At 37.4% G+C, this 72,089-nt stretch overlaps 2 protein-coding genes across 3 annotated transcripts; one reads left to right on the top strand and one right to left on the bottom strand.

The window, feature by feature from the left end:
* Window positions 1-5,172: 5,172 nt before the first annotated feature.
* LOC110900304 (ethylene receptor 2) lies at window positions 5,173-10,103 on the bottom strand. 2 transcript variants are annotated; one of them, XM_022147203.2, is made up of 4 exons: window positions 9,913-10,103; window positions 9,716-9,789; window positions 7,411-9,225; window positions 5,173-5,954 (listed from the first exon to the last, which is right to left on the bottom strand). In XM_022147203.2, the coding sequence occupies exons 3-4, from the start codon at window positions 9,142-9,144 to the stop codon at window positions 5,412-5,414; spliced, it is 2,277 nt and encodes a 758-aa protein (XP_022002895.1). In that variant the 5' UTR covers window positions 9,145-9,225; window positions 9,716-9,789; window positions 9,913-10,103; the 3' UTR covers window positions 5,173-5,411. The 2 variants fall into 2 exon arrangements, with proteins under 2 accessions (XP_022002895.1, XP_022002894.1); XM_022147202.2 differs by having other exon boundaries at window positions 9,716-10,103.
* Window positions 10,104-46,967: 36,864 nt separating this feature from the next.
* Window positions 46,968-61,741, top strand: LOC110902326. The gene is made up of 3 exons (XM_022149015.2): window positions 46,968-47,055; window positions 59,886-59,942; window positions 61,305-61,741. Exons 1-3 carry the CDS (start codon window positions 46,968-46,970, stop codon window positions 61,739-61,741), a joined length of 582 nt encoding a protein of 193 aa, XP_022004707.2.
* The last annotated feature ends 10,348 nt before the right edge of the window (window positions 61,742-72,089 follow it).

Here is a 72,089-nt window from a genome sequence, read left to right as displayed (position 1 = left end):
ATGGGGAGCTACCCCATATGTAAGCGACTAAACTGTTTTTCCAATACCGAATACTAATTAACCCCACGTTTCCGCAGTGCCCCGTTTGTCAATGTTCTATCATCATTGACGGTTGTCAGAGTCTATTAGTTCACGCCCGTTACCAGTAACAAGGGTCGGTGTGAGGCTGGTTAGACCTAAATAGCGCTATCAACTAATAACCCGTTCGCCAGACCCCGGCGACTAATCGGTATAATGTAGTAGGGACTTAAGTGATAGAGTTTCGTTTAGTGTTGCTTGTTGCATTCCGTATAAACCGTAATTAACCAAATGTTCCCAGTAACAAGGGAAGAAAAGTAAGTTTGTTCCCAGTAACAAGGGAATAGTGTTGTTTTCAGTTCCGTTTCCCAATCCACCGGGAATGCATGCTTTAAGTTGTGAACTCACCTTGGATTGCTCGGCAGATTAGCTTACTTGGTCAAGCTTGCTGGTCACCACGTCCTAACATGGTTACCAGTATAGGTCAGGTTTGGGGTACAAGTAATCACGTATATCCTACATGCATCTAACACATAGAATGCACACAGTTATCATTTAAGTTATTGGGCCTGCTCTAATAATTACATGGTTTAAACAGTAACAGTTAACACATAGCCCAGTAAAACACATAGTCCAAACATAACACATTGTGGCCCAACAACCAAGGTAGGCAGCCCAGTCGAGACAAGGTGGTCTCGACTCGAGAACACGCGGTCTCGAGTCGCAACCAGGAGATCTCGAGTTATCACATTCTGGTCTCGAGTGATGCTGGCAAGAGTCGCAACCTCAGGGGTCTCAAGTCCCGTCTCGAGTCGAGATCATGAAGTCTCGAGTCGAGATCATGAAGTCTCAAGTCGAGATCTTGCCGGTCTCGAGTCCTTGAAGCCTGTCTCGAGTTGTCACGTTTTGGTCTCGAGTCGCAACCGAAGGTCTCGACTCGCAACCACGGATACGTGCACATGAAGTTCTTCTAGAACCTGTCCAAATTGTACTATCCAATAGAATTGCAATTTCATGTAATTGTGTACTACCCAATCAAATATCACAAACATGTTTTCTTGTCTAATATCCAAATCAAACGGATCAAACAAACAACTTTTCAAATATTCATAACAATATTCGAATAGTTCATCATATGATCATATCATATTCAACACATATTCAACATATGTTCTTGATATCAAGTCAATCTTGCAACATATCAACAAACACAACATTTGTTCTAAAATGTCTAACATGAACCGGATTTCCCCAAAATCATCCTAAGTTGTTAATCCTTTATTATTCAAAACAATCTTAACAAGACATTCCACACACATATCATTCATCATCATTTTAATCATCCAAGGCAAACATTCTATTCAACAACTCATTCATTTAATCAAGGTAGTATCATCAAGTATTCTAAGATCACCTTAAAGACCAAATGAGCCACGAAATACTAACCGGCTAGATATCAAGGTATAGAGGATTGATGAGCTAGCTTCCGAATGATGATAATGAGCTGATTCCGAGAGCCCTATTGCTTCCGGTTGGATCCGAGAGGAGTGGAGAGGGGTTAGTGAGGTTTAGGGTTTTTAGTAAGAGAAAGTGGATGAGGTGAGAGTGAGCTGAGAGGGATGAGGGGAATGTTTCTAGGGATTTGATGCACAAATGATTGTTGCCAAGAATGGCATTGTTGGCTAGGTCCAAGGGTTTTATACCCGCCTCAAATGGGTACACCCTAACGGGTTTCCGAGTGGGTTTTAAGGGTGCATGGCCCAACCGGCCCAACTGTTTACTGTTTACTCGAGAGCGGTTGGTCTCGAGTCGGGTTCGTTGGTCTCGGTTCACTACTATAATCGTATATATATATATATATATATATATATATATATATATATATATATATATATATATATATATATATATGTGTGTGTGTGTGTGTGTGTGTGTGTGTGTGTGTATTACGTACACATAGCTTAACACAAGGATCACATAGCACACCAACAAAATTCACAAATTTCCATTTAATAAAATATACACATAATGCCGATACAAGATAGTTGCTCGGGAAAACCCAGAGTGTCACACTTGTCATTCCCAAATTATTTCTCACACTTCTCACAAAAGTCCCACTTTTTACAGGATCCTCTACCTAAGAAAACATATGAACAAGCTAATTTAATGTTTTTTATGTACATAACATACATATATATATATATATATATCTCTATACTATATAATAAAAGAAACCATTTTGAAGACACTTGTCATCATATTAGGCCATGTCTTATGGATAATTATTATTTTAATTTAATTTCTTCTAATTAAATATAGACAACCCTCATAGTAAATATTATGTAGTTTAATTATTACTTTTATATTTATCTATTTACTTCAAATTCAAACTTAGTTATCTAATTTGATATTAGAGTAAATTATGATTTTGGCCCCTATGTTATATCACGTTTACCCTTTTAGAAGAATGTTTTAACATCTGAGCCCTCAACATCTTTTTTTCTAACCCTTTTGGACCCCAACATTTTTTTTTCTAACCATTTTGGCCCCTAAAAGTAAATAGATGGAGTTAGTATTAGGGGCCAAAATGGTTAGAAAAAAAGACGTTGGGGGCTCAGATGTTAAAAGATTCATTTTTAGGCTAAAAGGGTAAAAGTAATACAACCACAGGGGTCAAAATCGTAATTTAGTCTTGATATTAACTATATATTTGAACGTTTTGTTTAGTTTGGTATCAAATAGATTTTACGAAAGTTAAAATAAAATTAACTAATATTATTTATCATTTCTACATTTACAAGTTTTAAATAAAGGGTTAAATTTATTGAGACTTCGTTACATTGACAAGTTTTAAATAAAGGGTTAAACTTATTGAGACTTCGTTAACAAATTTTACTACAATAGAATAATCTATTTATATCAATCTAAAACTATGCTATATAATAAAAGAAATCAACAGGAGGACAAATGTCATTCATTGAAGCCATCTTTTTTTATAGATAATTAATATCAATTAAAAGATAATTTTAAAATTAAATTTAATATAAATTTAAACAATTTGTGTAGGAGATAATCTAATATTTTAAAATAGTTATCAGATTTCAAATTATTTATCCTGAAATTAACAAAAGATGTACACTAAATATAAATATAAATTAATATAATGTAAATGATTTATTTATTTATTAAACTAAAGTAGTTAAGGGTAGAATCTATTATTTTTATATTATTTATATTAATAATATAAATTAATATTTTTATATTATTTGGTATACAAAATTACATTTATTCAATCTGTGTAATACACGGAGTTCTAACCTAGTATATATATATATATATGTAAGAAATAGAATTAAGAAAAATATGAACTATAATATATATTTTGATATATATTATAGGTAAACCTTAACTCATGAAATGGACCAATGAGGCATTTGGGTCCCAGTTGGCCTTCAAAACTGAAACACATAGAAGTTGTCTAACTTGAATAAATTCATGCATGCTTCTCTCCTCTTTCCTTTCATCAATATTATTATTGTCAAACAAGACATGTTATCTCCCATTGATACTGGGCTCTTTTAGTACAAACACTACATGACACCATGTGCGTGTCACGTGTCATTTTCTAAGATTAATAAAGAAATTTGTTTTTTCATGGATCCCATCATTTCTAAAACATTGTTATCTATAGAGTTAAGTGATTTTATTAGTTTAGTCTAAAGGTTTCATTTTTTAATCTGTAAGTCTAAAAAGGTTTTATCGTTGCCATTTTAGTCAACTGGGTTAACTTCATTCATTTTTTCTGTTAACGAGAAGGGCAATTCGGTCATTTTATATGGCCAAATTGCCATTCTAGTTAACAGAATTACATATAAAATGACCAAATTGCCCTTCTCGTTGATAGAAAAATAGATGAAGTTAACCAAGTGGATTAAAATGGTAACGGTGAAACCTTTTTGGACCTACAGGCGAAAAATAAAATATTTGGACTAAACTGACAAAATAGCCCAAACCACAGGGACTAAAATGACATTTAACTGTAAGATTTATGAAGAAGTTTTTTTTCATGGCATGCCATCATTTCTTAAGCATTTAATGTTAACTTAGAGCATTTCAATCATGTTTGTTAAGTTGTTAAGTCCACCGGTCGAGTTTCGTCAAGTAGGGTTAATTACTCCTTTCCCCGATCGATGGCCAGGTCGTCCTCTAATCCATCTCCTGCACAATGAAAACACACCGTGACTCATAACAAGGAGAATGGAGTGGGGGTTGCTCCTTGTTACCACCCTCAGGCGTGAGAATAAGTATTTGCTTGGGAGCAAGATAAGTATTTAAGTAGTAATTGTGAGAGAGCAGATTAGTGTTACCTCAAATCTGGTTCGAGATGAGTATTTATAGCCGAAGAGTGAAGGAGAAGGGCCAAAGGGCCGCTTGATGGGCCTAGGGCCCAACTGACAATCTTGCAGCCTTTTGTAGATGTGACAGCTGCGGGGGTCACGAGAGTCTTGGGCGCACGCGGAGGTGTTGCCGTGTGTCCTGCTGCATCGGTTGTATCAAGGAACACCCGTCACATGGCCTGTTGGGGTTGTCAGTCTGTTCACCAGCTTTATGCATGTGGGCTGGGCAGCCACGCATTGGGTGGTTAGCTGACCGCTGCTGTCAGTGCCCGGGCATACCACTTGCTGGTTTGGTCACGCAAGTCAAAGTGACAGTTCCACTTGTATAACAATAGGATGTGGTTTTGCACCGCATTGTTGTGCGCGGTAATCTGAGCACAAACCAAACATTTCTATTGCCGCTCTGCGCGCGCCCATGCAGGACCGCAACCTGGAAATGTATTTGACAGAAAGTGAATGTTGTGAGCTACTATCATTGTTGGTAGTAATTACCGCATCCCTTGTATGTTGACGAAAACAGTCATTTTCATATACAAGGTGAGTCGTCTCATCTCTCCCCAAGAGGGAAAGCAAACCGGGTTCATGCGTGCCCGCACGAACGAAGGTGAATCCTCTCAGTAGGGGCAATGAGCCGGATGATGGTCACTCGCGCCCAAGCCTGGTGCAAGAATTGAGACCATACCCCTTCATAGCTTTTGGTTTTTCATATTATCAAAGTGTTTGAAGAATGGTTTTTTTGTGTTATTAAAGAGTTCAAGAATGAAAAAGTAACATTCCTTTAACAAAGACAAATCTTGCATACTTAAATCTATTAAAGATTTCCTCAAAGAGAGCTTCATATAGGAGATCAAATCCTTCTTTTACTCCATCTTTACACTATACATCTTAATATATTGTCTACCAATACCCAAAATATCCTCTATCTCAGTTAGATATGTTAGTTTATTAATCAACCACCTTCTTCAATCACTGACTTTGACCTTGACTTTGACTTCATTAGACCTTATTGGCTTGGATTAACACTCTCCTTAACTCATTAGCAATACCCTTCAAAAGAACCGGTTTTTGGATAAGCCCATTGATCCCAATTTGCATGCATCGTTCCCAAAGATCTTCATCGGCACTAGCCGTTGAAGCAATAATCAACGGCCAGTTTTGGCTTCTAAACTTTCTTAACCTCGACGCAACTTCAAACCCGTCTAGATCGGGCATGTGTAGATCCAATATCAAGATTTGGTAAGCGGATACAGGTGGATTGAGAGCCGTGAGACAGTCGTAACCCGAGGTTACGGTCGTAACCACACAGCCTAATTTCTCGAGCAGCTTACGGGTTACCGCACGATTTGTATCGTCTTCGTCGGCTAGAAGAACTTGAAGGCCTCTAAACATTGAGTTTGATTGCGGGTTGTGATCGGATGATTCGCTGGTTTCGGATAATCCGATCATGATTGATGGCCGAAGCTGAAACGCGAGAACGAGGGACATGCTTTGATCGAATTCTACGGGATTCGGGACTACCCATATGTTCCCTTGCATCATCTGCCCAAAAACCAACATTTATTTCAAATCAAATTAGCCAAAAACATTAACAATAAAACAGATTATTAGTAATAGTATCAAATACAATGGTTGACCCGAAACATTTCTTGACCAAAAGTTCTATTGTTCTTTATAAATGATTAAAAAAATATAAAGACTAAAATGCCATTTTCGTCTATGAGGTTTGGCCAGTTTGCGACTTCCGTCCAAAGGTTTGTTTTTCCGCATCTGAATCCAAAAGGTTTGAAATCTTGCTACTTTCATCCGGCTTTTTAACTCCATCCATTTTTTTCCGTTAAGTCAGGGGTAATTTCCGTATTTTTTGTTAACTTAAAGAGCAATTCGGTCTTTTTCACTTTATGTACAAGCATTTAACATAATGTATATAAAGTGAAAAGACCAAATTGCCCTTTAAGTTAACAAAAAAGACGAAAATACCCCTGACTTAACAGAGAAAAATGGATAAAGTAAACGTGTCGGATGAAAATGGCAAGATTTCAAACCTTTCGGATCCAGAGTTCCAGACGTGGAAAACAAACATTTGGACGAAAGTCGCAAAACTGGCCAAACCTCAGGGACGAAAATGACGAAAATGGCATTTTACTCAAAATATCATTTCGAAAAAATAACCTAACCATATAAAAGAAAAGATTTACAAGGGTTTATGCATTATGAGTGAACTTTGGGTGACTTTCGACCCATTTCCTTTTTAGCCATCTTTTTAAACCCGTTTGACCCACCATAAGTAAACGAATCGAAATTGGCACAACATAAAACTACAAATATCATGCAACAAATCTTTCTATACTAATAAACGAAAATCTTTTTTTGGACACGTGTCACTCCCTGGTGCTTTCTCACCTTATTTTTCTATTTATCCCTTATATTAAATAATAATAATAATTTTAAACAAATATATTAGATAAGAATAAATAGTTAGATAAGAATAAATATTTAGATAATGATAAACATTTGATTTTTGTCATGATCATATTAAATAATAATAATAATAATAATAATAATAATAATAATAATATAATAATAATAATAATAATAATAATAATAATAATAATAATAATAATAATAATAATAATAATAATAATAATAATGATTTTAAACCAAAAAATTAGATAAGAATATAAACGTTTATTTTTATTATGATCATATTAAAAAATAATAATTTTAAACAAAAGTTTAGTTAAGAATACATATTTAACAAAGTAAAATGTTATAATAAGTAGATAGTACATTAAAATTCATTTTTAAAAGATAAATCTTGATGACTGTTTGTATTAACATATGACATTATATTTTATTCAACACGTGCAATATACGAGTTTTTTAAAAATATATCTTTTTATTATATTATATAAAATTATATTTATGCAACCAGTGTAATACAATGGATTTAATCTAGTTTCTTAATAAAGATTCAAACACCAGTTCAAAAACTAACCTGAACCAACTTTTTGCACATACTAAAGCTCAAACTTTCCTCAGCCACCAATCGACGGTTTCTCCGATCAATTGAAGACGGTTTCCAAACCGAAAATGCATCACTTAACCCGATTTCAAACTTAACAACAACCGAACAATCATTCGAATTTGATCTCCAAGAACGCCATTGCTGATCGTTTCTACCAACGCTTCCACTCTCTCGATAAATCCTTAACGTTAAACATCCACCTCCGTTACCCCAACTCAAAAGATTACCGATCATATGCAAGATCACCTGTAACACCCGTCTTTCATCTCCCATTACGTAATTCGGTAAAAATTTATCAACGTTTATGTCAAAGTCGTAACCTTTATAAACACACAAACACTTTGCAAGACACGCAGCTTCTTTGATCATACCATGAAGCTGAAACGACCGCGTTTCCAATAGAAACTTGCCGTTATCTTTGGAATAATCGTCCACTACGTCGTTAATCAGCATCGAAAGAACACTGCTTGTCTTGACCATTGTGTCGACAAGTATACGTTGTTGACTGTTTGGTTTCTCGTCTTGTAGAATCGAAAGCAAACCCATGATTGAATGCATCGGTTTTCGTAACCCCTTACTCATAACCGTTTGAAACGAGCTTCTCGCTTGACTCGCCCTCATCGCATCCTGTTTCGCTTGTTGTAACGCTTGGTTTTGCGCCACTAGTTTATCTCTCATGAGCCGAGATTCTTCCAAAACCGCAGCGTGCGAGAGCGCAACGGCTACTTGATCCGCAACGACTTTGAGTATTTCGAGCTCCGAATTCGTCCACGATCGGAAATTTCCACCGGGTAGAACCAAAACTAATATTGCGTAACACGCTTGAATCATCTCGGGGGTCCCACCTTTAAAGTCGGCAACTCGAAGCATCGGCATACGGATTGCAGCAACGGCTCCCGGTTGACTCGACCCTCCACTGCTTAACTCGGCTAATCTCGATTTGGGTTCCAATAACTTTACGACTTCGCTTTGTTTGATTTCTTGAACATCGGAATCGTCAATCGGGATGCAAAACCGATCACCGGTTGTCGAATTGCCGCCTCTTAGCTGATGAGTGAGATTCATCACCGTTTTAGCTTCATCCGGCATCCAAATTGCGCAGTTTTGCAAATCTAAAGTCTCGGATAGCTTATCGAGAGTCGTGTAAAGAATCGTGTGGCGATCGAGAGACTTTCGTATTTCTTGTGTGAGCATACGAACGTGCCACCCGGCTTCTTTTTGTCTCTTGATCATTCCCATTTCTCTACCGAGATCCCAAAACTTCTTTTTAAGCATAAATTCTCTAACTTTAACTTTCAAAAGCAACGGAATGAGAGTGAATAACGTAATGGCGGTTGCGAATGAGACTAACGCAGTTAGGAACTTGAACACGGTGAGTGCGAGCATTAGTTGAAACGGGTGGGCATCGTATGTCCAACCGTTGAGTAAATGTGTCATTCCGCATAGTACGATAAAGAGAATGAATTGAACAAGTACCCATTTGAAAGGGACGTTTGAACAACTAACGAAGTACAGAAGCTCGATTGGAATCGAAAAGTAAGCGACTGCTATTAAGAAATCGCTCACTCGTTGTGTTTCCATTATGTTTCGGTACCCAAAGAAGCCTTCGGCCTCACAGTTACACCCTGAGAACCCGTTCTCAGATGCTGAAACACAGATCAACAACAAGGAAACCGCTGCGAAAATTGATAAGGTTTTCGACATCTGGTTCGTCAAACCGATCCTCCGATTTGAGTAATTTGATCAGATTATACAAAACCCTTAATTCCTCTTGAAGTTGACATCCTGTTCATCCAATAAATCAATTATAAAACAGAGAAAAAATGTTATAAAAAGGTTAATTAACCAGAAATGAAATTGACAAAACCCTTTGAGACATTTAATCAAACAGTTGGTGTGCTAAATTTCATCTCAGCCATTTCTGAATCACAACACTGCTTAAATTGAACCCAAATTTGTACACAAAAACAGAGAAAAAAAATGTTAAAAAAAAAGATTAATTAACCAAAAATGAAATTGATAAAACCCTTTGAGACATTTAATCAAACAGTTGGTGTGCAAAATTCCATCTCAACAAAAAAACTTCTAAATTTCAACATTGCTTACATTTCACCCAATCTCGTACACAAAATCCAATGAAAAATTTAACAAAACCAAGAAATCCAAACTCCCAAGCGAATTAAACACAAGAAACAAAAAATTACTGAAACCCCCACAAACCAATCAATCCAAATTAACCCAAAAATCAATAATGCAGGTGTAAAGTAAGCCGTACCGTGCAAGAACACATCCTCAGCACCACCAAAATTCGCTTCTTCAGATCAAGAATCAATCAAATTCATTCAAGAACTAACAAGTTTAACAAAAACCCATATCAAAAACAGCCTTTGAATGGTCCGATTAATGGAAAAATAATGAAAAAGATTGGATTTTTGAGTTGAAGTGTGTGGGATACTAGATGCATGAACCCACCTCAGCTTTTTCCCCTTAATATACACCCACTACCAGTTTTGAAACTGAAGTTTTGTAGGGGGGAAGAGACGAGTTTTTCGTTAGATTTAGCGCCGTTGTTTTGTGTTAGAGAGAGAGAGAGAGAGATTGGAATGGAATAGAAAAGGAGATCAAGAAAAGGAAAAGAAAGAGTTTTTAATTCATTTGGTTGTGATTTTGATGAAACAAAGAGAGATGTACCTTATATAATAATAATAAGTTTATAAGTATTTAATTTGGTTGGGTTGGCGATAGCGTAATCGAGCTAAAATTCATCGTTTTCACACTTTCTACCGTTTCTTTAAATCATGACTCTCTCTCTCTCTCTCTATATATATATATATGAAACGCCATTATATATAACGCCAAAGTTTACATCCGGATAAATGTTAACTACATTTTTTGTTATAAAAATAACATCTCGCCAAAACTACACGCCAAAAAAATTCTATAAATAGAAACGCCTCACCATCTTCCGTTTATCACACAAAAAAAACACACAGTGGTTGCTAAAAAATTTACAACTCAATGTAAAACGCCAAAAAATACGACATCAAACATCTTTTCGTTGATCCTCAGTAATGTTCTGTATGAAGTTTCATTTAATGATTTGTTACAAGAGTGTAGAAAGATTTTGCTGCATGAGATGGACAAAATTGAAAAAAGAGAGACTGATGACACCCATATGTCATACTGTCATCTTTGTTCCTGAAGAAGGTTTGGATTATAAAAAGAGACCTATATCAGTGTAAATGCTACTTTGGCCTCAATGAATATAATGAAGACCACAGGCAGATAGTATCCACCCACAGGAAGTCGCTCTATGTCTCCAACATCCACAAAGACACTTCAACACATCAACAAAGAAAATAAACAACGCCAAACCCAAAACGTCATTTATTTGTCACATTTCTTGTAGTTTCAAAAGAAAAAAGAGACTGATGACACTTAAGATTTAAAATCATAAATTGCTTCTACGTTGTTTTTTTTCTTTATCTATTGTTTGTTTTGTAATGTCAGTTAATAAACAACAAAATAATATTAATGCTATAATGAAAAATATAATAAAACGCCAAAATTAGCAAATACGTATAAAACGCCATAATGCCATAAAAAACCCTCAAAAACTACCAAACTATAATAAAATTAATTTGAACAACTAATATTATAAAAAAACGTGAAACAATGTACAAAGAATATAAAATAAAAGAAGTCCAATAGTTATCTAACCGCCATTAGAAAACAAAACGCCATAATTACAGACGTCAAAAGATTTGACGTGTTACACCATTAAAACAGTTGAGTCTGAAAACAAAACACGGTAAACTTCAAAAAACAGTAAAATGAAACGACGGAAAACATAATTACTAACATTTATTATATTAAATTTATTTATCTTTTTCAAAACGCCATAATTACCTAACATACGCGGGGAAAAAAGTCAATATAAAAGAAGACCATCAGAACCCAAGCTCAAACACGCCAAAAAGACTAAAACGACACATATTCTCCAAAACGCCAAAAAAATTTAAAAATGACTAAGGTTATTGCATGGAGGTTTGAAAGGAAAGAAAAACGATTAATCATAAAGTTATCTGACACGAGAAGGGTAAAGGTAAGAACAATAAAAGCCATGATGGGAATGAATGAAAATGTTCAGAAGGATATCCTAGCCCTTGGGGTTCCAAGAGACAATGATTGTGAATGAACAAGAACTATAATAAAAAGACTGGAGAGAAAGTTTCCAGCAGAAGATGATGAAGATGATGATGATATTGACGATACTCATATACCAAAACTTAGCAGTTGGGTATTGCATGAGAAAGAAGGAACACTTGAAGTGACTTATAAAAACGAGATGCAATATTCAAGACCAATGGAAGAAATGTTGAAGACAGGGTTGTTATTTATTATTGAACAACTCTGTGATTTAACACCTTCAAACGATCCAAAATCCAAAGATGCAGTGATATTCAAGAATAGGCTGCAGCAAAGAAGAGACGAGTTAATGGCATTATGCGCAAAAATGAAATTTGATGATGAAGAATCTGAAGAAAGTGATGAACAAAGTGATGAGTACATCTCTGATGTAATCCCACCTACGGAAGACTATTAGTTTATTTTGATTTTCGTGTTATTGTAGTTTTATAAAATATTAATCTATGGTAATGAATTATTAACAAAAAGATACAAAACGCCAAAAATGACATTGAAAAAGCCATAATGCCAAAAGATTAACTATGTGACACAAAAAGAATTAATTCAACGAGAAGAAATCTGAGAAAAAACAGTAAAACGCCAAATAATTAATAAATCTACATAACGCCAAAATTATCTTGCATGCAAAAAATAAAGAAACATGTCAAACGCGAAAATCGTGAAAGGAGAAAAATACTAAACAGACAAAAAAACCCCTCGGACTCTGATCATGCCCCACGCCACGTGTTCAGCCAGGATGCGTTCTCACCGTTCTCACACTTTTTGCCGTTTTCTCCTGATCCCGTTTCTATATATATATATATATATAGGATAATGCTAGATAAAAAACCCTAAAATTCTTAGAAAACTTTGGAAACCCAAATGGGAAGCCATTTTTACCCAACCTCCCGACATTTTTTTTTTTGAAAAAAATTACACATGTAATATACATGTTTTAGAGTGTTTTGGGCCAAAAAAAACAAAAAAGCGCCGAAGGGATTTTTTTAAAAAAAATAAACAAATTTCAGCTCCTAACACGTGTTAAGCAAAAAAATCAGAATTTCGCTGAAAATTGCTGAAACTTGTTTTTTTTTTTTAAAAAAATATTCCTTCGGCGCTTTTTTGATTTTTTTGGCCCAAAAGTCTTAAAAACATGTATATTACATGTGTTATTTTTTTCAAAAAAAAAAATGTCGGGAGCTTGGGTTTTCTCGGGTTTTTTATATATATAGGGTTTTCTACCTAGCCCTACCCTATATATATATATATATATATATATATATATATATATATATATATATATATATATATATATATATATATATATATATATTAATTTGTTTGGGTTTGTTTAGACTCGCGAACCTAAACGAACTATATATGTAAAGCTTGAGCCAGATAACTAAACTAGTCATAATTAAGGTTTGAGCTCGGGCTCGTTCGAACTTTTTATTGATCCGATCCCAAGTAGCTCTCGAGCCGCTCCGCTTCCTTTACACCCTGCAGAAAGGCATATTAAAAATATTATATGTATTTTTTTTTGATATTTTTATATGCTATTTATATAATTTATTAAAATGTTGACACTTTAACCCCTACCACATATTATTAATTTTAATACATTTAAAAATAAATTAGTATATATGAAATAAAATAATTCGAGCCGGCTCGGTTCATTGAGTTGATTTCGAGTCAAGCTCTTTTAGCGAGTCACGAACCATTAAGTTTGAATACCCCTAGCTATGGTTTAAAGGATGACAAATTGAATTGGCTGGATTGGGTGAGATGATTAGACTGGCTGGTTTTATTGGTAATGGCAGTTTAACATTATGGTTTGATGGTTTGATTGGTTTCTTTTATTAAAGTTTTGAAATGATGAACGTGGTTCAGGACCGACCCTCTGAGCATGGGCCAGGTGAGCGATAGCTCAGTGCCCAAAATCTAAGGGCTAAAAAATCTCTATATATACTTTTAACTGTGCCAATCTGTTTTATTATTTGAAGTTACAATCATTTTAAAAGGTCGAAATTTAATCCCAAACTAAATAAGTAATGGTAAAATGGTTTACTTAGTTTTAAAAGGCGCAAATTACAAACAATTAAACCCAAATTAAATATAACGTACCAATTGATTTAGGGAATAATGGATTTTAATAATCCTAACTTTCCCCCATTGGCCGGCAACGGACCTAACTTCAAAAATAACAGGTGCTGGTCCCAACTTTTCGTATATTGTAAACCAATGGACTTTTACTAATAAAAACCTTAATTTCTTTTTGTCTCATTATCCTTTTCGAAAACTTTTTCGTATAATGTAAACCAATGGACCTTTACTAAACCGAAACCGAAAAGGATAAGGAGACAAAAGGAAATTAAGGTTTTTTTTTAGTAAAAGTCCATTGGTTTACAATATACGAAAAGTTGGGACCACCATCGGTTATTTTTGAAGTTGGGTCCGTTGCCGGCCAATGGGTGAAAGTCTGGATTATTAAAATCCATTATTCCTTGATTTAGGGGGTAGAGCCTATTTTTCTAATCTCGGTGAGGGTCCTAATTACAACCATTTTCGGAGACGACCTAACGTGGTTCCTAATTATGGTATATATACATAACTACATATTTCAATATAAAAAAAGTGTAAAAACAGTAAAAGTTAAACGGTTAGTTTGGTTTAAACAGTCATTTCCAAGTTCAAACTAAATCGAATTGTTAAGCGACAAACCATCAAAACCAAACCACTGGGTCTCAAAGCAGCCTGTGCCTGCTTAGGATTTAATGGTTTGATATTTTTAACGGTTTAATTACAAACTAGAATTAAAGATTGGACTGTTAGGAAATAGAAATTAAAGAGTTGTGTTAGTTGTTAAACTCAATTTGTTACGTGCCAACCACCTCTTGCTTTAAAGGTTGGGTTAAATAACACGAATATAATGTGGTTTAACACATATTTTAGGCACTTGGTGATTATTATTATTATTTTTTCGGTTGGACAAATTCATAATATAACACCAGTGGGTCTTTGTATTTATTCCTACCAGCTTTTTGCGAGTAATACAATTAACCTGGCGATATTTTCTAGACATGCAGCATTTAGAAAAGTAGTATTTTAAAAATTAAAACTTTATTGACCATTCTATAATTCTAGTGGTGTGCACAAGAAGGTTCACTTCATCAGAACCAAACCAAAATTTTCCGAATATTGAACAATGTTAATCAATAGTTTTAGCGTTAAGCTTAGAATTGCTAGGCACTAGTCGGACAGCGAGGTAAATCGGGATTAACAGAGATTAATCGGATTAGAATTTTGTATGTAATTTTCAGTTTTATATGTATATACACACATTTTTTATGTATTTTTTTAAGTGGACATGTTTTAACATCTTATTCGACCTATATTTTCAAGTAGATAGGATTAACGGCCAGAATTTACAGGTTTTGCTCAAGAATCTGACCTAATTTGGTTGGAATCATTAGACTACCACCGACTTTTGGCCAATTAGGACTGGATTGACCACTGTTGACCGTCTACTAATTAATTGCCCGATTAGATAAAAAATACCCGGTGAACCTGGGACTAGCGATTAATCAGCGACTAATCGAAAGCTAGTCGGGATTTTTACAACCATGGCGTTAACCAATCGGGATTTTTACAACCATGACGTTAACCAATCGGTCACGATGAATTTGAGAGGAACTAAAATTTCACGAACTGCCTTTGTTTTGTATCTTTTTCTTGTGAGATAAAGTTTGGGAATTGTTAAAAGTTTCGTGAAGGCTTCAAACCATTTATACAATTTCTAAACATTAAAGAACATAATCACCAAGTTTCATTAGTCCTTCAGAAAAATATGTGCGGAACTTACTAAGGGCCAGAAGATGGTCAAACCCTCCTACTTTTAGACATAGACTCATGATCATCATTATACTCATTAGGAATACCAGAGTTAACGTAGGGTCTAAAGAGAGTAAGATGTAGACATCCTTACCTCTACCTCATAGGAATAGAGAAACTACCGACTCGATAATAGTTTTGGATTAAGCTTTAGACATAAGACACATAACACTTGTTTTTAGACACAGAAGTGCAAGTTTAACCTATTATGTTTGGTTTACTTCACCTCCCTTATTTGATGTTTAAATTCTTTGATCAAACAAGATAAATACAATGAAATGTTAATTAATAATATTCCTTTAAACACACTTATATAAATACCTAAAATGGGAGTTTCGGGGGGGGGGGGGGGGGGGGGGGAGATCCACTTGGGCTGCATGAACACAATTGGGACACACTTTTGATCCTATCATTAGGCTTGTACTCAATTCTCTTTTTACTTTCTTTTTTCAATTATCACTTTAACAAATCTTCAACTTTTCTAGGCAACCAATACTTTTTCCTAAATAATAATAATAGTCTAAGACCATCTCCAATAGGGTATTTTTACCCATTTTTTGAGACTGATGTGGTAATGAATTTGTTTTTAGTTATTGGGGGGCTCGTTTTTAGCTTCCATTTTTTTGGTTCATTTTTGTAGACAAACTACAAAAAATGAATAAAAAGGTGGGGTATGTTGTTAGTTGGTGGGTCCGGGTGGTAGGGTGGGTATAGTATTAAAAAAAATTATTTAAAAATGGTGATGATGTGGCATTATGTTTAGGTATTTTTAAGATTTTGTTATTGGGTGAATTTTGAGTGTTTTTTAAGAATGGATGTTTTTATGATGTGGCGCTGACTAGACATGTTTTTAGGTGTTTTTTATGTTTCTTATTGGAGATGCTCTAATGCTTTTAGGTTTTTATTTAAGCGATGAGTATAAAATCTATTCCTAAAATTCACTTAATGTATATTTGTGAGACGTGAACCCTTACAATTTTAATAGGGATACACAATAAACTACTAGTGCCACTAGACCAAGATTTTCTTCCCATGTATTTTAGTTAAAATTCACGAACCATTTTTTTTCGAGAAAAATACATCAGCTCTCATAAGAATACGCTTAAAACTAGGGCTGTTCACGAGCCGAACCGAACCGATCAGACCTTTGCTCGTGCTCGGTTCGTTTACAAATCGATCCGAACCGAACCGAGCGTTTTTTCAACCGAGCCAAAGTCGAGCGAGCGTCTTTCGATCCGAGCATTTTTCGAACGAACGTCGAACAAGTATCGAGCGTCGTGGAATAAACAAGTAAAGTGATGATGGGAGTGCTAGTTATTAGAATAAAGTGCAATTTTCGTCCCTGATGTTTCGTCCAATAGAACACAAGTAAAATTTTAAAAAATAACAAGGAATACAAAAACACTCAACTAGTTCTATCGAGATTAACTAAGCGGGAAGATAAATCGTCGACCGATTGAAAAAATACCCTTGTTCTATCGGAAGTTTGAAATTGAATGAATTGATTGAAGCAAAACCCTGACGAGTTGGCGTCTTAGCGAGTGGCGATGGAGAAATCGAATAACGATGCCAATGGGGGCTTTTGATTATGGTCTTGCACTTCTGAATCAAATAGCGGGTTGAGACTTGAGTATTGATCGACGACGCTTCACATTTTAGCATTTGAAATTTTGACCCAATTACTCAAATGGACATTTAAGTATTGGATAATGGACAATTAGTATTGAATTTCAATTCTAATTACTTAAATAAGCTCTATTTGGATCTTGGACCAAACATTGTTAATGTTGGTCTCTAGTCGTTTCATTAAAATGATACACACACAAACACAAATATATATGTATATATATATATATATATATTAAAAAATAAATCGAGCCAACCGATCCGAACCGAACTGAGCGGACCTTTGCTCGTGCTCGGTTCGTATACAAACCGAACCGATCCGAACCGAGCATTTTTTTAATCGAGCTGAATCGAACGAGCAAATTCCGAGCATTTTCCGAGCGAGTATCGAACGAGCGTCGAGCGCCGAGCAATTTGAACAGCCCTACTTAAAACTATGTAACCCGGATATGGTCGTGTATATGAATACGTCAAGTGGATTAATTAGCATGTCAAAACAGGTGGAGTCTAATCCGGTTGACAAGTAGAACTTATAAATCAAATAGTTTTTTTATTTAGTTTTAAACGGGTTGATTGGCCGGACCATATATTTATAACTTATCAAATAGGTTAAATTATTGAGATATTGGATTTAAATGACCTCAAATTCACCAATTAGATGATAACACTCCCAACTAGGCATGTAAACGAACCGAACGTTCATGAACAGTTCATGAACTTGTTCGGCGGGATGTTCGTTTATGTTCGTTTGTTTAATAAACGAACGAACACAAACGGAAAATTTTGTTCGTTTAATTAAATGAACGAACATGAACATACCTTGTGTTCGTTCATTTATGTTCATGAGCGTTCGTTTATGTTCGTTCATTTATGTTCGTGAACGTTTGTTTATGCTCATTTAAATTTTAGTAAATACATAAATAGTTATATTTATATAAATATTAGGTTTTTTTACTTATATAAATGTAACTAATTAGTAATTGAATTTTCTAGTAATAAAAAATAAAGTTTTAAAAATTTTCTTAGATCATAACTAGTGACTTACTTAATATTTATATAAAAAAAACTACTTAATTTTGGTATCTATGAACCCTAATTTAGATGTGTTTTCGGATGAACTCTAATATATATTAGACTTTTTTGTTTGTGTTCACTAATGTTAAATTGTATTTGTTTATATTTGTTCAACTACGTTCATTTATGTTCGTTTATGTTTGTTCAAATATGTTCAGTTAATTTTTTTGTTTGTGTTCGCTTATGTTCGTGAACTGTTAATTTAGCCTTTAAATAAACGAACATAAACGAACACGAACATGCCCGGTTTCTTAATGAACAAACACGAACAAGAAAATGTGTTCGGTTATATGTTCGTGTTCGGTTAAAGTTAAATAAACGAACACGATCATGCCTATGTTCGTGTTCGTTCGGTTCGTTTACAGGCCTACTCCCAACTTTCAATTTGTATCACACCACTCCCAACTTTTAATTTATTGCCCTATAGCACTCCCAAACTAACCTAACACTAACCCAGTTTGTTGACATCAACTGCCACATTACAAAACTTGTGCCATGTCATCAAAAAAAAAAGCTAAGTCAGATGCCATGTTAGCTACTAAGTCAGACGCCACGTCAGCTGCCATGTCACCACACAAGTGGCACATCTACAAAAAAAAAAAAAAACTAATTGGGTTAGGGTTCAGTTAATTGGGAATGCTATCGGCCAATAAGTTAAAAGTTGGGAATGGTGTGATACAAATCGAAAGTTGGAAGTGCTACCGACTAATTGGTGAAAGTTGAGATTATTTAAATCCAAAATCCTTAAATTATTTACAGTATAAACCTCTCAACTGACGATCTTATAATTTAGGGGGTGTTTGGCTTAGCTTTTCCAATCTCCTTATAACTTTTTGGAAAAGTTAATAAGTCACGATGGAGTGACTTATTGACTTCCCCCCCCCCCCCTATACACTTCCAATCCCAAATATCATTTAACTTTTCAAAAAGTCATCCCCTCACATACACTTCCAACCCGAAACATCATTTAACTTTTTAAAAGGTCAATAAATTATAAGTTGGCTAAAATAAGCAATCTCAAACACCCCCTTATTTTCATGTTAGGTTTTCTTTTTCTATTTACATTATTGTACTGCTAGGATGGCATATTTAACCCTTAATCTCAATGACAATAATTTCAATCAACCATTTACATCATGTCAACATTGGTGTACTCCATTTAGGTTTATTTTTCTTTCTTGAAACATATATAGTTGTATTATTCTGGGATCCCATTGTTTTGTTGTAGTTTATGTTGTGTGCATAAAATTCATATTTAAAGTCATGATATCCAATGAAATCCAAGTCTTGAATTTAATGATTGTTTCTTTTTTTCATTCAAAGGTTCAACATTGTTAGGTTGCTTCTATATTTTCCACTTTATAATAAGTGTGAGATATTATCATGATTTGAGTTATTTATGGTAACACAAACTTTTTTTGTCAAATGTAAACCTTAAATAATTGGTCCAATTTTGTTGGTTGTCCTCTGTCAAATAAATTTATACTTTACAATAGAACAGGAAAAGAAATTTAACTAAAAAGTATTTTACCATAGAGAACCATGACAAAGTAAAAGGGAAAAATAAAAAATGAAAATACTTTGAACAAAGTATTTTACCATAGAGAACCTAAGATCAATTATTTAAGGAATATTGGATTTTGATAATCCCAACTATTCGCCGTTAGTCGCCAACAGTCCTAATTTCAAAAATAACCACTGACAGTCCCAACTATTGACATATTGGCCATCAATGGACCTTGACTAACAGAACCCTAACGTCGTTAGTCTCCAGTCACCGGAAAACCGTTTTTATCCATAAAAAGGTTTCTAAAGGTCCGATCTAAGGTTACAAAGAGGTTTGGGACGAAAAAGTTGAGTTTTTTAGGCCAAAAAGTTGAGTTTTCCGATGAAAACTAAGTTTTCCGGCGAAAAAGAAATTTTCCGGCGACTTTAATAATTGGGACTTTTTCTAGAAAAAGGTTCCCAAAGGTCCATAATAAGGTTACAAAGAGGTTCGGGACAAAATGTTGAGTTTTCCGGCTAAAAAATGTTTTTTTGGTGACCGGAGACTAACGGCGTTAGGGTTCTGTTAGTCAGGGTCCATTGGAGGCAAATATCTTAAAAGTTAGGACTGTCAGTGGTTATTTTTAAAGTTGGGACTGTTGGTGGCCAAAGACGAATAGTTGAGATTATTAAAATCTAATATTTCATTATTTAATAGTTGACCGCTCTTCCACCAAGCTAATGAGAAACAAAGAGAGATTCGATCACTTAAAGTGAATGGTAAAATATACCGCTTAATTTGTCTTACTAAATATGCTAAATGGCAGATTTTGATTCTCTATGTCTCAACTTTACATTTTGTCCTCTACATTGTTTCTGTATTTACCTCTTATATAATAAAAGTTGAATTTTTCTTCTTCTTATTAGATTGTGCATTACATAATTGAGGAAGGTGTCGGGTAGGGATGAGCAAAATGGACCCGGTACCGGTACTGGAATTTACCGAACCGGGTACCTTTTCAGTACCGATTTGGTACCGACTTTTGATATTTTCGGTACCGGTCCGGTACGGTACCGGTATTTACCGGTTTTTACCCTCAAATACCGGTACCGTACCGTACCGGGTATATTAGGTACCGGTACCCACTTTTGAAGATTTTCGGTACCGGTACTTTCGGTTCCGGTACCGGTTCGGTACCAATCGGTACCGAACTCATCCCTAGTGTCGGGGGAGCAGGGAACACCGCGCCACCTCTCCCTTCCCCGTGAAATTTCAGGCTTTCAGGGTTGGGCTCTCGGCCTCCCTGTGCAGTTCTTTCTCTTAATTTCTCTTCTCTCTCCCTCTCGCTCTTTTTTTATTTTACAAAAATGGTGGGGAATAGGGATAGGTGTAACGTACGTTCAAGGATGAAGGTGCGGGATGATAGAAGATGGTGATGCAGCATTGAGGTGAGAGTCAGAGATCAAAGATCAGGGAAAAGTATAACACATAGCCTTATTATTGCTATATTAGTTTAACGATATGCCATATTGTTAGATATTATATGTGATGTAACCAGATATATTTGGTAATCTAAGATTCAAACCGTTGTAACACACTAGTAGAAAAAACCACGTTTAAATTATTTTTCAGTTTTAGTAATAACGTCGGGGAAATGATACACAAACCTACCACAAAGTTTTGGATTGTTGACATAACATGATCAATGTCACACATACTTGCTCCAACTTAGGGTGCGTTAGGTTCGTGAATGATTTGGAATTGGAATTTGTATAGGAATTAGAATTTGAAGTTATTGGATTTGAAATTTAAACATTTCAATTGGAATAGGAAATTGTTGGAATTGGAATCTCAATTCCATTTTTGTTGTGTTTTGTTGTCAAATGAATTGGAATCCATCACCCCGGCACCCACAACCACTAGTTCGGGTCGAAAAGGTTCGTGTCGAAACGGTTCGACTCCAAGCGGTTCGATTCGAAACGGTACTGATCGAAACGGTACGGGTCGAAACGGTACGGGTCGAAACGGTTCGCGTCGAAACGGTATGCGTCGAAACGGTTCGATTCGAAACGTTACGGGTCGAAACCGTTTGCGTTGAAACGTTACGGGTCGAAACCGTACGGGTCGAAACTGTTCGCGTGTAACACCTCGAAATTTTGTGTCCAATAATGTGTTAACACGTGTCATTTGTTTACACGTGGCATTTATATTTAAATAAAGGACTAATATTGACAAACCTTGAATGTATGTAAATTCGAGTGTTATAAAAGTCAACCAAGGGTAAAGATACTGTATAGTAACCCTAAATGATGCTCGTACCTTCAACGAATGTATCATGGATCGTACGGAAGCGAAACACGGAAGAAAGTGAGAGATTACAAGCTACAGGGGTTAACTGTGTCAACATGTTTAATTATACCTCTGAGTGACCCTTTAACGCTCCCGAGGCTTTGTAACAGTATTATACGCTCACTAGAATATACTGTATAAATTCCGCGAAGTTCCGTTTTAAAACGAGAAAGTTATGATCAAATTCGTATGAGAAGGGTTGAAAGCGTCAACAATGAAAGTTAAGGCTTTCCGAATAATTAATAAACTAACCGGGGACTTAATAATGCGGGTAAATAACACGAGGCCCCTATCGGTAAATAACCGAGGGCCAAACCGCAAAGTTACCCCTTCAAACCCGAAAGGTCAGGTAAATCATTACGAAAGATTTCGTTATTAATTACCAGATTTTGCCATCATTGCAAAAAGATTTAAAAATCCTGAAATTTTAACCTCTCGCGGCCCGCGTGAGGTTTGGGCTTAAGTTGAGGTGGGCCGCGAGCCACCTCTTTTACACGCCTGAAGTTTGAATCTCAGGCGGCCCGCGTAAAAGTTGCATGGATTCTCCATGCGGGCCGCGTAAGACGCCCAGATGCAGAAAGTTGTAATTTCTTGCCTTTTGAGCTTGTGAACGATTATATGGCCAATCAATGAGGCATGGGCGTCCCCTACTCGACCCATAACACTTAGGGACACCTGCCCATCATCCATGATCACTTGTAGCATGTGTTGTGATGATCTTAAGGCCTTTTGAACACTATAAATAGCCACATTGTGTGCATATGTTCACCACACTTCAAACACACTTCTCTGATCATTCCAAGAGCTCTAAAGTGTTCCTCTGTGTTCTTAAGTATTGCCTTAAGCTTCTGTAAGTGATCTAACCCTTTGTGGTTTCATATTTCCATAGTTATAGCTTGAAAGTCAATCCGTCGTAACTAACAGTTGACTTTGCAATAACTCACAAATGGTTCAGTCTTATGACGGATTAAAAGTAGTTATGAGTTGGTATTCAGGTGGGTAATAATCCTCTAAAAGGGTTCCCTCTGATCACCACTCTAACTATGTCAAATGTCGAGTCAAACGTGCACTTAAAAAGTCAACAGAAAGCTATTTTGCCGTTTTATACATAATCTGTAATGTATATGCTATGAAACCTGTTTTGACACTCATAAAACATGATATTAAGTATATAAACTTGTTTACGCTCGTTTGAATCGACCATTTGCTATATTGACCCGGTTCGGAGACGAATGTCGCAAAAGTTTGACTTTTGCTTTGACTTCAGTTCTGACCCGTTTTAGTGAGGTATAGATATGCCTTAGGACTCTCTTAGGACCAGGTTACATGATGGTATAAACCTCTGTGATCGGTTCATGATTTGTCCAGGTCTTTTACGCATTTCCGTTAATCGCCTAAAAGTTGACCGTAACGGCCTTTTAAAAATAAAACGAGTATTTCGGACACGTGAATGGACCACAACCTTGCTTACTAAATTATAAGCATGTCCTTAAAGTTTCACGTCAATCCGAGGTCTAGAATGGGAGTTATGCTAAATAGCGCAATTAAAGTAAACTTATGTAATAAACGGCGCAATTAGCATAACGCCTATCTAAACCAAGATTTCGCCACCAAAACTTTTACCCACTGTTATAAAATAATATTTTGGGAATTTTAAAGATTTTTAATAATTTTTACCTTGCTCATAACCTGCGGTTATGGCTACGGTTCGGTAAATACCGAATATGCCCTTTTCGGCCAAAACGTGAGTTCTACGAGGTCTTTTGACCCGATTCCAGTTGCTACTGATTTTAAATAATAAATAAAGTATTTTAAACTTTATAAACTGTCCGGGAAACTCAGATTTCCTGTAGAACTCGAAAAGCTCTTTATGTAACACCCCGTATTTTACTAATGTCAAAGTCAAAGTCAAATACGGACTGTTACTGGAATTAAAGATGAATTTAGATATGTTTTATCTTATTTTAGTTTCATTTTGATTTTCATTGTCATACTATGTGGAGTAAGTGTTGTGTAATCAAACTAATCGACCAATAATCCAACCGCGGATCAATAATCGACCGACTGTGAATAATGGGAAGTAACAATGCGATAAAGTTAATCGATCAATAGTCAAAGCCAATCGAATCAGTCGTCGAACTCAAGTGTGGATATTTTAACGCTTTTTATACGTGTGTGTGTGCCTTACGTGTTATCTGTGCATGTTTATTTACGTTGTAATGTGTGATGAATCCATCAAATCAAATCGAGACTCAAGGTGAATCAAACTCAATCGAAATCGAATCCAAAACGTGGTGTAAGGATGCTTGTATGTAGATATAGTAGTTGGGACTAAAAGTAATTTGATTAGGGAATTCTATCATCCTCAAATCATCGTTCTAGGCCGAAATACCGAAAATCGTCGCGAAACAGCTCTAAACTTGTTTAGTTGATTTCTATGATAACTTGTTATTATTTGGGACACGGTATGGGACGTGTTATAAAACTAAATTGTATGATAGTTGTTGTGGAAACTTCTGAACAATCTGTTTCGCTCAGTGCCACGCCTCGATGATTCCGCCATCGGTTGGGGTGTGACAAATTGGTATCAGAGCCATAACTATAGGGAATTAGGTAGACACGATCTAGTCCGGATCGTTGTCTTAGAGGCCTAGACTATAGCTAAGAACCAAGAGACCAAGTTTACTTGCTTATTCATGATAATCATTCTATTCTACCACTGCACTTGAAATTCCAAGCTAAAACCTGCAGTTTGGACAGGATTAGGTTTGAAAGCCGTAAATTCCTGCCTGAATTGTAGGGTTTTGCTGTTTATTTATGAGACTTTTCTATCAACAAACGGGGAGATTATACCAAATCAGGGCTGAAACCCGCAATTTGATGCAAATTTTCCTCGGAATTTTCTTAAAACAAGGAGGAAATTGCTAAGCTAGGGGTGAAACCCTAACCTTGGCAGTTATTCCGACTTTATTTTCTCTCGCCAAGGTAATTAACGGACTCCAACGACCTGAACTCGCAAGTATGGACTAAGGAATGCGTGCATGATGCCCAATAATCGAGGCAGAAACACGACCCTTAGAGCCGAAAACGACGACAAGTCTACTGTGAATAGTTGAAATGCTTTGGTTAGTCGATGTCTAGTAGCCGCAGACAATCTATTTCTTGATTTTACATGTTACGCTTCTTTTCCATTCGTGATTTTATATGCTTTTACTTGTTCACATGCTTACATTTCCGTTGATTATTCGATTTTGCTATCAATCCAAGCGACTTGTATTGCTATTCTATTTCAAAACAATATCTAAGTGACGTTATCTGGGTCATACAAATATGTTGTACCACGCTATGCGACTAAGTTAGACGATACAACGCGATGCTACTCGATGTGCTGCACGAATGGTGTTCGACTTGTGAATTATAGGTTTCTGTTTTTCTGACTGCATCTGTGAGAAAATGTGTATGTGTCTAGGAAACTATGTGCTCTAATTGCCTAATTGCTTATGTGCCTCTGTGTATACGTGCGTATGTGTTTCTGTGGTTATGTGAATTTTGTATATTATGTGCTCTTGTGCTTATACGTGCTGAGTAATGTAAAGTACGACGTGAATCTAAGCTTTAGAAATCTAGACGTGTGAGGTGAGATTCGAATTCGATGTGTTGAGCCGTGGCGATGTCTATTGCAGACCATGTCGTCATCTACGCCTCGCCAACGTCTTACTCGTTGGGAGAAGAGAGATCGTCGTTTTGCTGCTATTCTCTCTAAAACAGTAGCAAAGGCTGTGAGTGAAGTATTCGAGAATGCCAGCAAATCATCTAAGATGTCCCAAACTGATGCCCCGAAAGATTCCAACAAGACTGCTTTTTAGCTTTAAGCAATTCAAGGCTTGTGGACCGAAAGAATTTACTGGTGAAGATGGTCCCACGGCCATGTTTCATTGGTTTGATTCAGTGGAAGTTACTCTCCGGCAAAGCGGATGCCCAGAACATCTCCGTACTCTCAATTCTACCGGTGTTTTCCAGTCTCGAGCTTTGGACTGGTGGACCGCAGAAAGGAACAAGCGCGGGAACGACGCTGCCTACAAGCTGACGTGGAAAGAATTGAAAGAAATCATGACGGAGGAGTTCTGTCCTCCCCACGAACGCCAAAAGTTGGAGGATGAATTCTGGCATATCACGCAAAAGGAGGGAGACAACGCTGGTCTCACAGCTCGCTTCAAGCAGTTAAGCATCATTTGTCCCGACCAGGTCAAGACTCCAGAAATGACCATCAAGAAATACATCCGTGCTCTTCCAGACTGTGTAGCGGATTTCGTTCTTGCCTCTAAACCCGCAACAATCGAGGAAACCTACTTGCTCGCTGCTGAAATCAACGACAAGCGAGTGAAAGCCGGTGTTTGGGATAAGTCGTCCAAATCGCTGCATCAAGTCACAACCGCATCAACCGACAACACCACCGCTCAAGCCTCTAAGTCTTCGAGAAGAAGAAAGAAGAACAAAAGTTGCGCTGCCGTAACCACTGCTGCTCCACTCCAGTCTGTACCAGCACAACAGCAGCAACCATCGCGCACTGCACCAGTGATCAATGCGCCGCCAGCGAAGCGTGCGTACACCGGCCCCCACCCACTCTGTGCTACATGTTCCTATCATCACCCGGTGGGTGTGGCCTGCCGATTCTGTGCCCACTGCAACGTTTACGGGCATTTCACTGCGAGTTGCCGTTATGGTCCCCGTCAGGCGCAAGCTCAAGCTACTGTCAACCAGGCTCTACTCCCTGCTCCTCAAGCACAACAAGCTGCACAGGCCCCAACAACCAATGTTCGGACCTGCTTCGCATGTGGTGACCCTAACCACTTCGCGAACCGGTGCCCGAACAAGGTGGTAAAGCAAGAAGCCCAACAGCCCCAGCAACAACAACAGCAGCCTCAACAGCAAGCAGCTCACGCCAGAACCTTCAACATCAATGCACGTCAGGCTCAAGCTGACAACAACGTGGTCAATGGTACGTTCCTTGTGAATGGTATATATGCATCATGTTTGTTTGATACTGGAGCCGATAACTGCTTTGTGTCATTTGAATTTGAGAAGCTTCTTAGACGTAAGCGCTCTTATCTTTCGTCGTCATTCGAAGTAGAAGTCGCTACCGGAAGAACTATTGCCGTAAATTCCGTGCTCTGTGATTGTACTCTTGAACTCAACAATCACATCTTCCCAATCAATCTCATTCCAATGCCGCTCGGAAGTTTCGATATCATAGTAGGCATGGACTTTCTTCGTGAAAATCATGCTGAAATTGTGTGCTTCGATAAAATGATTCGATTTGTGTTAGCTAGTGGTGATATTCTATGTGTGTACGGTGAAACTACTGCGAAAGGCCTCAAACTCATGTCATGCCTCAAAGCCAGCAAATATCTCCGTAAAGAATATCGAGCCTTCTTGGCCAATATTGTAATAGCGGAGAAGGACAAGAAAAAGAAAGTTGAAGTCAAAGATGTTCCAGTTGTCCGAGAATTTCCTCAGATATTCCCTGATGATCTTCCTGGATTACCTCCCAGTCGCGATATCGACTTTCGAATTGACCTTATTCCGGGAGCCAACCCTGTTGCCAAAGCTCCTTACCGACTCGCTCCCTCTGAGATGCGAGAACTGTCGAACCAACTCCAAGAGTTACTTGAAAAAGGCTTTATTCGCCCGAGCACTTCTCCTTGGGGCGCACCAGTCCTTTTCGTCAAAAAGAAGGACGGGTCGTTCCGAATGTGCATCGATTACCGGGAGTTGAACAAGCTAACCATCAAGAACCGATACCCTTTGCCCAGAATCGACGATTTGTTTGACCAGTTACAAGGTGCTCAGTGCTTCTCCAAGATCGATCTACGTTCAGGCTACCATCAGTTGCGGATTCAAGAAGATGATATCCCCAAAACCGCTTTTCGAACCCGATATGGCCACTACGAATTCGTTGTCATGCCTTTTGGTTTGACCAATGCACCCGCGGTCTTCATGGACTTGATGAATCGCGTGTGTAAACCATTCCTAGACCGCTTCGTCATTGTATTTATCGACGATGTCTTGATCTATTCCAGATCGAGAGCTGAACATGCGCAGCATCTGCGATTGGTTCTCGAGTTACTTCAGGGCAACCAACTCTACGCCAAGTTCTCCAAGTGTGAATTCTGGTTGGAGGAGGTTCAATTTCTGGGTCACATTGTGAATAGTCAGGGTATACACGTCGATCCTGCAAAAATCGAGGCAGTTAAAGGTTGGATCACATCTAAGAATCCGTCAGAAGTTCGTTCTTTTCTCGGATTAGCAGGTTACTACCGACGATTCATCGAAGGATTCTCGAAGATTGCTGTACCGCTTACCTCCCTTACGCATAAAGACAAGCCTTTTGTGTGGGGAACCGCGCAAGAGACTGCTTTCCAAACCCTGAAATACATGCTGTGCCATGCACCAATTCTTACGCTGCCAGACGGAAGTGATAACTTCGTTGTCTACTGTGATGCTTCAAACCTTGGTCTTGGTTGTGTCCTCATGCAACGAGACAAGGTTATAGCTTACGCTTCTCGACAGCTCAAAATCCACGAGAAGAACTATACAACCCATGACCTCGAGCTAGGCGCAGTTGTCTTTGCGTTAAAGATTTGGCGACACTACCTGTACGGTACTAAGTGTACGATCTTCACCGATCACAAGAGCCTACAACACATCTTTAATCAGAGAGAACTCAACATGCGTCAACGCCGATGAGTGGAACTTCTCAACGATTACGACTGTGAGATCCGTTATCACCCAGGCAAGGCGAATGTAGTTGCTGACGCTCTCAGCAGGAAGAATTACGTGATAGGTGTTCGAAATACCCAGGCACAGTATAACCTCGAAGCTCTCATCCGTGAAGCGCAACACGCTTGCTTCAACGAGCGTACGTTGAAGAAAGAGAGAATCTATCACGATGGGGCTCATCTCGTAAGCAAAGCCGATGGGATATTCTATTATCTGGACCGAATCTGGGTTCCAAGGAGGACAGATTTGCGAAAGATTATCATGAACGAAGCCCACAAATCCCGATACTCCATTCATCCCGGTGCGGACAAGATGTAACAGGATCTTCGTTACAAGTACTGGTGGCCTGGGATGAAACGGGATATCGCTCTATACGTTGGTAGCTGTTTAACTTGCGCAAGAGTTAAGGCTGAACATCAAAGACCTTCTGGCTTACTCGAACAACCGCCGATACCCGTATGGAAGTGGGAAAGTATAGCTATGGACTTCATAACTAAGCTTCCGACCACGCCATCAGGTCACGACAGTATTTGGGTTATAGTCGACCGTCTGACCAAATCAGCCCACTTTCTTCCAATACGAGAAGACTACAAGGTGGCCAAACTAGCCCAAATCTATACCGACGAGATCATTAAGAATCATGGTACGCCTCGAGACATCATTTCTGATCGTGACGCTCGGTTTACCTCGAGATTGTGGGAAACTTTTCAAGCAGCTCTAGGTACGACGCTGAATTTGAGTACCGCATTCCATCCGCAGACCGACGGACAGACTGAAAGAACGATTCATACTATTGAAGACATGCTCCGTGCGTGTGTTATAGACTTTGGTGGAAGTTGGGGGAAACACCTGCCACTGGTCGAATTCTCATACAACAACCCAGTTACCACTCCAGCATCGAAATGGCACCTTTCGAAGCCTTGTATGGTAGGAGATGTCGCTCGCCTATTGTATGGCACGAGATCGGTCATTCCCAATTAACCGGTCCCGAGATCTTGCAAGAAACGACCGACAAAATCCACCAGATCAGGGAAAACTTGGTAAAGGCCCGGGATAGACAGAAGATGTACGCCGATAAACGACGTAGGCCCCGCGAATTTGCAGTTGGTGACTATGTGCTTTTGAAGGTATCCCCTTGGAAAGGTGTAGTCCGATTCGGCAAAAGAGGGAAACTTGCGCCTCGATTTGTTGGACCTTTTAAGATTCTGGAAAGAATCGGAAAAGTCGCCTACAAACTCGAATTACCGGAGGAACTCGGCAATGTCCACCCGACTTTTCATGTGTCAAACCTTCGGAAGTGTGTAGCCGATCCAGATACAGTCGTACCACTTGACGATCTTCAGGTCAACGACACACTACACTTCGTGGAAAAGCCTGTCGAAATCATGGACCGACAGACCAAGCAACTCAGGCGCTCTCGCATCCCGATCGTGAAGGTCCGATGGGAAGGCAAACGAGGCGCGGAGTTCACTTGGGAGCTCGAAAGTGACATGAAGGCCAAGTACCCGCAGTTGTTCACATAGATCTGAAGCATCAAATTGGTAAAATCACAGGCGATGTACGGCTCTCAGCCTAATTTCGGGACGAAATTCCCTAAAGAAGGGGAGGCTGTAACACCCCGTATTTTACTAATGTCAAAGTCAAAGTCAAATACGGACTGTTACTGGAATTAAAGATGAATTTAGATATGTTTTATCTTATTTTAGTTTCATTTTGATTTTCATTGTCATACTATGTGGAGTAAGTGTTGTGTAATCAAACTAATCGACCAATAATCCAACCGCGGATCAATAATCGACCGACTGTGAATAATGGGAAGTAACAATGCGATAAAGTTAATCGATCAATAGTCAAAGCCAATCGAATCAGTCGTCGAACTCAAGTGTGGATATTTTAACGCTTTTTATACGTGTGTGTGTGCCTTACGTGTTATCTGTGCATGTTTATTTACGTTGTAATGTGTGATGAATCCATCAAATCAAATCGAGACTCAAGGTGAATCAAACTCAATCGAAATCGAATCCAAAACGTGGTGTAAGGATGCTTGTATGTAGATATAGTAGTTGGGACTAAAAGTAATTTGATTAGGGAATTCTATCATCCTCAAATCATCGTTCTAGGCCGAAATACCGAAAATCGTCGCGAAACAGCTCTAAACTTGTTTAGTTGATTTCTATGATAACTTGTTATTATTTGGGACACGGTATGGGACGTGTTATAAAACTAAATTGTATGATAGTTGTTGTGGAAACTTCTGAACAATCTGTTTCGCTCAGTGCCACGCCTCGATGATTCCGCCATCGGTTGGGGTGTGACACTTTAAAAGTCTTTAAAATGACCGAAAAGCCCCTACGGGGCATAATATTAACTTAAACTCGTTACGGGCATCACGGAAGGTATCCTACTGATACCACAACCTCTTTAAGGCATATTGACTTAGGAAATAAGCGTAAGACTCTCATGGTTAACCGTTTCGCCTATTGCGCGCACGGTTCGGCTTATGAAACTAGTTTTCATAAATTAGCCGATATGGGTCAAATTATATTGTTTGGACCCTAAAATCCAGAGTGTGAACAATAAACCCATATAAAACAAGTCTCTGAACTTGTTGGGTCAGAATCACACTCCATTCTCGGTTTTCGCCTTTTCGCGCGATTAAACCATATCTATATATATCGGAACCAACCGGTCTAGGCTACGGCTAATATAAAGACCCGTTAGGATTCTAAGAGGTTAATTAAAACCTTCGTTCCAGATTAGGAGCCCCAGTAAAAGCTATTGGTGATTTAATCAAATTAAGGAATATACTTGCAAAGGTAAATACTTTTAACTTATTTCCCCTATACGGGCTTGGTTACTGTATATTAATACCGCTTGATTGAGCATCATATCTTCTATCGCTGAGGTGGTTAATTGAATAATGTGATCGGCTCATTTAAACAGTTTTGTTTCTTAAAAGCCTTTGGGGGGTTAATGACCGTTGTCCCGGATATCCTTGGCATCATTTTACGAAATGGCCACGACATTCGACATCCCGGTGTAGGCGTACACCCGGTATATATTGTCGACATTTAATTTAAAAGACGTAGCCGTTGGTTTCTATACTACGGTTTTACGCAATGTGGTGTGTCTATTAATCTTTAACCCGGCACGACCCGGGCTACTGAACGCATAAAAGAACATGTAATACGTTCACAAGATTATTATTATTTTCCCAAGTTATAAAAGAGTTTGTGCCTTGTGCATTCAAATCAATTTTTACAAACATTTTCAAATGTGTCAGTTGAATGTATTTACTAGTGTAAACTGGCGTATTTTCCCCAAAAAGATTAAGTGCAGGTACTATACGTAAATTGGCTGGTAATAGCTCCCTAGCGTCGTGATAAGTCTCGCAAGCTTGATGCAGTATCTGATTGAACAATACTTTATGTTTATTTTTGATCCCCCTGTGGATACATTCGACTTCTGTAATACGTTTGATATTACAACCAGAGGTTGAAGTATATATTTATCTTTAAGCTTCCGCTGTGCATTTATATAATTGTGTGGTTTGACTATATTGTTGCCAACATCGTCACGGTAATCCCCCATCGGGCCCACCGGTGATACACGTGGAAATCGGGGTGTGACATCGCGTCAAAATGGTATGGGTCAAAACGGTTTGGATCAAAACCAGTATGTGTCGAAACGATATGGGTTGAAACGGTGCGGGTCGAAACGGTCGAAGATTCCAATGAATTTCCTTTAATTCCTTCACATATGGGAAGGATCTAGAATTCCTTTAGTTAAAGGAATTTGAAGGAATTCATGCCTAATTCCAATTCCATTGTCAACCAAACACATGAAGATTGGAATTGGGATTCCAATTCCATCAAATTATGTGAACCAAACATCTTAAGAGATGGAATTCAAATTCCAATTCTCTTAAATTTCATTAAATTCTTGCGAACCAAACACCCCATTCAAGTTAGGACTGAATTCCAACAACACACAAAACTCTAGGAACATGGAAGTAACATGGTTCACTTATGACCATATTAAACCTCATACATCATATATTTGGTCCAATTTTATAAGTTTGTTCAATGTGAAATAAACAGTTTTTTAACGGCAAATTTCATTTTAAACTCTGTCATCTGTGGGACTTTGAACTCAAGGCATCTCCCTCTCAAACTCAGATATTTAAAGATTTTGTCTTTACTAATGGACCACCATCTCTTTGGTTAAAATAAATAAATGATATTTTTAACTTGTAGCACCAAAAGAAAACCTTTAAAAAAAGAAGTAAAGGACTACATTCATTTCTATTGAATATAAGGAGTTCTTATCTTAGAAAAAAGAACTATAACAAATAACAATGTTCACGACTCGATCTGATTCAAGCCACGCTGACTCGAGTTCGACTCGACTCGATTTTCAACCAAGTTGAAAACTTGAGCTCAATCCCAACTTGGTTTAAAAAAATGGCTCGGTTTGTCACTGTGTGATTTGGTTCACTTTGTGACAACCTGGTTTGGCTCGCTTACATTGTTAGAACTTAGAAGAAAGGAGATGTATTCATCCAAAGAAGTCGTGGACCGGATAATGATGAAAAGTTGGGCTTAAAAAACAAAAAAAAAGGTTATTATTTGGTCTATATGATGTTAAAAGGATGAGTTAATTTAAGCAAGCGAAACAAACGCCAAGAAGTGAGCCAACCATGGCTCGGGCTAGGCTGACGACTCGTGTACAAACTTCAAAGCAAGCCATTTACAAACCCACCTACAAGATATAATAAAGAGTTAAATGTCATTTTAGTCCATGTGGTTTGGGTTATTTTGTAAGTTTAGTCCAAATGTTTATTTTTTGCCTGTGGGTCCAAAAAGGTTTCACCTTTGCCATTTTAGTCCACACTTTGTTAACTTCATCCATTTTTTCTGTTAATGAGAAGGGTAATTCGGTCATTTTATATGGTCAAATTACTCTTCTACTTAACAGAATTACATATAAAATGACCGAATTACCCTTCTCGTTAACAGAAAATATGGATGAAATTAACCCAGTAGACTAAAATGGCAATGATGAAAACTTTTTGGACCTACAGGCAAAAAATAAAACCTTTAGACTAAACTGACAAAATGACACAAACCAGAGACTAAAATGATATTTAATTCTATAATAAACTAGAATTGAGACCCGCCACAATGCGGCGGGGATTCTTTAGTTATAACTAAGTCGACCTAGGACCTGCACGTTATGTTAAACCTGTCAAACGGGAAAAAATAGACGATGTAAAAACGTTCACCCATACACGCACGTGATCGACCACCAACACTGACTCGATATAGGATCTGCGTGTTGCAACGCACCTGTCAAACATGAAAAAATAGAGGTAAAAACATTGAACCACACATGCACGTTGTGCCGTGTTAACTTGTAAAATTTGAAACAAAACATAAAAAAGTTGAACCACACTCGTACGTTGCGTCGTATTAACTCGAAAAATTTAGAACTATATGTAACGAAACGTAAAAACGTTAAACCAAAGATGAAAAATATAATTGACAAAAGTTGTGAAGTTAAATTGCAAATAATAATGAAAAGTTTTGAGTTAAAGTTAAAAAAAACAAATTTTGTAGGGTTAAAATTGCAAAATGTAAAAACCTTTGGGTTAAAACTAAACTAAAAAATCAAGTTTTTTTTTTTTTTTTTTTGAAAAATCCCCAAAGCACAAGCTACAAGTGTTTATGCATGAAAAAGTTACTTATTTATATATGGAATAATATAAATAACTCGACAAAAGATTATTGATCTTGAGGCTAAAGTTGCTGAGCTAACGTCGAAGGTGGAAGAGGTGCATAAGGAGAAAACTGCCAGGCAGCAAGTGGAGGTTAGTTTCTGTCCTCATTCATTCTTGCTATGTACTAAACGCAATTTCTCATGTCCTTTGCATATTTTTAGGGTGAGTTATCTCAGGTCAAGGCGCAATTGTCCAACAAAGACAAGGATCTCCTAGCCAAGGACGTTGAGATTGCGGAGCTCAAGCGTCGCTTGAACGATCAGATTGACAGATGCGAGTCTTTGGAGATTGACCTTGAGGCTGAAAAGGCTAAGGCTGCCGATGCTGAGGAGGCGCGTGCTGTAAGCACTGCTGCGCTGAATGTAGCCCAAACCAACTACTCCGAGGCTCAAGGCATTGTGGATACGCTTGTCTCAGAAGCAGAATGGATGCGCACTCGTGGAGTAGTGCTGGTGAGTTTGTACTCTTGTTTTGTGCTTCTTTCTTATTAAGGGTTACTTTTAACACTTTTCTTTTATTAAAGATTGCCAACTCCATCTTGAATGCTGGCGAGCTGGATCGCGCCGTTGCAGCGCTTACGGATGCGGCGCGTGCGGTGGGTCACCGAGGAGGATATTTGGAGTGTGTCAGCCATGTAGAGCAGATGCTAGGACAAGAGTTTGATGTAAGCCATTGCTCTGTGACTGAACACGCTGATGCTGCGCTTGCGCAAGCTGAAAACTCCTATGACCACCTTTCCTTACCTGTCATGGACCTCGTTGTTGAATCGTTGAAGAAGGATGACTGGTGCCAGCGTCTTAAGGCAGTCCTCGATCCACCGGTCACTGTTGAATTGTCCGATGAAGAGCCAGCTGGTGATGATGGTGGCGATGGTGATGATGATGGCAACGATGATGATGGTGAAGATCGGCGCGATGAATAGGATAGCTTGTTGGGTAGGTGATTGGTAGGCGTTTGTGCCTTTGTAATTTCTTCAAACACTTATGTACAATGTTGCGCGGTTGCGCATGTTTTAAATGAAATGAAACTTTTTGGTTTTTTTTTTGTTGCAATTATTGCATTGCTATAAAAAACTTATGTTAAATTAGCTCGAATAAATGGAGACGTTTTACCCACCCGGTCTCGCGCTTTGGAGGTGGTTTGAACAATCTTGAAATGTTGGAGTGTTTTCGCGCTAACAGAAAGTTTAGCATGCATTTGTAACGGAAAAAATGTAATAGAAAAAACATGTATGTTTTCATTCAAGTCAAGAATGGGCGCTTAGGCCTTCATACATATTTGCTAATGGCTTGTAGCCGGCACAGTGAATTGAAAGATGGCGCAAGGCCGAAATAGATTACATATAACACTTGCGCAATTGCTGCGCATTCCAAGTTCTTGGTAAGATGTGGTCATCTAGGGTGCGCAATTTGTAGGCCCCTTTGCCTAGGACCTCGTGAATCAGATATGGGCCTTCCCATTTAGGTGCCAATTTTCCTGGGCGTTCCGCATTTGATGCTTCATTGTCGCGAAAGACGTACTCCCCTGGGTTGAAGGTACAGATCCGAACCTTTGTGTTGTAGTACCTTTCCATCTGGGTTTTGTATTTGGCTTCTCTGATTCTCGCAATTTCGCGTCTTTCTTCCAGCAGGTCCAAGTCTAGGCGCCTTTCTGCTTCATTGTCAACTGTGTTGACCGTTGTCATGCGTGGCGAGGGTAGCCCGATTTCTGCCGGGATGACCGCCTCTGAGCCATAAACCAGGCTAAAAGGGGTCTCGCCGGTACTCGTCTTTGGCATGGTCCGATGAGCCCATAAAATGCTTGGGAGCTCATCGACCCATCCGCGCCGCCTTGTTCCTAACCTGGCTTTTATCCCCTCGACGATGCACTTGTTCACACTTTCCACTTGTCCGTTGCCTTGTGGGTGCGCAACGGATGTGAAAGTGTGTTCGATGTTCATCTCCTTCATCCATTTCTTAAGATCATCCGAAGCAAAGTTCGTACCATTGTCAGTTACTATCTTGAGCGGGAGGCCAAATCTGCATATGATGTGCTCCCATATGAATTTGCGCACAATCATAGCTGTGGTGGATGCGAGGGCTTTGGCTTCTACCCATTTTGTGAAGTAGTCTACGGCTACTATGATGAACTTTACGGCGCCGGGTGCATCCGGGAAGGGTCCCACCATGTCAATTCCCCATTGTTGGAAGGGCCATGCGGTGGACACGGGGATGAGATCATTTTTAGGGCGCAACGTTTTTGGAGAGTGCCTCTGGCAAGAGTCACATTTGCGGATCTCCTTCATTGCGTCGACATGCATACCCGGCCAGTAGTAACCGGCGCTCATGATCTTCGCGACAACCATCCGTGGTCCGGAGTGAATGCCACAAATTCCCTCATGAATTTCCCTTATCAGGTAATTCGCATCCTGGGGGTCTACGCAGCGCAGTAATGGCCCCAGGAAGGATTTTCGGTACAAGATACCGCCGTTCATTTCATACTGTAGGGCTTTGTTTTGGATCTTTCTTGCTTCCGCTTTGTTCTCGGGAAGTAACCCCTCTTGCAAGTATTGGATGATGGGGGTCATCCATGATGGCTGCCCTGTTTCGATTACGTTAACTTGGCGCAGTAATATCGACGGGTTCTTGAGTACCTCTATCCGGACATCCTTGGCGAGATGTTGAAAGGAAGTCGAGGCGAGCTTGCTCAAAGCATCGGCAGGCTTGTTTTCTGAGCGATTAATGTGTATAACCTTGTGGGATTTGAATTGCTGTAGCAGTTCCTTCGCTTGTTCCAAATACAAGGCCATGACCTCTCCTTTTGCGTCGTATATGCCGTTAACCTGACTTGCGATCAGGAGTGAGTCAACATGTGCGTGCAAATTCTTTGCTCCCATCTTGATTGCCAGGCGTAGGCCTGCCAGGAATGCTTCGTACTCAGCCTCGTTGTTGGTGTTTTTGAAATCCAACTTAATGGCGTAAGTAAACTCGTGCTTTTCTGGGCTCACTAGGCGCAAACCTGCTCCCGCGCCATCTTCGTTTGATGCCCCGTCAGTGTAAAGCATCCAAGTTTCGTCTGTATCCTCTTTGGGAGTCTCTATCATTTCGCATTCTTTGATTTTATCAGCCGGCACTTCTGTGATGAAGTCGGCTAGAACCTGCCCCTTGATTGCTGGGCGTGGCCTATACAAGATGTTGTGACCTCCCAGCTCAATGGCCCACTTTGCCAATCTGCCCGACGTCTCGGGCTTCTGTAGTATGGTTCCGATGTGGAAGTTTGTCAGCACGGTTATCACATGCCCCGTGAAGTATCGGCGCAGCCTCCTGGAGGCATGAAGTAGCGCAAGCACTAATTTTTCCATCGTGGAATATCTTGTCTCTGGGTCTGTGAGTATCCTGCTGACATAATAAATCGGGGTTTGAACACCGTCTCTGTCTACTAGCAACACTGACCCTACTGCCTTATCTGAGGATGACAAGTACAGTACAAGAGGTTCTTTCTCTAATGGCGCCGTAAGGGTGGGCAGCTCAATCAGACATGCTTTCATTTGTTGAAAAGCTGTCTCAGCCTCCGGTGTCCATTTGAACTCTTGCTTTTTTACACAGTTGCGCAGTGTACTGATGAACGGATATGATTTTGCGGCGTGATTAGATAGGAAACGGTTAAGCGCGGCTAGCCGGCCGGCCAAACGTTGCATCTCCTTTATGTTTCGCGGTGACGGCATTCGCTCAATAGCCTGTACTTTCTCTGGGTTCACCTTGAAACCGCCGTTTGTGACGATGAAACCCAGAAACTTCCCTTCCTCCATACCAAAGGAGCATTTGGCAGGATTTAGTTTCATATTGACGCCGCGCAGAGAGTTGAACGTCTTCTCAATATCCTTCAGCATCTGATCTTCTTCGGGGCTCTTGACCACTAGATCATCGATGTAAACCTCGATGTGCTTTCCAATGTCCCCAGCAAAGGTCTTGTCCATGAGGCGCTGGTATGTCGCGCCTGCATTCTTTAGACCAAAAGGCATTTTGGTATAACAGAATATTCCAAGATCAGTCCTGAAGGCTGTCTTGTCTTCGTCCTCAAGCTTCATCTGCACCTGATGGTAACCTTTGTAGCAATCTAAGAAACACTTCCATCTGTAAGGCGCGAGGGAATCAATCTTTTTATCGATCTCGGGTAAGGAGTAGCAATCCTTTGGGCATGCTTTGTTGAGATCGGTGTAATCGACGCACATGCGCCATCCGCCATTTGATTTTTCCACCATCACTGGGTTTGCGACCCAGCTTTGGTATCTTACCTCTCTCAGGATTCCAGCCTTGAGCAACTCACATACTTGCTCATTCATTGCTTTTGTCTTATCTGCACCTAGGCTGCGCCGTCGCTGGACTTTTGGTTCTATGGAAGGGTACGTGTTCAAGCAATGCTCGGTTATGTTGCGCGGGACTCCGGTCATGTCTGACGGGGTCCAGGCAAATATATCCATGTTGCGGAACAGCAGCTGCTTTAAACGCCTTCTGATGTCTGACGAAATGGCGTGGCCAATTGTCACTGTCTGTTCTGGGTACTTGTGGTTTAAGACCCATTTTTCTGGCTCGGTCGTAGAGACCTTCGCCGCTTTTGTTGGGCGCAGCTCTTCGGTTGACATCACTTCTTTCTTGGCGTATATGATTGCGACGCCTGTCTTGGTAGGGAAACCTATGGCAGAATGTGGCGTTGAAGTTACCATGTTTAGTTCGCCCTGTGTTTCCCTTCCAATGAGTACGTCATGCCTTGACTTTACTGGCATTACCATGAAGTTTACAGTTGTTCTTCTTGAGTGTTTCCCGTCAGAGAGCGTGACGGGGAAACTGATTTGACCGAGAGGAAAAACCATTTCATTGCAAAAACCTGACAAAGGATAATCAACTGGCTCGAGTCTCGCTTTGTCTTCTTCATCGAATTGATTGAAACATTGTTCGTAGATTATGTCGGCTGTGCTTCCTGGGTCGATGAAGATGTATTCTGTTTCGTAGTGACCAATTATACCAGTAATGACGACGGGTCGTGTGGCGCGAGGACCTCCACGCACTACTGGGAATATGACTTGCTGCTCTTGCCACGAAGGCTCGTAGGGCCGTTTGCCTTTCTCTCTCGCAGTGTATCTTGGTCCGTTGACCATGTGAGTCTCTAACCGTCTCACCTTTTTGTGACTGCTCTCATCGTGGCGCTGGAGTTGACGGGTGTCCTTGCGCACATTCTTTACTAAATGGCTCAGCTTGCCGCTTTTGAGCGCTCTTTCAATTTCTTGGCGCAAACTGTAGCAGTCATCGGTCAAATGCCCAGAATCCTTGTGGAAATCGCAGTACAAATTAGGGTCTTGCCCTTTCTTGTTTGTCATAGGCCTGGGAGCCTTAAAATCATGATTCTCCGTTGTCAACACCTCTTTTGGTGTTTTCGTGAGCGGAGTCCAGTGTTTATCGCGGTTGTCATCTCTGACTGATTTCTTGTAACCAATCCGATCGATTGTTTCTCGCGCATCTTCTCTGTAGCGTGGTCTGTCGTCGCGGCCTCGTGGCCTTTCAGATTTCCAATCGTTGTTCTTGTATTTGTTGCGCTTGTTATTGTTGTCGCGCGGCCTCTCGTTTGCTCTTGAGAATCGATCTTCGGTGTAATAACCCTTTCCACCAGCAAGGGACTCCTCGGTTTGCGCGACGATCTTCGCGGCTTCCATCAGTTTATCCCACTCTTTTGGCATCCCATCTTTGCCTGTGATAGTTCTAATGAGGCTATCACAGCGTATAGCCTTCTTGAAGTGGCAGCGCATGAGTTGCTCACTGACGCCGCCAATCTCTAAACATTCCTTGTTGAAACGCGTGATGAAGTCCTCCAAACCTTCACCATCCCTTCGCCATATATCTTCTACTTCCGCCGTATCTCGCTGATAGCGACGTTGCTGGCTGAAATAGCTCAAGAATTGTGTCTTGAAGTCTGTCCATGATTTAATCTTTCCGGGCGGAAGGCTGTCAAACCAGGCGCGAGCCGCTCCGGTAAGAGTTTGAATGAACAGGTGGCACCACATGGGCATGTTCCAACCTCCCATGCAGCCTACACTCGTGAATGTTCTGACGTGGTCGTCTGGGTCAGTTAACCCATTGAATTTCCCAACGGTTGGGGGTAGCTTCTCTCGTGAGAGTGGCGCGAGCGCGATTTTCGGGATAAACTTGGAGTGTTCCGCAGCTTCCGCTGGTCTGTATGCCAGGCGGAAATCTCGTTCAGCTTCTTCTGTATAGCCAATGTGTTGTCTTGGCTTATAGTACTCATGGTTCTTTGGTAAACGATTAAAGACCGATGATTCTTCATCACCTTCCCATGTAGGATCATATGGGTCGGTTTCTTCCCATTCGAGGTTCATGTTGCGCGGCGTGAGCCGGCTGTGAACAGGGCCTCGTTGAAGGTTCGACGGATACTCATAGTAACTATCCGTTTCCCCTCTTGTATCGCGCGTGTCTTGTACGCTTAAACGTCTTGTAGGGGGAGGCCTGTTGGTTCTGCCTTGTATATTGGCTGGTGGTGGCATTTGGCGCATCCCCTGACTCGGAGGGGTGACCAAGGACGGTTCTGCCGTCAAAACTGCCTGCTGCGCGATGAGCGATTGGTATGCTGCATTGATAGTGGCGATGTTCTTGGCATACCACGAGGCTGGGGTTTCGCCCTCTGGTAAGCCAAGTAATGCAGATACATTTTGAGGTGGCGTTGGGTTGGATGGTCCTTCGCCGTTGTTACCTGGGGTAACCATTTGTGTGATACGGGTAACGCTCCCGCGCTGACCCCCCGTGTTGGTGACCTCGACTTCACCTATTTCTTCGACTTGGGCTTGGAGGTTTTGGACTCCTTCACCCAAGGCCGTGTTAGAGTTGGCTCCGAAGCCGAACTCTGGGAAGATTCCTTGACCAGTCATAGTCGAAGGATGAAAAGATGTCAAAGGCTCAAATAAAGAAGATGAGGGTGGTTATAGAAAAAATCGGTGGGCGCCAATGAAGAAACAGTGATCTAATCAAGGTATTAATTAGATGGGTTTATGTTCCTTTCATAGTGGTTAATCTTCTTATGAGTATTGAGCTTCGACTTGCTAATCTGCCTGCAAAACAGAACACCGTTACTCGTTAAGAGGGGAATGTGGGGGTTTCCCTCTTAACCGGGCTCCGGCGTGAGAATAAGCAACTACTTTTAGAGTAATTAAGTAGCAAAGAGTGAGAGCTGAGGGAATAGAAATGTTTAACCTGAGGAATGAAGGTCTCTATTTATAGCCGGAGAGGTGTAAGAGGTTGTGGGCTGATGGGCCTTGGGCCAGAAACGGACAACAACGAATATGCTCTTTGCCTCGCTGGCCTCGACTGCTTAGTGGCTTCTAGATGCTTGTCGGTGCTGGCGCACCTTGATTGGAGCCACGTGTCATTGTTGTCGGCCTTGTTGTCCCTTCTGTCATCAGCAGACAAGTGGAGATCGTGGGACAGTTGTCTCCGTCTCTTGATTGGTGCCATGTAGGCGTCCTTGTGTACTTATCGTCAGAAGATCGTGGCGCACGATTGAACAGAGCCTGCTGGACGTTTATTGGCTCTTTTTACTGCCACTTGTACCCTGTGTACCTCTGTAGGTAACGGCGCGTCTTCCTATGGAAAGGGTTTTGTTTGGTGGCAACTAACCCGCGCGGGGATAGTGTGCTCACTTATACCATTGTTTTTGTGCTAAGTGTTGCCATCTGATCTTATTGTGTGTTTCCCTTGCGCGAGATAAACTATAGTGTGATGTGGGTCGCGCGAGGTTGTTGCTGACAAGTTGTTATGCTAAGGAGTATGGTCTCTCGCGCAACCTGATATGGGGTTTGCGCGACTTTTTGGGACCATACCCCTTCAGTAACGAAACGTAAAAACGTTAAAACAAAGACGAAAAGTATAATTAACAAAAGTTGTGAAATTAAATTGCAAATAATGAAAAGTTTTGAGTTAAACTTAAAAAAAAACAAATTTTGTAGGGTTAAAATTGCAAAAGGTAAAAACCTTTGGGTTAAAACTAAAAAATCAAGTTTTTTTTTTTTTTTTTTGAAAAATCCCCAAAACACAAATTACAAATGTTTATGCATGAAAAAGTTACTTATTTATATATGGGAATAACAAGATGTGAGTATTTGGTATCAATTTCAAATTCACAACAATCTAGATAAAGAACCTAAACACAAATTTGTGCATGTGTTGCACGTGTGTTAACGACTCAACATGTGTGTGCACATGTCTATATATACCTGTACTAACCTTTTAGTTATATTTCATTTTCAGCAACGTCGATCTCATAGAACTACCTACCAAAAAAAAAAAAAAAAAACTTAGATCGACATTAGCGTAGTTGCTTCACCGTGTTGACAACTTAATGGATAAGGTACCCCCGTAACGATCATTTAGATCAGTCTTGTTTAAAACGATTTTGTTGTTTTTTTAATATTGGATTTTAATAATCTCAACTATTTGCCGCTGGCCGTCAACAGTCCCAACTTAAAAAATAACCACTGTCAGTTCCAACTATTGACATATTGGCCACCAATGGACACTGATTAACAGAACCCTAATGTCATTAGTCTCCGGTCGCCAGAAAACTGTTTTTGACCAGAAAAAGGTTTCTAAAGGTCCGATCTAAGGTTACAAAGAGATTGGGATGGAGATATTAAGTTTTCTGGCCAAAAAGTTGAGCTTTCCAACCAAAAACGAAGTTTTCCGGCAAAAAAGGAGTCTTCCAACGACTTCATTAATTGGGGTTTTTACTAGAAAAAGGTTCCAAAAGGTCCGTAATAAGGTTACAAAGAGGTTTGAGACGAAAATGTTGAGTTTTCCGGCCAAAAATGAGTTTTCTGGCTAAATACGTTTTTCTGGTGACCAGAGACTAACGGTGTTATGGTTCTGTGAGTCAGGGTCCATTGAAGACCAGTATGTTAATAGTTGGGACTGCCGGTGCCCGTGGTTATTTTTGAAGTTAAGAGTGGTGGCGGCCAACGGCGAATAGTTGAGATTATCAAAATCCAATATTCATTTTTTTTTCTCAATTCGCTACCACTATCGCTAAACATCAAAATGCTTGGTGCGAAACCAAACGTAAGCAAGGAGCTCTAGAAATGGAATGAAGCTAACATTAACGCAAACGCAGAGTAAAAGAAGATGGGCTCTTTCTATTTTTTGATTTAGGACACATGTGGCAAAGAAAGATCAGTTTATACTTTATTGTGTTCATTTATAATTCACATGTTTTTCAACTTTCACATTGGGACTCATAAAGTAAGCTTGGGTGGGCAAAACTTTAGGTCATTTTTTGTATACCAGTTGTTTTTATTATTGCAAATGCCAATGGAGATTGTAGATTATTGGAGTTTATTATGTTCTTCTAGTGCTTGTTTTCTTGCTAAGGATAAATGGATCGACCATACCACATTAATTAATGGGGAATTGACCTGTAATAATTTCAACTAGACGCTATTAGCCATTGCCACTTGCCAGTCCCACCTTTGAATATTCCGCATGCCAGATCCACCTTTCATTTATTTTTCCTCCAACGGTCCTCGGTTAAAAAAACTTAACTCCGTTAAGTTTTTTTTCTGAATTATAAGCTGATGTCTTAGGGCTTTTGATCAGACCGAGAATACGAGTTGAATGATGTAAAACTTACCTTGAAATTGTGCTCCAAACGATGAAAACAGTGTTTAAACTTACAATTAGCAAAAATCAAGTCGTTTGGAGCACTGTTCAAGGTAAGTTTTACATCAATAGACTCGTATCCTCGTTCTGATCAAAAGCCCTAATACGTCAGTTTGTAATTCGAAAAAAACTTAACTCCGTTAGGTCTTTTTAACTGAGGACCGGTTAAGGAAAAATAGGTGAAAGGTGGGACTGGCATGGGGAACATTCAAATGTGGGACTGACAATGGTAAATGACGTCTAGTTCGAATTATTACAGGGCAATACTCCTTAATTAATTGATTAATATTACATTACAGTCGTGTATATTTAAAAAAAAAAAAACTATACTCGATAATATGAAATATCCTCCCATGTTTATTTATGCGTGAAGCTCTTGGATCCGATAAATATGAACCGAACAAAAATGAACATGGTATTTTTTAAGCAACCCGTTTCTACTCTGATCCTATTATTAAAAGTTAAAACTCAAAACAAAACTGATTAAAATGACTTTTTATGTACCGTTGCAATAGTTCATGAAAAGGGTGTAACCGTAAACGGAAGATGTTTTAACTTTCATTAAAGGGTTTAATCATAATGATGAAGTGGCTAACTTTTTATGTACCGTTGCAATGGTTCATGAAAAGGGTGTAACCGTAGACCGAAGATGTTTTAACTTTCATTAAAGTGTGTAACCGTAATGATGAAATGGCTTCACTTTTTATGTACCGTTGCAATGGTTCATGAAAAGGTGCCTTAGTATATGTAGAAATGATGAATCTGGTGTTTAAAAGTCAAAAGATTTGCAACAAAATTCACATACACATGTACTTACAATGTCTTTATGAATTTGGTGCCTTAAAACTCTAGTGTATTACTTGAATTGTTCCAAATTGATTTCATATAATCCACAGCAAGGGTTCAGTAGGATAGAAGGCTGTTTATTTATTTATTTATTTATTATTTTTTTTTGTGTGTGTGGCTATGTTAACTAGAATATGCCCTTGAACTACTTTGTATAAAAAAAGGACTATGACATTCAAATCTTGTATACACAACTTATGAAATACAACACAATAGTTACATATCAATGAAATACAAATACATTTTCTGTATTTGATAGATTTGTAAAATATGTTTTATTCGTTTAAGATCAACTTATACGTAACAAGAAGTTTTTGAAAAGAAAAAAAAAAAGAGTACAAAAAATATAACAGCGTAGCAACTTACACTCGGCACAATCCTTCCTCAACATCATACCTCCAAGCACCCGATAACCCATCCAAGTGATGTAAAAGTAAAACTCGAGGAAAGTTTGTATGATAATCTTGTCAACATACTCTTTATGAAATGTCATTTTAAAGATCCCAATCACAAATGCTAGAAGATTGAGGGTGATCAAAGAACAAAGGGGAGCAAGAAAGATACTTGAAGTTTGGAATGGTATATGCATGCCCATTTGGTATAGTTTTACCTCATCATCATTAGGCTTTATTTGTTAGTATGAAATTTGCTTCTTTCACCCCCAAGTTTTCCCATAATTGCATAAGTGCTTCCATAAAGATTATTACATGTGATTTCCTTCATCATCCACATCTTTGCTCATGTTTCCATGCTTGGATGGAAGCTCCTGTAGAGTGGATCTCTCTCATGTGTTTGTAAACGGTATTTGTGTTCATTTATGTTCATGAACATTTTTTGAGTTCATTTGCGTTTGGTAAGTGTTTGTGAACAGTTCATGGACACGTTCATTTCCTTAACGAATGAACATGAACAAGAAATCCCGTTCGGGAAGCATTCGTGAATAGTTCATAAACAAGATCATTCCTTAGTGAATGAACACGTACAAAGCTTTGTCCGTGTTCTTTCGGTCCGTTTACAACCCTGTCTCTATGTTCTCGCATTAATTTGTGTTGAGAATCGAATATTCCCCTGTAATAACATCTATTATGTAATGTATAGAAATAAAATTTATTATATGTATATAACTTATAAGTCCGTTTATACTCTCCGATCTAGTCACTCTTGGGATGTGAAACTCAAACTCAAGCTCGTGTTCGAGCTTCCTTAACCTTGACTTTTTTTTTTTTTTTTGTGTTTTTAGTGAGCATGTCTCAAATCCAAAATCGACTCTACTCGTTTAAACTCTTAAAATTTTCTTAGTAAAAATATGATATAAAATAGATATTTTCTGGGTGTTTCTGGTTGCTACAAATATATATGAATTATGATTACAAAACACAAATAAATACGTACAACTCATTGATAATTTTCAAGATGTCTCCTTAAAAAATTAAAGTGGGCATTATGTCTGGGCTCCCGCAGGCCCAATTTATTTCTTGCTAAAGCCTAAACCTCAGCCATACGGCCCATACAACAAAAAGGTGTAGGTGAGAATAGAAGTTGAGTAAATTGCCATTTCAATCCCTGAGTTTTGACAAAATTGTCACTTTAGTTCAAATAGTTTTTTTCTTGCCATTTTAGTCCAAATAGTTTTGTTTTCTGCCATTTTAGTCCCTGACTTTTGTCATTTTTGCTATTTTCATCCAACTCACTAACTTCATTAAAAAAAATTAGTTAACTTAGGTGAATTTTGGTCAAACTACAATTTTCTTTCTTTTTTTTTTTTTGCAAGTGCGATGGTATGGGGAAGGTGCTGTGCCGGTTTACAGTGAAGATAATGGCGGTGGTTGTTGGTTTTACGATGATGGCGGTGGTGTTGGTTGATGACGTGGATGGCGGAAAAGTGGCCGGTGGTGGTGGAAATGGTGGGTGGTGTTGGTGGTGGGGTGGGTGGGTGAGTGGTGACGGTGCAGGCAGGCGGTGACGATGATAAAAGGTTGTGATGGGTGGTGGTAGGTAGTGGTGGTGGTCGATGAAAATGGCAAAAAATGACAAACGTCTGAGACTAAAATGGCAGAAAACAAAACTATTTGGATTAAAATAGCAAGAAAAAAATTATTTAGATTAAAGTGACAATTTTAGTCAAATCTCAAGAATTAAAATGACAGAAGTTTGTTCTTAAAAAAAATTATAATAACATTAGTAAAGACACAATTGTCAAAGTAGATATGTCATAATCCATCACTTAGTCTCACATTTAATCGTGTGGTTTTCTATTTTATTACTGTTCCACTTATTCAATGCGAGATTGACACAATTTTAAAGTCTCCACTTCATTCCTCATATAGTAATAACAACATTTATTATTATTACGCAAGTCTATCATCATTACACACCAAAGGTGTATTTTCCATAATGTCTACATATACTTATATATATATGAAACTAATGTCTTATCAAACCATAATATACATCAATTCTACTCAAAAGTTGATACAAATATTATATTTACCTAAACAGAGGTATAATAGATCAAATATATTTATTTACAAATTAATAACATTTATATTATTTCCTTAACACTAGCGGTTATCACATAGAGACCACAAGGGCATCTTGATAGTGACGTCTGGCCAATGACGTTCTGCGGATTCACACCCTCCTTTGCTACCACTAATGATTAGGAGAAAGAAGACCAAAAGGATATTTCGAAAGTAACGTCTCTTCCAATCCCTTCTCACCATCCCGGCTTGAAATACTTGAAATACTGAACTTCTCCCTCTCCGGTAATTCATTCCATACCATCTACTCTCACTCTCACCTTCCACTTATACTCAAGAGAAAACAATATTTATTCTCACGTTGGATGGTGGTTACAAGGAGAACCCACATCTTCCCTTTCCCGTAACGAGCCTAACAGTGGTTTTAGTTTTACAGATCAAAATATTCTCAAGAACCCACAGTAATTGGAAGAATCTCCAACTTATCAAACCTAGTCTAAACACCGCCCGTTTAACCTAGTGTTTCTTTACTACACAACATAGTATCAAAGGTGTGTAAGAACGTTATCAAAAAGTACGCGAAAGAAAACAAATTGTAATTCAAGCGCAAAAAACATGCAAGTGTAAAAACACAATATGTTGGTGTGTACCCATTTTTTTCCCTTGAAAATATACTAGCTCACTTCAATGTTGGATGATGATCACAGCCGATTCATACCGCATGATCCTCTCGAATTACGGAAAATCAAATAGAGATAAACACCAATAAACTTAACTACTTGTTTTACTTCAAACTCATGAGGCTCTCATAAGACCATAAACAAAATCCAAACCCAATTATCAAACCTTGTCTATGTGTTTTGATATATATGTGTGTGTGGGAGTGTTAGTGCATTTTAGGTGTCAATCAACTCAGAGATCTTAGTTAGATAATGTTTTGGTCTTGTTTGTGTTCTGTGGTTCTTTAGATATTATGGTTTGATTATTTGAGACAAACACGGGTTTGTCTTGTAATGTGAATGAGTTTAACGAGATTTTCAAGAAATTGTTTGTGGTAGTGAACAGATAAGTTGCTAAGTTGCTGAAAAATGCACGAGGTGCGAAATTCGAGATATTCACTAGAGTAAAGAACTCATGAAGATTATGAAATACTTCAACACCTCACAACAACTGACAATGTACAAACGTGAACATGTTTCTCAATTAACAAAAGATACTGAGTTAGGATCCTCCTCTTACAGTCTTACGTCTTTTGAAGCAAACAAGTTTGGAAGATTGAAAAATAATTAATTTTTGGAAGCATCAGCCTATGGGGAGTCTGTTGATACATCTAGAGGCTAACGTTCCAAAATGATGAAGTAATCACAAATAAAGACCAAAGATAAAAGATCTCTAGCTTTTGTCAAATGGGAGACTGTTAATGCATTTTAGGTGCCAATCGCCTAAGATATCTTAATTAGATAATGTTTTGGTCTTGTTTGTATTTCGTGGTTTATATATTGGAGTTGGTTATTTGAGACACATGAATGAGTCATTTGTTTGACTTTTCAAAAGTCAAACTAATGAGAAAATTCAAGGGATTGTGCCATTCTCTTGAAAAGTCAAGGGATTATGCCATTCTTTTGAATTTTCAATAGAATGTGCCATCCAATAGAGAGTTTCTCGTTCATTTGTCACAACTTTGCCAGACAAAACTCAAATCTCGTTATCATCAAATTGTAACCAAACTCTTGCGAAATCTAACAGAAATAAGTTCTTTCTAAGAATTTTATACAATGACAAATGATGAAGTGTTAACAACACTGCAAGTTTCCAAGTCACTCATGACTGGCATCTGGAGGTTATCTAACTATCTTCACTCTCAGTAAAAAGTTTGCCTTTCTTTTAAAGTTTAATTTCAAAATTGCCATTTATTTACATTCATTTGCCAATATTGTTGTATCCAATGGAGAGTTTCTCGTTCATTTGTCACAACTTTGCCAGACAAAACTCAAATCTCGTTATCATCAAATTGTAACCAAACTCTTGCGAAATCTAACAGAAATAAGTTCTTTCTAAGAATTGATTATAGTTTTTGCATATAATCAATTGTTATTGGTTGAACATCTTATACATTATAAACAAGATCGGATCCTAGAATTTCAAAAAGATAGTTTTTTCTAAGAATGTTAACAAATTTTAACAACCATGTTCACAAAAAAAAAACTAAGTTTAAATTGAGGGAGTACACTACATATTTTGTGAACATATATTGGGTTTTATATTTGACAAAGTATGGCAAATATTCCAATCCAGCTAATAGTTTTACCAAATCACTAGATGTGATATGGAACTTTAATAACATTTTAAAACACCTTACTAAGGTATCTCAATACACCTAACATGGATTTATGACTCATTTCAACATAGTATATGAAAGTTTCATTCCCATTAGCCAATTGTTGATTCACATTACGTATGGGATTTGAAATTAGTAACACGTGTTAATTTGAGTTATCGTTGATTTTACACATTTATTCAAAGATAAGACACATGTTGGCATGAATGTACTCATGAAATGTACAAAAGGTTGTGTATGATCTATGTATAATCATGGTTGCAAAAGTCGCTAGGCGCTCCCTAGTCGGATTTGAGAGTACTCGGCCTAGGCGGAAATTACTTGGGGAGTTATCGACCTAGACGATCAGTACTCGGGCCTCGACAGCCTACCTTGTAACGAGTACACAGGGAGTACTTGAAGCCTAGATGGGACTTTTACAACCATGTGTATAATATACATGGACTATGATCATGTCTACACGACATATTTCCACGTATATGTTAGTCTCGTAACAGTTGTATGCTTCTCAAATGTCACCACCAAAACATTTGTATTAGATTACAACACACTATAACCTAATATGAACTTTCCAAACATACGGGTTATTTTTCTAGTAACCTGAACAATTATAATTTGAAATCACATGATTCAAGCTTTATCTCAACTTTAACTAGGAACTTAATTTTTTATCACATATACTTATGAAGGGGAAGGTTCATTGGGGAACACTAAAAAAGTGGGGAACAGCGGGGAACCAGCTCAACCGAACTCCGATTGGACTCATTCCAGCGGCGTTGGAACCGGATCGTCGAACCTTAACTAAGATCTCTTAACCCAAAACCCTAAATCCTAACTCCTAAACTCTAAACCCTAAAGCTAAAAAATAAGGCTAAAACCTAAGCTAAACCGTAAAATCTAAACTATAAACCCTAAAAACTAAACCCTAAAGGCTAAACCTAAAGCTAAACCCTATAGCTAAACCCTAAAGCTAAACCCTAAACCCTAAAGCTAAACTCTAAACCCTAAAGCTAAACACTAAGGCTAAACCCTAAAGCTAAACCCTAAAAGCCAAACCCTAATATATTTAGGGGTTATGATTTAGGGTTTAGGGTTAAGAGATCCTACTTAGGGTTCGACGAGACGGTTTCAACGCCGCTGGAATGAGTCCAATCGGAGTTCGTTTGAGTCGGTTCCCCACTGTTCCCCACTTTTTTAGTGTTCCCCAATGAATCTCACACTACTTATGAATATAAATATAAAACTAATGCCTCCAATCTTGAGTTTGCTTCATACAAAGTTTTTTTTTTTGGTTATCTAACCATAATATACATCAATTTGGTCTTTAAGCTACATGTTTTTTTCAATAACCCTTGCAAATGGGCCAGGTAGTCTTGGAATTACTCCATTACGTTTTTTTTGTTTATTGTTTCCATTCCTTATGACTTCAAGCATTTTGATCTCTCATTACATGGAAATCTTTGTCATATGAATCTTGATTCAAGTTCGCCATCCTAATTACTCTCACTTTAAAACATGTATTTGCACCAAACAACATTCAGACTAGATAAGGTCTCATGCGTGATGCGCTTATTTTCAAATTTGAAATGCAGGAACAAATAGCAATATTGTCTCTTAATAACCCATACTCAATGAGTTTGTCGTTTTGACCCATCCTTAAAAGGGACAAATTTATATATTCTACTCAAAAGTTGGTACATAATTGTATATACCTAAATTAAAGTATAATATCAAATATATATTTTCAAACTTTTTAACATATATATTATTTCCTTAACACTAACATTAGGATATTTATAGTTCATAGTGTAAAAATAAATGAAAGGATATGGTTCTCATGTTATAAATTATACTTAATAAAATAAAATGTTGGTAATCGTCAAAACAACAAACATCAGTTGTCACTTTGTGACATCTATTGATTAGTAATTAGAAGCAATTGTTCCCTCTGAGGGTTTCATAGGGGATTTCATTCATATATGGAGTCGTATCTTTTATAAAGAAATTAAGTGATAACGTTGTTGAGGGGGGACGTAAAGTATAATATTGAAATGGTTGTTAACTATCGTAATTTGAATCTTGATAATTTTTGTTTTGCTTTTGTTCTTATTAAACATGCTTAATCTAAGTCTTTAGAGGAAGTTGTTTGTGATGAAAATTAGATAAGAACAATGAACGAGGGAATGAAACTTAATAGAAATAATACTTGGGTCTTAACTAATGTTCCCAATGAACAAGAACTATTAGTTGTAAGTGCAATTTTGGAATAAAGTTCATCAGGTGAAATAGATAAAATGAAACTAGATTAGTAATGAAGGCTATGATGACATGGGAGGTTTAGATTTTGATAAAGCGTTTTCTTTTGTTGTCAATATGGTGTGCGTAAAATGCTTAATCAGATTAATTATAAACAAGGGTTAATATATGTTTCAATTGAGTATGAGTAATGCTTTTTGTATGAATATTTGTCAAAAGACGTGTGTATTTCTTAAAAGAGACCCAAAGTGTGCAAATTGGTTATCTTTATAAGGTCTAAAATAGGTTCCTGAAAATGGAATGAAAAGTTACTTTGTTAGAAATTAGTTTTGTGCATTTATGTTAGTGACTATTTGATGTGGGCCCAAGTGTGGAGGAGCGGGCCATTTTGTATTTGGAGGCCCAATATCTTGTAACAAAAGGGGCTTCACTAAAATGGCTCTAACTTGGGCTACGGGGGTCCGTTTTGGGCGTACGACCAGGCGAAACGAACGTGAGAACGAGCTCCATCTTGCTGCAAACTGCCTACGGCGGTTTGGGTCATCGTCCGGGCTGAATTGCAACCCAAAGGGCACGAAATTTGAACTGAAAAATTGAGTAGTTTCAAAATTCAAGTCTGATTGTTCAAATGACTAGAGCAACACATAAATAGAGACAGAAATTCGAAATGGGCCTAAAATAGATAACGGGCCAAATACAATCCAACAAACAAAATGCCCAAAATACTTCAAAAACATAAAAACTTAAATAAGTAATAGAAATAAGCGTTTTTTCGGCCCGGACGATGACCCAAACCGCCGTAGGCGGTTTGCACCAAGAAACAAGTGAAAATGTAGAGGATAAAAGCAAACGAAGGTGGTCCTTCAAGTTCCGAGAACACTAAACCTCCTAACACCTTGAAGTACACTTGGAATGGATGGAGCTTGCAAGAAAATGGTGGTGGTGTGGTGATGAGGGGGCGGCCGAGAATGGAGGAGAAGAAAGGAGTGGTGTGGTGATGAGAATGATGAACCTCTAGTTTATCTTATATTCCAACTTCACTAATACCCTTTGGTCCATGTGTCTACAAGAGTACATACACAATCTAGCTCATATCACTTTGGAAGGATTTAGAAGATTAGAAAATTTTGGAGTGGGGCCCCTCCATGGGCCGGTTATAAAAGGGGGGGGGGGTTAAATGAAAATTATTTGGTAAATGATAATTAGTGGGGTGTTAGATGTAAAAATCTAATGTTTAGTGTGTTACACGTATCATGTAGTGTGTTTAAGTGTTCGGGGACCAAGACTAGCTTAGAAAAATAAAAAAAAAGTTTTTAACAATAATTTAGTGTTCCGGGTAATGTCCGATTGTTCGGTTAAATGCCGTTCCGTTAAAGTGCTAAGTTATTCCATATATTGTCTTTTAGGTAACTTTTTGTAACACTTTTAATTCCCAACACTCAGGAAAGCATACAAGACTATTTAGTAACTTTTCTACGCAAGACTAGTATGTTAACAAGCACATGTAAGTATGACACAGTAATCAGAAAGCAGTTAAGTAATTCAGCACAGTCATCAAGCACTTTAATTAACATAAATAAATCGTACGGATACATGAAATTATGAGGGTTGTCACATTCTCCCCATGTTAAGAGAATTTCGTCCCGAAATTTAGCACGTGGTTACTGAGGAAGCTAGTTAAGTTGCGTTGGTTTCCTGGTTTTCCTGGGGTGTCACACCAGACGCATTCACTGACCTGAAAGAATGACTAGTTGAGTCATATATGCCAACTACTAATGCTCCGGTTAAGATAATTGTCTCAAAAGGACAACATATATTGGTTATGAGTCTATGGCATGCCTGAAGCATGGTAAACTAGTCGATTCCAAAAATAAAATCCTTGAGAAAGGGAGCAAGGAATGAAGATGGTCAAGTCGAGGTATGTAAAAGGGTCTCCTTAAGAGACATTAGACATCAAGGTTCAAGAAGGATCTCAGGTACCTGAAAGAGATCTCAATAATTTATATCATGTCTAGAAATATATGGAATCGCAATTTTAAAATCGACGTCGTTATACTTTTGTATATAATGTAGCGCTTGAAATGGTTAAATGACGATGATCATAATTTAAGATACGCCTATGAATTAATACATATAAATGATTGGCCAAAAGCGAAAGGACCAAAATAAGGCAGAGTTGAATTCTCTAATGGAAAGTTCGCGGACCAACAATCCATACAACTGAATTTGTAAAGTATGTTGGATACAAATGGGTCTTTTATGCGAATCATGTGAAAATGAAACTAAATGAGATAAGGAAAAATTGGTGGCACAAGGATTTTCGCAAAAACTAATGATTGATATTAAAGAAACACATTCTCTAGTGGTGGATGCAATGACTTTCCAATATCTTATTTGTCTGGTAATATAGAGAGAGAATAGACATCCATCTTATGAATGTTATGTATTTCTTGATACTAAAAGTATACATAAAGGTCCCCAAAGGATTTGAATGATTAAAATCATGTAAGTTAAGTTCTTGAGAACAATATGATCATTGTATATAGATTCATTTTGAATACGATTGAACTCTTGATGAGTTTCCTAAAGCAATTGAGTTCCCTAAAGGTGAATTGAAAAACGATGTAATTCTTGTGCACCAATAAACATACATAGAAAACTTGTACCAAGTGATTGTGATATGTCGATAAATAGTGTATACGCATGGTATAATATGTATTTTGGAGATAAAAGCAAGTGTCCATGCCATTTTTGCATATGATATAGAAATCTATGTGTTACATGAGCAAGTTTATGTAGCAAAACCATTGAAGAGTGAACGCACATGCATATTTAGGTAAGATGGAAAAAATTCCCTCGTGGATTGATGATGCCAAAAGCATTGATATCAAAAACTCAAGAACGTACTATATGAAGCTGATGATGTCACTGAATCTCCCTAAGAGAAAAAATGAGCTCAATTAAAGCAAGAATTTGCAAATGAAATATGGTATTGCAAATTTATGGCTCGATATGTAAAACATACATTTATTAATATCCATCAATCATAATACATCTAGAAAATGGTGGACATTTTTATATGGACCAAGCTTATGGTGTAAGTACATTTTATGATATCCAAATATTTGATACATAAAAAAAATGAATTTTAACATCTTCTATCAAAGAAGCAAAGATCTTTGGTCCTGAAGTACCATAGTTCAATACAAATTGTATTAATATATCTTGCTAGTTATACATGAACATATATCATTAAATTCATTTGCAAGATATAACTTGTGTACAGTGATGAGATAGCGTAATGGGTAAAACATATATTTTCTATACCCTTAAGGTACGAAAGATAGGAGTTCATATTTTACTAACCCATCAACAAGTTTGGTTAGTTTTGTAAATGCGGAGATTATAGCAAAACACATCCATGGATCTTATAGTATCTGCTTACAAGAGGAGGCAATTAAACTTTCACATGAAGATCATACATCAATGTATCAAGAGATCAAGCGAGAAATTACTTACTACAAAAGTTTTCAGCAACTTTCATAGAAGATTGGCACCTGTTAATTAAATGATACCATATCATAATGAGGGGGAGTTTTACACAAGTTGCACTCTTTTTCTTTTCACTAAGTTTTATCCCATTGCGTTTTCTTAGTAAGGTTTTTAATGAGTCAACGTACATGATCCAGAATATCAGGGGGAGATAATACGGGCTGTACTCTTTTTCCCTTAGCTAAGGTTTTGTCCCACTGGGTTTTCCTGGCAATGTTTTTAACGAGGAAACATCTCCAAGCGTATCAAGTTGATAACAAAGGGGGAGTGTTATAATTATATTGTTACTAGGTTATCTACCCGTGTGATACACGGGTTGAACAATTTAATTTTGATAAGGAATCAGAAATAATAAAAGAACTACAAAATTAGTTGTGGTACGAAATAATTTTTCAAATAATCAGTCTAAAATTGCTTATACATGATCACCTTATTCCAAAATTAGGATGTAAATTTATGAATTAAAGGTCCTGATTTTTGTAACATTCAATGCATTATGTTAGACCGTATTAATCTTTAAACATGAATTAAAACATTAAAGGTGTAACCTATTGGTTCAAAAACTAAGTTGTTATATATCATAAGCAAAAACTAACTTTTTACATATCATAAACATAAACTAAAACAAATCACCATGAAAAGGGTTATAATTGGTAATAAACAACACAAATACATAATATGAACGTGGAGGTCATCAACCATTGTTTTCCACCCGATAGTGAATGTTGGATCACCATATACTCCAGGTTAAAAAGCTGTGTATTACACATGTTTGAAAAAAAATATTAAATGATTACTATTTATTATGTATAGATCATGAGTTTGATATCGATATTATTTAAGCTCTATTTACTATTGAGACTTTTGTCATATGTGAAAGCATTACACTAATAAATCATGCACCTCCAAGTAGGTAACTTTGAAGCCTTTGTACTAAAAACGACCTATTTAAGTGGAGGTTTGTCTTGGAAACCAAATACGATTACAACCTTGCAGCATGAAGCATAAGCATCCATGATTACAACTGCTTGCTCACGTCCTATATATGGATATGTACATATTCAAGTCGTCAACATTAATGTATTAGATGTAAACATGAAAGAATAAGCAACTGCAGGGTGGAATATTTTAAACTTAACAAAAAGGGTGCGCCAGATTGGACAGGGCGACATGTCAGAAAGGTTCATGTCAGATCGAGTCGCTTTAAAATAAGCCAGAACAGGTTCGGATCATGATGGGTTCAGGTATACATCTATAAATAATAATATAAATATTATTATAGAAATGATTTATGTGATACACAGTAAATTTACGATACAGTAATGTTCTTTTTATTTAAGTAACAATAAATAAATTTCACTAATTATTAGATTGAATTAATATAAAAAAAGTCAATTACCAAATTAAACCAACAACAATCAGGTACAAACCTGCAATGGTACAAAAAGATAAAAAAATAGTACTCACTTTTCTCTCCCATGGTATTAAACATATCAACTGATGGAAAAGGAAGTTATATTATCCGAAGGCACGTCACACGTTCTATAGCAAACTTCACTTGTGCTTCACGTAGGCAGGGATGAGCAAATGGTACCGGTACCCGTTCAGAACCGGTACCGAATTTCCCAAACTACTTGATTTTCGGTACCGACATTTTGTGTTTTCGGTACCGGTTCGGCACCGGTTTTTACCTTCAAATACCGGTCGGTACCGGTACCCATTTTTTGGGATTTTCCGGTACCGGTTGGTACCAAGCTCATCCTTGATTATCCCTTGATGACACGTTTCTTTTCATCAATTAAGCACGCACCTTGCTACCTACGTTAAGATTGTAAAATCAGGATTGTTATAACGACAAAAACAAAACCAGTAGGAAGAACTTGTGGAAACAGATGATGAATAGATTGCTAAGTTAACATACCGTACAACCAGTATCCAAAGTTGTTTTAACAGAATGCTCTATATAAACAATAGAGTTCCACCACCTAGAAACTTAAAAACATTTCCAAATTAGGTGTTATGTATTTGATCAAGTCCAAGTCCAGTGTTATGCATCTGCATCATCTATTACCAAGTCTAGTTACGTGTTATGTATTTCATCATCTCTAATTTGTGTTGTACGATGTGAAGTGGTGGAAACAGAACATGCCTACGCATATAGCTGCACCATAGAAATACAATATAAAGATGAGTTTCTTTTTAAGAAAATATAATTTAGCTTTTTAAGAAGAAATAACTTACAGAATGACCCAAAGGACTATAGATTAGCAATGTCATTATATTCAACATACACAAACTAAAAAAATGTGTATATAACTATATATAGTTTCTGCATTTTTCTTATTCCAGCTAAAGTTCTAGCTTTTTGAAGCGAAGCTGCCAACGGTATGCTAACTTCAATTACTATGAAAATTTGCTCTACATGATGTTAGATATCAAGCACTCAAAAATGTATTCATCTAAGAAACGTTTAATAAAACACATAAGAGGATAAATTTGGGTTATCACAAATACATCATACATCATGTTGTTCTAATCTATCAAACATGGATAATTTCATTAAGAATTAAGAAAATGCAATAACTTTACCTCTGCCATTGCAGGACTCATTTCTTGCCACTCTTTTTGAGACAAGTACCTCCCAAAGCTCCCTCTTGAGCTTTAGCATTAAGCCCTTTGAAGGCCTGCCCAGTTTACAATTCACCAACCTAAATCTAGCCACCATAAATGTATTGAACATGAAAAAAAGGACAAAAATCTAAAATCATACCTTACCCTTTTCCATCTTCTTTTGAATTTTGGTCTTGTCTATCTACACAAACAATCACAAGATAAACAAATATGGCTAACAATGATCAAAAAAATTGATGGACAGGAAGATAATAGTAAGATAAACATCAAAAGATGAAAAACATCTCACCAAAATAAAACCCTAATTTGAACAATATGACATCTTTGTAACAAAACAAAAAACAATAGTGTTAACAAATCTGACTAAAAAATCCTAATCGGAATAAATTTGACTAAAAAAGCCTAATCGAAACAAATCTGAACCAAATCAAACCCTGACGTGAACATAACGATGAAACCCTAATCCTAACATCAATTCGGTGTAACAAAATTGAAACGAAGAAGCTTAACAGTAAGATAAGCTCACCTTGAAGAGGAAGAATCGAAAACCAGATGGAATAAAGGCATATGAATTAGGGAGAACTGGATCGTTAGGATAGTTACAGTGTTTTTTTGATGGGTTTGAATATGGATTTGCAAATAGGAGAGTTTTGTGTCATATAGGAAGTTTAATGAATTTGATAGGCGGGTATACGAGCGGAAAACCCATCAAAAAGATTGCTTGAGAATGAGACACGTGTCCCACCAACACTTTCATTTATTATAGAGAAAAATGCCCGGATAGTCCCTGTGATTTCGCATTTTTTTCACCTATAGTCCCCAACTTTCTAAAACTACCTGAATAGTCCCCAACTTTTCATTTTTTGTTCCCGGATAGCCCATGTGTCTAACTTCAGTTTGTTTTCTCTGTTAAGTGGGTGTGAAATGACCAATTTACCCTTTCCTTTAAAAGGCCAAACCACAGGGACTATCCGGGCATCTTCTTCATTTTTAGAGAAAAACCCCACCATCACACTTCATCTTCATTTGCTGGTCTGAGTTAGGTTATTGTTAGGTTGTTCAGATTTGCCTACGATCCAGATATGTTTCGGTTAGGTTAGATTGTTAATCGATGCGTAAAATTGTAGTTGTGGATTAGAATATGAGGTAGGTTGATATAAGTCACTGAGGTTTTAGCTTAATATTTTGGTTTTTGCTCTGTGAGAAGGATTTATGTTGATTGCAATCGTTAATGGTGGTATTGTTACTAGTTGTTCTCATGTTAGGATTATTTGTGAATAGATCTGTTTGTTTTTATATCATAGATCAGCTCAGTAGAGTGGTAAATATCGGTCAACGATGACAATCATTTGTCAAATTTAGTAAAAAAAAACTATCATCAGCAGATTCATATTTGATAATGCATGTGTAAACTTTAGTGTTTCAGTTGAACTTTTGCTGTGCTAATCTATCTATATAATTCAATATTTTTCAACAGATGGATGGGAGAACAGGTGGGTTAAATCTGACTGGAAGAAAGATGAGAACATGGCAGGTCGTTGGCGGTGACGGTGGAGGAGGGTGATGGTGGGTGGAGGTTGAAGATGAAGTGTGGTGGTGGGGTTTTTCTCTAAAAATGAAGAAGATGCCCGGATAGTCCCTGTGGTTTGGCCTTTTAAAGGAAAGGGTAAATTGGTCATTTTACACCCACTTAACAGAGAAAACAAACTGAAGTTAGACCCAGGGACTATCCGGGAACAAAAAATGAAAATTTGGAGACTATTCAGGTAGTTTTAGAAAGTTGGGGACTATAGGTGAAAAATGCGAAACCACAGGGACTATCCGGGCATTTTTCTCTTTATTATAATAGTAAGATAAGATTATAGTTATCAACACCAAAAATAAATTAGCTTCTTCTCCAAATTTTGTACTAATATATATACCCCTATTGTGTCTCAATGTAAAACATCTCATTCAATGAAATCTAGCTTTTATCTCTATTGTTTTCCCTTATTGTGTTTTTAGGCTAGTTTTACAACAAGTGTATTTTTATTAATTAGTATAGGAAAACAAAGATAACATAATTAAGGCTATTGGGTATACTTTAACGCCCTTTAACTACATGTAGGCACCACATCACCTACTTGATCCTCTTTCACCTTCATAACACACCAAGGAAATGGTTTAACCCCATTAACTCCCCTTAAAATTAATTAAAATACATACATCTAGCATGTTGTTGTGTGTGTACAAATTTTGCAATGCTTGATTCTCTCCCTCTCTCTCCTGGTTAACATCTTAACATGTGAAGTTTTTAATGCCTCTTAACACCCTTCAGGAGCGGTTTAACAACTGTTAACGGATGCCAACTAGGATTAACACCAACGGATGTTAGAGTATACCAGGTGGCCTAATATCGATATTGAGATGGAAATTAAATACGGTCAACATTATAAATGAGGTAATAGTTTTTAACGGGATTTTTGGAAATAATTTTATGGTATTATTCTTACTAACATTTATAAATTTATAATTTCTCATTTCTTTCTAAACTAGTTAAATTTATGGGGGAGAAAAATGCCCGGATAGTCCCTGTGGTTTCGCCTTTTTCACCTATAGTCCCCAACTTTCTAAAACTACCTGAATAGTCCTCAAGTTTTCATTTTTTGTTCACGGATAGTCCCTGGGTCTAACTTCAGTTATTTTTCTTTGTTAAAATGATGTGAAATGACAAAAATACCCTTTCCTTAAAAGGCCAAACCATAGGGACTATCCGGGCATCTTCTTCATTTTTATTTATAAAACCCCTCCACCACACTTCATCTTCAACCTCCACCTGCTTCTCCGGTCGGTACAATCGGGTGACAGGTAAACGAGAGTAATCGTTAACTAATTGTGATTTACTTGTGATTTACAGAATTGATGGCGAAACTCGGTGAATTGTGCGGGAAGACAGTGAGTTTGAGGTGTCAGTTGTCTACAGAAGATCTAGATGCTCTTGTTACCATAACATGTGATGAGGATTTGACGAATCTCATTCAGGAATATGATCGAACAGCTTCGCTGCAATCGATTAAAATCCGAGCATTTCTATCAAATCCGAAGAAATGCTCACCGGCTCATTCAACCGCTTCTGGGTCTGGTACTTGTGGATCTAGTTCCTCCACTGGTACACCCGAAGCATCACCGAAATCACCACCTCTGTCAGTCAGTAATCGGTGTGTGTATACGTCGTCAAAATCGCCTTTAAATCTTCCGTTGTGCTACAACAAATCAGCTGGAAAGGTTCCGTGCTACGCTTATCGAAATTCCAATAGGTTTTGCCTTGTTCCTAATGGGAGCAATTGGCAATAACAGTTGGAAAAACAACTCAACTTTGGTGTTGTGAATACATAAAGAAAATACCAATTACACATTTAATAGAGGCGTAATTCAAACGGTAATATATGGAGAAAAAATGCAAAAGAAATTAATATTTGCGTGATGTATGAGTGGACTGTATATAATTTAAATATTCGGATTCGTGTTTAGTTTCTATGATACTTTTGAGTGGTGGCAATGATTCAATGAATGAAATGCTTCAACAAATTTGAACTTATTTCAGTTATTTTCTTCTTTAATTCCCATTGCTTGTCGTCTGAGATTGGAGATGCTTATCGTTGAGATTACTGTGGTTTCGTCTTCCGATTGTACCGACCAGAGAAGCAGGGGAGTAAGGCAGCGTGACTATGGCGGTGATGGTGGATGGTGGAGGAGGGTGATGGTGGGTGGAGGATGAAGATGAAGTGTGGTGGTGGGGTTTTATAAATAAAAATGAAGAAGATATCCGGATAATCCCTGTGGTTTGGCCTTTTAAGGAAAGGGTATTTTTGTCATTTCACATCATTTTAACAGAGAAAAGTAACTGAAGTTAGACCCAGGGACTATCCGGGAACAAAAAATGAAAACTTAGGGACTATTCAGATAGTTTTAGAAAGTTGGAGACTATAGGTGAAAAAAGGCGAAACCACAGGAACTATCCGAGCATTTTTCTCTTTATGGGGGTTGAAACTCCATATACACATGAGAGACTCCACTTTGTAAGGAAATGAAAATACTGATCTCTTTTTATCCATTGGTCATACATTTAAACTACTACATTTATAAGATGATGACATCATCATTTAATAGTTTCTCCTCTCAATTGGCTAAAAAGGGCGGCAGATTTTGTTTTTTTTTTCAAGCAGCTGTCTGACACTTCCCTATTGGTCCAATAAAATTACGATTTTGTCCTTCTTTAAATTTACGCTTTTGCCATCAGTTCAAATTTATGTTTTCGCCCCCGCTTAAAAATAAATTTACGCTTTTATTCCCGGCTAAATATTTCGATTTTGCCCCCGGTTAAAATTTACGATTTTGACCGGTTTCAATTTACAGTTTTGCCATTAGTTTTTTCCCCTTAAAAATACGATTTTGCCATCAGGTCAAAGTTATGTTTTTGGCCACGCTAAAAAATTAATTTACGCTTTTCCTCCCGGCTTAAAATTCTAATTTTGCCCTCGGCTCAAAATTACCATTTTGCCCCGTATAAATTTATACTTTCGCCGTTAGTTTTTTTTCTCACAGCCAGGTTACGATTTTGCCCTCAACTTAAATTAACATTTTGCCTTCCTGGTGACATTACAAGTTTGCCCCCGGTGCAAAATCACAGTCGTGCCGGCAACTTCCTGGCACTCGCCCGTTGGTCCATTTAGTTTACAATTTATCCCTGAATTAAAATTATGATTTCGCCCTCAGTTAAAAATTACGTTTTCCCCATCAATTTAGTTTTTTTTTTTTTACCAAAAGTATAAAGGTTTTTTGTTTTAATTGGTTTACTCGATTTTATTTTTTTTCGTGTCAAGGAGTTGCCTAACACTGACTCATTAGTTCTGAAAAAATACACTTTTGCCCTGACCTCAAAATTACGGTCTTCTCATTGTTTTCTTTTTTTCCCCTAGCAAAATTATAATGGTCTTTTTTTAATTGGTTGAAAATTATTCGGCTATCGTCCCGCAACACGGGCAGGGCATCTACTAGTTGGTCATACAAAACAAATGTGTTGTGAGTTTTAAAACTGGAGCAAAAACATCTTTTACAAGTCGTTACTAATTAGGGTTATTCTAATAAGCAGAGATTAAATACAGTAGTTGATTAGTGTCAGTTTAAGACGCACAAATGATTGTATATCATATTTCAATCACATCATGGGTCACTACTACAAAATAGAGCTTAAGACGGGGTGATATGGGTTTTAAGACGGGGTTTTTAACACCGTCTTAAACCACACTGGTTTAAAATCATGTCTTTTTAGACGGTGTTCAGTTTGAACACCGGCTTAAACTTCATGTCTTATTAGACGGTGTTCAGAGTTTGAACACCGGCTTAAACTTCATGTCTTATTAGACGGTGTTCAGTGTTTGAACACCGGCTTAAACTTAGTGAACACCGTCTTATAAATTGCTGGAAAAGTAAAGGTATTCCACAAATACATTTGCTGGGAAAAAACATATAAAAGGTTTTCCAGGAAATACACAAGCTTATACACATACACCAATGGAACATTTTCAAATCAAATCAAAACAATACATATTTAAATCTAAAATAAACCCGTAGACATCCAATTCGGAAATAAACCCGTCAAATTACAATCATTTGTGAATACATAACAAACTACGTTAAATTGTATAAATAAACTACACCATTCTAACGAAATACCTAACTCGCTAAAAAACTTCGGCATCCACGTCATCAACAAAACATCTATTTCATTATCAGTAGCCTCTCTCGTGTCGTGCCATATCTAAAATAAAAGTAGATAGAAAGAGTTATTAGAAATATTATAGACTAAATCTAAAAGCAAAGAGAAAAATCGGTAATAACATCGGCAATAAAGCTATGTATATATTTACATGTTATATACATCCGAACCTTCTAAGTTTAAAAAAAATAAACAGTTAAGTAATAAATTGATAAACAAGTATATTTTACTTACTTCATCGGGAAATTGGTTTTGATACAAATTGACAAAGTCAAACATATGTTGGAGAACCATGTAGCCGCATTCCCATCAACCCTTTTGTTGAATACACTGTAATAAATTAACAAATTATTATTTAAAAGTAAAGAAAAGCAAACAACTCTAAAATAGCAAACACACATACATCAACCATTGTGTAGTTGAACTCGAAGGTAGGAATTAGACTTGAAAGACGATAGTTAGAAGCATTCTTTCCACCTTTTATCTTTGTTGAATCTAAAATATATACATGTCTTATGTGTTCGGCAATGATGAACAAAGACCAATGGTCGCTACAAAATTAGTGTTATAGAATAGTTAGGTGAATCATAGTAATAAAATAAAAGAAAGTTAACTAAAAAAAACTTCTTATGCTATTTAGGTCGTAGACCGTGGGGTGTGGTGGGGCTTGAGTTGGGGGGCATGAGTTGACACGTGGAATTGGAGCCCCCCACCGGTGAGTGACGTGCCCGTGGGGTATGGCGGGGCTTAGGTTAGGGCGTGGCTTGGCTTGGCAGTTTATTAAAAAAATTAAAATTCAAACTCAAAGACCCCGCTATGACATGGCCAACAAAGCGAATAGGAGGCCGCCACGTCAGACCGCTAGCCCGGCCCATGCTCGGCTTCAAACCCAAGCCCCAAGGGCCACGCCCTAACCCAAGCCCCAAGGGATGGTGACTTGGGCATTTCCCCCAACCCACGCCCCAACCCAAGCCCCATAACACACAGTATTAGTTCTATCAATTGCAACAAAATTGAATACGGAATACACTTACATTTATAAATTCTTAATTACAGTCCTAATTTGCTATACAACAAAATTATATATATGAACCTAAAAGTGCCATGAATGGCCAATAAGTTTGGAATCATGCATCCGATTTACTCTTAAGATTAATCACCAATGATTTGTGCAACAAAATTAACATATTAAAAGAAAATATGAGAAGAAAATATGAGAGCACACAACTACAAAATGTTTTTGACAAATCAAGGCGGAAAACTGATGAAACTTGAGTGCTACATAGTGATATTTGCCCTTGATGAAATGGAAAATTGTCTAACCTCCGGAGCCAGATTACCAACATAAACGGTTGTGTGCTGAGGATTATTTTCCGGAGCATCTTCATTGATCTTTTCTTGACCATCGTCTGCACATACAGCATTTGTCAAAATGGATATTCAAATGTAAAAGTATCCATATGATATCATCAAATATCTAAAACATTGCTTAGTAATTTGTAATACTAACCGAAAGTTCCGTTTGTCAATTCAATAACACTTTTGGTATTCGACCGCTGTTTGTCATCCGATACATCACCATTTGCCGCCCAATTGCATCGAATTTGCCTACTTCGGAGCCATTTTCCTACAATATAAACTCAGCTGTTTTACACAAAAATCAAAGTCCACACCATATCCGTTTTATAAGCCCACACACAATTCTTCAAAAAAATGTAAAAAGACCAAAAAAAAAATAACAATCTAAAATTCCTCACCATTCAAATCATTAATTGCACTTTGGGCATCCTACCAAAGAAAAAAAAATACAATTAGCTTTATGTTGTCTTATCCTCTGTTGTTGTTGCATCATCTTTAGATGATGCTGATGATGATAGATTATAGTCATTATACATTACTAACACATTATTTACCTCAAAGTTTATATTTTCTAGTTGAAACCAAACATAAAAACTCATACAAGAATTAAAAATCATAAACACTTGGGACCAAAATCCTATACACGTGATTCTCCATAAACAAACATAGTCTAAAGATTATTTTGTTCACTTTAATCACTTAGAAACAACAATATATATACATACAAACCGCATCGAAGGTGGGATCGAAAAACTAACCAGTCTCAAAGGGGAATCGAAAGGGAACGCTTCCGTCGTCTAGCATATCGAAAAGGAAATCCTGCCAGACTGGAGGAGGCTGTGTAGAACTGGAAGGAGAGTGGCTGCATCAAGGGGAAGGGGTGCGAGTGCGTAGAAGGTGAAAGGGAGCTAGGGTTTTGGTGGAGAAAATCTTGGAAGATGAGGTGATATGAAGAGAGAAGGTTTTTGGGTTGTTGAGTGCATTATAAGACGGTGTTGAGACAACACCGTCTAAAGGTTGCAGAAATTAGTATAAGACGGTGTTTAAGCAATAGACTGGGTCCTTTTGAATTTTATTGAATATTTATAAGACGGTGTTCAGAGACAACACCGTCTAAAGGTTACAAAATTAGTATAAAACGGTGTTTAAGCATTAGACGGGGTTCTTTTGAGTTTTATTGAATATTTTAATTAAAAGAGCAGATTGGTATTGGTTTTAAGACGGTGTTATTACTTTAACACCGTCTAAAACAAATCTTTGACATCGTCTAATGCTACATTTTGTAGTAGTGGGTTATTAAAGCACACTTGAACACGTCACAACTATTCAATGTGCTTGAACTATAAAGATCATGCAAGTAAGAATACACGCTGATGGTAATTAGGAGGACAGCTTAATGCCCAGTGGGCTAACTAGTAATTAGGAGGACAGCTGCAAAAGAAGTCACAACTACACGCGCATAGCTCGTTACAACATGCTGGCACGCCACGTTTGCAATACATCTGGCAATCATCAGGCAACTTACAAGGATCACCAACGCTTTGAAGTTTTTTCATGGAAGTCACACCATCATTCTTATAAATTTCTTGCTGGCTCATTCCCAATCCTTTGTCATCCAAACCACATGAGACTTGCCAACCTACAAATCGTGATTCTTTAGAGTAAACTCAAAACACAACGTTACAACAATTAGGGATGAATGTAACCAAGCTTACCGGGTAAGGACAGATATAAGGCGATCACGAAAACCATCGTCAATGAAGTTTTCACCATTTTTAAAAGATAGCAACAGAAACTGTAAAATGTAAGATGTCTTCTACACCAATATTAGTTGTCTTGTCTCCATATATATAGAGTTTCCGATTATTGTCTTACCAAAAGCCCTTCAAATTCTCCTATTAATGCTCATTAATTTTATATGAAGTGTAAATGCTCATTAATTTTATATAAGTGCTATAAAAGGATATTTCGAAAGTAACGTCTCTTCGGATCCCTTCTCACCATCCCGGCTTGAAATACTGAACTTCTCCCTTTCCGGTAATTCATTCCATACCATCTACTCTCACTCTCACCTTCCACTTATACTCAAGAGAAAACAATATTTATTCTCACGTTGGATGGTGGTTACAAGAAGAACCCACATCTTCCCTTTCCCGTAACGAGCCTAACAGTGGTTTTAGTTTACAGATCAAAATATTCTCAAGAACCCACAGTGATCGGAAGAATCTCCAACTTATCGAACCTAGTCTAACACCGCCCGTTTAACCTAGTGTTTCTTTACGACACAACATAGTATCAAAGGTGTGTACGAACGTTATCAAAAAGTACGCGAAAGACAACAAATTGTAATTCAAGCGCAAAAAACATGCAAGTGTAAAAACACAATATGTTGGTGTGTACCCATTTTTTCCCTTGAAAATATACTAGCTCACTTCAATGTTGGATGATGATCACAGCCGATTCATACCACATGATCCTCTCGAATTACGGAAAATCAAATAGAGATAAACACCAATAAACTTAACTAATTGTTTTAATTCAAACTCATGAGGCTCTCATAAGACCATAAACAAAATCCAAACCCAATTATCAAACCTTGTCTATGTGTTTTGATATATATGTGTGTGTGGGAGTGTTAGTACATTTTAGGTGTCAATCAACTCAGAGAACTTAGTTAGATAATGTTTTGGTCTTGTTTGTGTTCTGTGGTTCTTTAGATATTATGGTTTGATTATTTGAGACAAACACGGGTTTGTCTTGTAATGTGAATGAGTTTAACGAGATTTTCAAGAAATTGTTTGTGGTAGTGAACAGATAAGTTGCTAAGTTGCTGAAAAATGCACGAGGTGCGAAATTCGAGATATTCACTAGAGTAAAGAACTCATGAAGATTATGAAATACTTCAACACCTCACAACAACTGACAATGTACAAACGTGAACATGTTTCTCAATTAACAAAAGATACTGAGTTAGGATCCTCCTCTTACAGTCTTACGTCTTTTGAAGCAAACAAGTTTGGAAGATTGAAAAATAATTAATTTTTGGAAGCATCAGCCTATGGGGAGTCTGTTGATACATCTAGAGGCTAACGTTCCAAAATGATGAAGTAATCACAAATAAAGATCGCACTACTAGAAAATGAAGCTAGGGTAACCCCTAAAAAATGTTGCATTAAGCCTTGAAAAAGTTGCATTAGGCCTAATGCAACTTTTTATTGGGGGCTACATTAGAAGCAGTTACATTAGATCTAATGCAACTTTTTTAGGGCCTAATGCAACTTTTTTCTTAAGTGTTGCTTTTACTATACAAATGCAACTTTTTTTCTATGCAACTTTTATAACACTCAAATGCAACTTTTTTTTATATTTTAGTTACAAATACGTAACCTTTTTTTCACTCAAATGCAACTTTTTATACACGTAAATGCAACCTTCAATATGGTTTAGTTACAAAAATGTAACCTTTTTTTAGAGTTAATGCAACTATTATTTTCTTTTTATTAGAAAAAATGCAACCTTTTTTACACTAAATGCAACATTTTTTTATAAATTTTAGTTACAACAAATGCAACTTTTTATACCCAAATGCAACTTTGTATTATAAATTTTATTGCTATTATTCGATATACATTGAATCCCAATTACGCTAGAACAAATAATGACAAATATCATTGATAGAGAAATAACGTACTTTAACATACTTGTTCAAACTTAAATAACAATGTGGTCAACACAAAGTTTCAATACAATAATAAAAAGAAATGGAAACATTCTACTCATCTCGATCTCCAACAGGCAGTCGTTTCATAACTTTCTGCATCATAGCATCCAAGTTTTGTCGTTGGCTGTCAATGTCTTTTTTCATAGCTTCTAGCTCAGCCTTTTTTCTTTCATGATCCTCTTCAATCTCTTTACGCATTTCTAGCAACTGGTTTTTCTCTACTTCAACGTTTGCTTTAAATGATTCCATCAGCCCTTCCGGAATCATGTATGATGTGCAAGCACCATCTACCTTTTTCACTAATGTATTTGTAACGCCTCTACCATAAAGTCATAGTTTTCTTTATTCATTACAACCAAAAAGGGATCTACCGTAGCATTGTCATCCTCTGTAGGCTTGTAGTTCTTCATTTGTTCCTTCAATATTGTAAAAACATATTGTCAAAATAATTTTTATATACTTGAAATCATGTTATGGGTGAATCTTATGATATGCATGTAAATGATACAAAATAAAAACACTCCACTGTTTTCACAAAGTGATATAAACATTACATCAAGTAATATTAGAATATAAACATAAAACTAAAGACTAAAATATGTTAAACAAATATGTCACAGATATACAAATTACTAAACAAGTAATATATACAAGAGCTTAAACTAAAGAAGCAGAATTCTAGAATTCTAGACTATGGGATTGTTTTCATCGGAATCATATTAATCTTATGTATACTAACACACATGAAACATTGAGGATTACGTACAGTTAACAAGGAACGTTGATATATACATAATGTTAAAAGTAGAAAGGAGTTACAATTTTTCTTGCCGTGTCATCATATGTATCAACATATACACGTCCTTCTGTCCTCTTACACGTGCGTTCAAACAACTGGGTTAAGGTTGGTAACTCTTGGTTTGGGTCATCATTTTTCTGTATTCATAATAACATATACATCAATAAAGAAATACGTTAAACAACATAAAAAGTAAAATCACAACTCTATTCATAAAAACAAAAATATATTACCATCTCCTCACGAATCCTAGCAAAACTTTTTGGACCAGCTGTGTGCATATTTTTTTAACTCATGCGGGATTCCTTGGCTCGTAAACAGCGTTTCTGTACACACATTAATATATACAAATCAACTAGTAGACAACTCTAAATACCAAATACTATTAATGAACAAATTATCAAAAAAAATTACCGCCACATCTTTATTACTCCATAAACGTAACAATTGTGAGAAATCAGCCTCTGGAATATCTTTAGGTCGGTTCTTCCACCTTGTTTTGTTGTCCTTAAATTGATAGAAGTACTTTTTCTTAAACCGACATTTGTGTACCTTATATAATTCTCCAATACTCTTTAAAACCCATTTCTTAGCAGCATCAGGCACATCGTATTTTTCCTTTTAAAAGGCTATCATTTAGTTAAAAATGAAAATCAAACAAATAAATGAATCAATAATAAAAAAACCTTACCAAAACATACTCCCATATCTTTTCTTTATGTGGTACCTTCTGCCATGAACTATAGATCAATGGTGCATAACTATGATTACGAACTATTGTACCCAAAAATCGAGAGAACTCTCCAGCCACATCCTTCCCCTCTCTTATCGGACCAATGGGTTGCCCAAAATCATTACATATAATGGCCTCGCGCTCGGCAAACTTTCGCATGTGCACTGTATGCAACATTGTTGGTCCTCTTTTAGTGGTTTTAGAAATTCCTGTATAAAAGTAGTAATTACAAATATATATATCTATATATGTACATAGACACACACACACCCATACATATATATAGTTAAATCAAACCTGTTGCTTTTTCTAACTCGAGGTGCTGTTGTTCAATTTCGGGGCAATGTACATCATCCTCTTCTTCCAAATCCTCACTGATATCATCTGTTTCTATATCATTTTCGTTATTTGCAATTGTCATATCTTCCATGTCTTCATACTCTTTGTCTTGATCAACCTCATCTTGTAAATCTTGTAATTTGGAATAACATACAATTAATATATAGCATTAAAAAAATATTAAAACAACAAAAGTACCTTGAGATCTCATAATATCCCCTTCATCTTCGTCAGTTTCCAAACAATCTAGTTTCATATTTAAACCATTAACATGTAAAAGCATAAATAAGTTAGAATAAAGAGTATTTTTAATTAAATAAATTTTAAGATCAACAATGTAATACCTTGAAACCTCTCATCATCCTCGTAATCATCCTCATCAACAAGAAGCGATCGTCCCTTTGATCTCCCTTTAATACAATTAGGCGTTGCCTTTTTTTTATTCACTACCTCCCTTTGCGTTCTTGAGATTAGGTCACCCATGGTGATTGTTGACCTACGTTGATTCTCTTTCGTGGCATTTAAATCCAATGGAAACTCTTTGGAGACCTTTGAAGCGGTCACTCGATTCTTCCTTGCTAAATTAGCAATTCTATTCATGGATAGTGGTGCAATATATTGTGGAGGACGTTGCTATAACAAATATCATGTTCATCAGAACATAGATGTTTACAAAATTAAAAAAAAAAAACCTTGATAATCTAATTACCTTTTTGGATACTTTAGCACTTTTATGAACTTCTTGGTGATCTTCCTCACTATCATCACCATTATCAGGAATATAGTCTACATCCTTCACATTGTATGGTGGTTTCACTTTCTTTTTCTTCATTTGACTATCTACCAACGAATTTGCAATCCTTTTCAATCCCAAAGCTTCTAGTTTCTTATTGTTTTCTTCAACCCTTAATAGCTTATCTCTCTCATAATCAGTGATTTGTCTTTGTGCACTTTGATTTTGCCTACTTTTGT

The sequence above is a fragment of the Helianthus annuus genome, chromosome 13, assembly GCF_002127325.2.
Source record: "Helianthus annuus cultivar XRQ/B chromosome 13, HanXRQr2.0-SUNRISE, whole genome shotgun sequence".
Taxonomy (NCBI): Eukaryota; Viridiplantae; Streptophyta; class Magnoliopsida; order Asterales; family Asteraceae; genus Helianthus; species Helianthus annuus.
The sequence above is the reverse complement of the archived record's forward strand: the minus strand, read 5'-3'. Positions and strand labels throughout refer to the sequence as shown.

Coding starts and splice junctions, on each gene's coding strand:
- LOC110902326 (XM_022149015.2), top strand. CDS start 46,968: ATGGCGGTGGTTGTTGGTTTTACGATGATGGCGGTGGTGTTGGTTGAT. Junction 47,056..59,885: donor GGCCGGTGGTGGTGGAAATG/GTGGGTGGTGTT, acceptor ATTTTTCAACAG/ATGGATGGGAGAACAGGTGG. Junction 59,943..61,304: donor GAAAGATGAGAACATGGCAG/GTCGTTGGCGGT, acceptor TGTGATTTACAG/AATTGATGGCGAAACTCGGT.
- LOC110900304 (XM_022147202.2), bottom strand. CDS start 9,144: ATGTCGAAAACCTTATCAATTTTCGCAGCGGTTTCCTTGTTGTTGATC. Junction 5,955..7,410: donor TGTGCAAAAAGTTGGTTCAG/GTTAGTTTTTGA, acceptor GTTTTTGGGCAG/ATGATGCAAGGGAACATATG.